This window comes from Polypterus senegalus, chromosome 8 (assembly GCF_016835505.1).
Source record: "Polypterus senegalus isolate Bchr_013 chromosome 8, ASM1683550v1, whole genome shotgun sequence".
In the NCBI taxonomy this organism is placed as follows: Eukaryota; Metazoa; Chordata; class Cladistia; order Polypteriformes; family Polypteridae; genus Polypterus; species Polypterus senegalus.
The window spans coordinates 47134552-47206640 of NC_053161.1; positions in this window are offsets into that span (position 1 = coordinate 47134552).

A 72089-nucleotide genomic window follows, 5' to 3' on the forward strand; every position below is an offset into this window, starting at 1 on the left:
GAGTCTCGGCGTGTAAAAATCCATGTCCAAGTAGTAAAAGTAGTAAAAAGTGTCCAGGGAACGATGTCCACATAAAAGAAAGTGGTAGGAGTGATCAGTGAAATAGAGAAAAAAGATAGTAAGATAAAGTCATACACGGAGCTGCTGGAATGGCTGCCACTCGCGGTGGCACCTGATGATAGATTGTTTTCAATTTGACATTATGTACTATTGAATGCAGATTGATAGGCAAAATGGCAAATTTATCCATTTAAACTTAAATCTTTGGCACAGTAAGTAAAGTGTGCAGAAAGTGAAGGAGTCTGAATACTTTCCGAATCGACTGTATATATAGTATATATACAGTATATATATAGCATGTGTATATAATATGTATATTGCATGCTATGTACACTATTTATTTATTTATTTTGTTTTGTCAAGTGTTCCGAGAAGATTTGCACGTAAAAATTTCATTGTACTATATTCATGACAATAAACTTGAGTTAACCTGACATATATTGATAAAATAGTGTCAAAAAGGAGTCAAATAATGCGCTCCATATGCATAGATAAAGAAAGAAATAATGTTGGAAAAATGGATTAAAAGTATACAGAATAGAATACATGAACAAATTTGATGGCAGTTTTTTTTCTTTAAATGTAAATGAAAAATTCTTTTTGCCAAATCCATGCTGAAAATGTCCCATATCTAGAAATATGCTAATAATGGTGTTGAGGATGTTTATGTGCAAGGCCCTTGGCTTCCGAAGCACTGCATGTTTTGCTAGCTGTTCTTAAGGCAAAACACAACGGTCCAATCTCTATGCTAACATAATGCGACCTCTGCTAATGAAGCATTCAAATCTTTTGACAGCCTGAACCAGACAGATAGTGAGCGTATCTTTGGGTTACTGAAATACAGAAGGACAACTACTCAAGTGAAACAGACTGAATGCCGTCTCATTAAAATGTGTACTATTGTGCCAGTTATGCTGTACAAGACTGCAGGACCTTTTATTGTTACCCATACTGACTGCACCTTGGTCGATGCTTTATGAGGCACTTTGTGCTCATTATATGTGGCTTTATTATGTACGTCGAACCAAAATTCAGTTAACAACGTTAACAGACTGGACAGACCACTTGCTAAGAATAGAAATAAATTATTTTTCTATCCACAGCTATTTTAGATTTTTGCTTTGTCAGGCTCTTTTCTTTAGTCTTATGTTAAGTCATTGCTTGTTATTTAAGTCAGGCAAAAGACTCACTTGACTAAATGGCAAAGGAAAGAATGAAAACGTCAGCACATAAACAGAATCAGGACAATTCCATTCAAAACATTCCTTTTTAAATAATAAAATTCCTTTTTAAATAATAAAAGTAGCTTTATAATTGAACATCATTTTTGTGGCTTATTATTAGATGGTTTATGATTTTAAATATAATTTAGTCAAAGATGATTAAAATAAAAAAGTACTGCTGATAAGAAGGTGGGGGCAAAAGGTGTGTTTATAAAAAATTTGTGGGATTTTGGTATGAAAAATACATGCAGACAAGAAATACAGATAACAAGCTGGAAATGATAAATTGATGCTCTATACTCAACTAATCATTGAAGAAGCGCTTGTATGTAATTATTATTCTCCATACTCCTGAAAAAAGTAGATAAAAATTAGTGACTGAAGAAGATCTGGTGGTCTTATTGTAATTAAATGTTTAACAACTGAAAACCTAAAAAGAACAATACTCTGGATGTTGAGAGAACACACTGAAGTAAAGTGGAACGCCGCAAATTAAAACATTAGAAGAAACTAACACAAATACAAGAATGAAAATAAATTTGTAATTTTAAAATAAAAGAAAAAACATACATGTTTAACTGATAATTACAAAAGAAATGACAAGAAGTTGGAGTATGACAGAGCAAATGTGAAGGGTATGTTATAACTCTGAGTATCTATAATGATTACTTTAATGTTTATTACCGCAACATTTATTTATATAATAGAGTGACATGTAATAAAGTACTTCAAAGAGCTTTACAATAATAATGGCTAAACAAAGTTACAAAAAAAAAGTAACAAAGTAACACAGGTTATATAAAGCAGTAGAAAATCAAAGTGTCCCTCTTAATTACAAAAGCTATAGTCAAATGACCAAGGAGGAGAGGAGAACGAAGTTTTCAGTTGGAGGGATGCTGGCAGTTTCTTTGTATACAGTACAATGAAGCTACCTGAGATGATAAAACTACTTGACTGTACAGTTTAATTTATTTATTTAATGAATTTGTAATGATTTATATATAGATATTTTATATGTATATATATATATATATATATATATATATATATATATATATATATATATATATATATATATATCTTTACTCTTTTTAGAGATGTGAGGTTATTTGAAGGTTGCTGAATTTAGTAAAAAATACATTAACAACCGTGAAAAAATGGCAATGCATGGGAGTTAATCTCATCTGTTTATATTTTCTCAAAGGTGAATTCAAGTATTTACTACCAACCTGGGTTGAGATGGGTGCTGATACTAACTATGTACTCTTCTGTTCTCTCCACAGTACCAAGAAACTCCCAGTGAGGGCATTTAACTCTGCCCATTCCGGTCCCCTACCTGTAATCTGTAAAATGAAATTTATAACGTTCTACTTTAACAGCAAAATAAAGTATGAGTTTAAAGTAGAAATTTATAGATTAAAATTAACATTTTGACTTTTTCTTACGCTTCTGTATGACACTCAGACGGTGGCCTATGACTCGCCTTTTCACGGTGACTTGAATATCTGACCACTTCTTTTTTAATTCGGGCAGTGTGTGAGTTTCTGAACTTGAACTTTTGAGTGTCTCTGCCACTCTGTATCACTTGATCAACTTCCTTTTGTCGTTTATACCACTGCTTAAGCCAACAAATAATATGTTTTTCCTTGCCTCCACTTTTCTTTCACTGAAATTCTTTTTTCTCCATGCTTTTGCCATTGTCTTTTCACAAAACTCTGAACATAAGGAGCTATTTATATTGATTTGCATATCCAAAGGGGCTTAATTCTGGGCGGAGTAGAGTGGGGCAGCAGGCATGTGCATGTGCGTTACATTTTACAATGGAGCGGAAGTATGTGGAAGATGGCTTACACATGGTTTTGTGCATCTGAATTTTTTTGTGCATATGCACATTTCAACTTTTGTACGCCATGTTTTAGTGTGAATTCTACGCATGGTGTTATAAATGAGGCCCCTTCTCCTTACCTCTCTCATTATAGAGGAACTACACTGGCTCCACATCAGTCCTCCTTGGCCTTGTTCTGTTTGATAAACAGTCAGGTACCCTTAATGGGATTTGGGTTGCCTGACCACTAGGATCCCTGGGAAATATACAAATTCTTTATCTGTTGGCATGTTTTCCTGTTTTTTGCTCTCTGGTGTTGTGTTTGGTTTTTCCACAAAATGCTGGTCTGTCACCTGTACACAGCCTGTGCCTATAAGGACTTATCCATTGATCATAAGGCTACCAAAGATTATTTCAGAAGCAACCATTGTAAGGTAGGGGAAAAGTCACTAAGCAGGAAAACAGCCATATAGGTCATTGCGATGTCTATGGAATACCACAGAATAGTTTTGTCAAAGACTAGGAAAATGTTGACTGGTAAATGACAGCAACATCTTGCCCTTGCTCCATATATGTAAGGACAGTAAATGCAAGGAGAATAATAATTTTATCATTTCACTAAAGGCATGGTTTAGCTTTATGACAAGCTGCATGTCATTTGCCAACAGAGCAGGAATGATCTGCCTGCTCAGTCTGTACTTGTACATCAATTTTGCTTTCACTTAAGTGACAGAGGTCTAAGTAAGTCTGCAATATACCTTCCCCACTTCACTACCTCATGTTTAATTATATTTGTTGCACAAACAGATGCCTTTGCAAAGCTTTTTAAGTACCAGCTGTAGTTCTAGCAATCTTACTGATTAGCTTTGGTAAATGGCAGTAGCATTTCAAATTACAAAAACAGAGAGCTTAGTGTCCTTATTGTTTAGGCATTATGATCAAATTGCCTATTACAGCTGCTTCACATAACCCTTGACTAGTCTTTAAACTTTGATCACTAACACTGGATAATGTTTATATATATATTATTGTTTTTTGCTTACTTTACTTGGTTGGTAGTCACACTTTTACTGTATTAAGTGCAGCTAAATGTTCATCAGGTAATAAAGTGTAACTGTACAATATGTCTTTTTTTCAGAAAATGAGTAAATTAATTTATTTGCTGCCTTCTAAATCCAAGATACATGCAGCATGCTGTGAAGTAATTAACACTTGAAAGTGCTCAGATTAAGAGTAAACATTTTACAATAAAAAAAAAAACTAATTTTAAATTAAGTGCTTTTGTTTCAGTGGTGAAACTAATTGAAGCATATGATAGTAACTGTTATGGAGGACATTTCTCCAAAACATTTTGGCATAGCATATGGTCAATCTCACATTCAAAGTTGAACTTATTCAATAAAAACTCTGAAGAAGATGTGACCACAGTCTTCCCCTTGCATTTTCACAAAATCCCTCCAACCATGCCCTTCTAAAGAAGTTCAAAGATAAGAGTTAAAAGTTTAGGCAAGTACTTCCAGACTGCAAGAGGACTGTAAAAAGGGCTTTTCATTCTGCTCTTTGTATCCTCAAAGGTATGGCGGTGCAACAAGTAATTACATTATCTCATTTTCTATATTTTTTGGGATTTCTTTATCACTTATATGCCATAAAATGTCACTGGAATGTAAGCAGACCAAAATGAATGATGCCAAAAAACCTATGGGGATTAAAACTAACCAGAGAAAGAAGTTAAACGGAAGCTCTATGATGTACATGCAGCAGCTTGTCCTCTGCCTGAAAATAAATGCAGGCAAAACTAGTGGCAAATTGACTTAAAGAAACAAAAAATCAAAGCAAATATATTAACAAGGAGATTCTCAAGCAAAATAGCAAGAAGTAGCAAGAAAAAAAAATGATAATAATTAGAACACCTGGTGATCTTTCCATTGTGTGTGACTACCTTTACAAAGTGGGAAAAATAGCCTCCAAACCACAGCCAGCACATCACAAGACCATGTTCTGTGACATCATTATGTAGCAGCTGTCTTTAGTCCCTAGAACAATGTAAGAACACCCGTTAAAGAATACAAAAGCTGAAAAGTAAAAAATAAATGAAAAGAAAAACACCAGCACAAAGCTGGCTCAATTAGCTGACATAACAAAGGCAAAGCTGAGTTGTAAAATTAAGCCCATTTATTAGTAGAACTAAACATTGTGCAGATTTAAAATGTTTTTATCATCCCATTTTATTTTACAAATGTCAAGTTTTTATTCATTTTATCTGACTCAGTTGCACCTTAGATAGATAGATAGATAGATAGATAGATAGATAGATAGATAGATAGATAGATAGATAGATAGATAGATAGATAGATAGAGTGCATCCGGAAAGTATTCACAGCGCATCACTTTTTTCACGTTGTCATTATGGGGTGTTGTGTATAGAATTCTGTGGAAAAAAATTAATTTAATCCATTTTGGAATAAGGCTGTAACATAAAATAACGACAGGGTCATGGGGGTCTGCTGGAGCCAATCCCAGCCAAAACACAGCGCAAAGCAGGAAACAAACCCTGGGCAGGGCGCCAGCCCAACGCAGGGCACACACGCCAAGCACACACTAGGGACAATTTAGAATTGCCAATGCACCTAACCTGCATGTTTTTGGACTGTGGGAGGAAACCGGAATACCCTAATGAAACCCATGCAGACAAGGGGAGAACACCACACTTGGTCGAAATTTAGCTTTTTACAGATGTTTAATAAATAAATACATAAATATTACAATAAACAGCAACACCCTCCTCAAATAATACTGTAAAATCACTGTTGTGATGTGAAATTTTGCATATAGCTTGATAAATGTTTTGTATGTCTTTATTTGTAATTTAGGCAAAGCAATGTAATTTAGTGTTACTTTGGTGAGAGGCATTCGTTTTTGCCCCAAACCCCCCCGTTTACGACTAATTTTACGACAAGATTTGGGGGATGTGTCTTAAACCAGTTTGATGAGTGTTTCTCTGCTAAAGTCTTTCAACACCCACAAGGAAGCCAGGTTAGCTTAACATACGGTCTGGACGGGTGGTAGGTGTTAAGATGTTCTGTTTCTCCCATTGGTCTGAGGTATGGCTGTTTGGAATTGGCTTGTCTCAGAGGCCTTTAAGTACCATGATGTCCTATTGGCTGTATGGGTTGGACAGAAAACCCATAACTTTGCTTGCTCAACCACATTCTCTCTCTTACTAACCAACATGTTCTGAAAGAAGCATCTCTTGCTAACCTGTGATGATGTAGAAGTATCTTTCTTTTGCCAGCAACTGATGAAGACTATCACACCATGAACAGATGAAGACAACACAATGAAGAGCACAGCTTAGCAGACATATTGAACAGACATGTGGCTGAAAGCTCAGCACCAATGATGCCTTAACTAGAGAATTGTAAGTAACTACAAGTCTATGTGCCACCTGAATTACACATCACCATTTAATCAGGTTGTATTCTTTCCAATATTCAAATATACTTTGCATTATGTTATTATTAATGAATATTATCAGTAATACATTATTTTATGTGTAACTTAACTCCTGCTTGTCTTTTTACTACATCTAATTGCCTGAGGTTATAGATATAGAAAGGAAGGTGGGGATAAGTTATATACAATAATACCTTATAAACAGTGGTAAGTCTGTGAGATTAGTCATTCTAAGGCTACATATTAATAATACAATAGGGGAAAGTAGAGCAATATATATTACTCTACCAAGATAAAACAATCACTAAAAAGTATGAAAAAAATGTCTGATTTAGCAGTCATAGGCATTATGCAGACAGATTGCTGTTGGTATGAAGGAGCCCCAGTATCGTTTCTTGACACACTTCAGCTGAATAATTTGTTGGCTGAAAGTCCTCATTGTTAGTGTGTCAGAGAGAGGATGTACAGCATTATTCATAATGGTACTTAGTTTTGTTTTAATTGTCTCCTTTGCCACTACCTCCAGGGGGTCCAGAGTGCGGTTTTTGAAGTGTTGCTACTGGCCCCACAAAAGACAGCATATAGGAATCATACTGGCCATCAGAGAGTTGTAGAAGATGTGAAGAAAGTCACTAAAAATTACATAACAGTCTATGATGGTGAAGGTGTGTGAAATGCTTTAATGACTCTGGTTTTAACAAAGTGCTTGCATGAACATCCAGTTTAGTAGTATCTATGGGTCAATGGTACTGAATGTATATATGGATGTGATTGTATACCATTTGTTCACTTATATACTGCTTTATCTATCCAAAATTATTTCTATCCAGGTATAAAATTTTAGTGTAAAAATGTGCTTTTCTATCAATGTTTAATAAATGAAGCCCACTGTACACATATTTGTTTACAGCAAATTTAACTTGTTTCCATCATCACAATGAGCAGCTTTGAGTGTTTCAACCTGCAAACCTGACAACACTGCCAGTAAAGGTAGACTAGAGGTGCTTTGGTTTGCTTTTTATATTTCCTTGGTGGAAAAATGACAATTGTTCAATTGTAAGAATAGATGTTATTGTTGTTATGATTTGGGGTTTTTTTTAAGTTTTTTTCACATTGCCCTTGGCAATGTGAATCCCTAACTCTAACCTTAAATGTAATTGTTGGTCCTATTTAGGATTCCTTAAATAATATAACGTTTTCTGGTAGCATAATTACATTTTTCACAATTTTTTTTTGTGTTTTGTATAGAAATTAAAAATAATTTGCAACTTTTCTAGGTATGATTCTCTTTATCTATGTACACTTCTATTTGGGTGCCATTATTACATCATTGGCAAGTAAAGGCAATTGCAAGCGTGCAACATATGATGTCAACTTCGAGACAGTCTAAAGGACAGCATAGCATATTTTTTGGTTATCCAAGATTCAAACAAAAGAATTTGACATGTTTATGGATTTCTGGTGTTCCTGGTTAGAAATCTTTTGCTTTGAAAGATAACCATAATTTTGGTTTTGATTTTCTGGTAACAATTCATGGACCATTTCTTCAATAACATTTGATCTTCTAGTCATTTTTCTCTACTAATTTTCTACTCTTCACAGGATAGCTCAACTTAGAAAGCTTTTATAGATGAAAAAAATGTTTTTTGTGAACCAACTGTTAAATATGACCACAGCTGTTCTTGTTTCCCTGAAACATGTGAAATGAAGTTAATTACTTATCCTATCATCTTTCTCATCTTTAACTTCCCGCTGCAGATTCACATTGTTAGAAATAAAGTAACACAATACTATGTTGGACGTACACACTGCTTTTTGTAATTTATTGTTTGTTTTTTTTGGTTATAAGAACTGTGAAAGACAAATGTTAAATTCATGATAAAGTTAGAATTCAAAAGATCTTACTTTTTATGTCTTTTGGGAAATTAGGTAAGAAGTATAATTCTAATCAATCAATTAATTTTGATTAATGGTCTCAGTCACAATCATAAGAGAGGGACAGTACCCTGACATCTCAATTCCTTACAGTCAGTGATAGTATTTTAGAAGGAGACCCATGTAAAAAGTAAGGATCAAATGTTTCTTTCTAACTACGATAAGAATGCCAGAAACGTGAGAACCTTAAGATATAAAACAGTTTCATTTGTGGCCTCTGATGTAGTGTCAGACTCTGGATGGCAATATATTATGGTAGAGAGGAATCTGTGATTAAGGTTCTTGTATTCATTCCCAATAACCTTATAATTATGAACTGATCCTGATCCTCCTCCATTCTGTTTCTCTACACAGTATGATATTTGGTGCCACTAATGTACCTCCGAGCTCTTTTCCTGTTGGAATCTAAGAATGGCATGATTCTGTCATCTTATTGGATAGCCTAGCACAATCTTATATAATACTGTAGAATGACCAGAAGGATGCAGACAGCCAGTTGGCCATGGCCTCCAGGCTTTTGACAGTATCTGATTTGTATTTTGATTTTGTATTATAACTGATCTTGAAGCCCCAAGTGGTTTATTTTCTTCAGGGATTCTGCCGACTGGAGTGTTTGCTTTCCTCACTCCAGTAATATAAATGGACAGATATCATTACGATACATTTATTTGAGATTGCTTTATTTTATTGTGTGTTTAAACTAATCAGTATGTGTGTGCGCATTATATATATTTTTTTAAAGTGTTATTTGTATTTCGCCTGTAAACTTTTTGCAACTCTCTTAGCCTGCATTCAATTAAGAGTTATATACAAATAAAAATGCTGACTTAAACCAAAACACATCTTTTACCTTTAGAATATGCTGTTATTTCTTAACTTTAAGAATTTTTGTAGGTGATTGCAAGGAAAGAAGGGCAACAATTTAGGGGCTGAAAAGATTATTATTAATATGTTTTTAATAATAATAACAACATATTTTTCCACTACAGGTTTTATATATACATATTTTGCTTCCAGAAAGAATAATTTTGTTCCAAGCTGTCAGAGCGTCTTAATGAAAGCACAGGCACAATAGATGTCTATTATTTTTAATTTCAAAGACTGGATATCTGTCAGGGTTAGTTCTGGCCCCTAGAGGCATGTGTGTTGCTTTTACCAAATATTTGTTGTCACGAACATTAGCAAGGCCAAGTCAGAAAGGGGAGAATAGTGTTAACTTTCATTAAAAGTATAAGATTTGAGTAGAGTAGCTGCTTTGAGTTCTCTCTGCTTGCTCTGTATTAGTCTCGGTTAATTATTTACTTGTTTCTATGTTTATTTTAATAAAGCTTTAAACGTAAAGTTTATTTGATTGCAAAGTGATGACTTAAACTAAAATATGGCCAATTCCTGTTAGGATTTGTCTAGTATATCATTCAAACATATCCATATATATTTCATATTAATAACTAAAGGCGACAGAGCAGCTCAGTAGTTAGTGCAGCTACCTGACAGATCCAGCACCTTGTATTTGACTCCCTGTTACTGTCTTTGTGGTTTACACATTGTTATCATGTCTGCTTTGGTGTTCCTGCCACATCCCAAAAACGTTCCTGTTAGGCTAATTTGCAAATGTAAATTGGCTCAATGTGAGTGAAAGTATTGGTATGTGCACAAGTGCTCCCTATGATGTACAGGTGCATGCACCAAAGTTAGTTCCTGACTTGTTTCAGATGCTGCCAGAATACTGTATGTTTCGGCTCTCTACAACACTGTACTGGGTTAAGAAGTGTTGACAAAGACATGATATGGTTGTTTTAGATGTAATTAAATTGTACTAAATATGCTTGTCATGCTGTACAGGGCATTTTGCAGCCATAGAGGGCCCTGGCTAGCCAGCACCTTTTTCAGGAAAACATAAGAAAGAAAATAAACTCGTGGATAGATGTATGCGCTTGAAAAGTGAAGAGTATCTGCATTCACTACATAGTTATTTTTTATGTTTATGCTATAATTATATATATAACAACATGTTGGCCAATCAGCTATGCATTTAGTGTAAGAAAATAATTCTGCTTCTAAAAAGCAAGGTGGAGATGCTAATACTGTGTCTGGAATCTTTGTAAAGAATTGAAAAGAGAGTGCAGGCATTCTACCTTTAATCTTTGCAAGATTGCTGTTTAGGTTTTCCTTTTGTTATTGTTTTTACTGGAAACAGAAAAAAAAAAACCTGTTTTGTGAAATGAGCTTGTCTGTTCCGTTAGAATCATGGACCTAAGATATCTTCTGTTACAAGAGGTGCACAGATCCCAAATTAATCTTTTATTCTGTCTAAAGGACCTTTCTACAATGATCTGAAGTAGTCTCTTAAAAAAATATTTAATTTCTAAATAAATAAAAAATATCTAACTAAATAAATTAAGGCATGATTTAATAATGTTTGGAATTTTTTTAAACCTACTGTAATCTGTTCTTCTTGGGAATGGGGATATCTCGTTTTACACAGTGTCTTTTCCTCTGTATTATCTTAGCATGTCAGTATTGATTTGTATCATTTTTTTGAAAACTGAGCACACAATATGAACTGTGATCTTAATGATACATTGCATGTTAAAATATAGGATGGCATTTAAATCCTGACTGTTTAAATCCTTTGGCCTAATACTACACTGCCTTTTTATTGCTGATTAAAAAAAGCTTTGCTCATATTCCTGTGTGGTAATAAATGCAATTTACAGCAAAACCAATTATTTCTAAGTGTATTTTTTGTTTTGTTTTTTCTTACCTAACACTAATGTTTTGCTTCCTTTTTAATCTATACTTCATTTCATTTTTATCACCATTTTGTTGGTCTAAAACAAGTGCTTTATATTCTACAAAGTCTATGGAAGTATTTTTGTGTAGTTTCATGCTTAGTTTCCATATATTTTAAAGAAGACTAATATTTTAAATGTATATATTACTAATTAATAATGAAGTGAATTACCAATTGTATTAAGATTTAGAATTTTTCTGTTATAGTACTGTGTTTTTTCATAAAAATGGAATAATGTGAACAGACAATGAAGGCTGGAGTTCATCTGCAGTGTTAGCCTGGAGAGTCAAGCTTTAAAGTTTGTTAGGATGCTCCATTTAAAAAACACACTAACTCTCATAATGATTGTATCTTTATTGACATTTATGTACATTTCATTCATTTTTGAAGTTAGAGTGCCAGTGAAGGTGCCAAAGGAAAGTGTTTCATCCCTTGGCATATGCAGTTTCTAAAATCCCCCCAGAATGCACAATGGAGAAGTAAACATTATGCTATTGCAAGTACACATGAACACTTTAAATTGCTCATACCTGACAATGAATTGTGGAAGTTGGGGTAAGGAGACATCAATGGGAAGCATCCTGCTTTGACTAAAGTGGGCCCCAGAAGTAAATACTATGTGGAAACTGATGTAAGAGAAATATTATCAATGGTGGGCAGAAAGCCAGGAGAGGTAACCATCAGGGCTGTCAGATAGGACAAATGAGGTTCTGATTGTCTTTTGTGTAGAGCAGAAGGTGTAGGGCCACAATGGGGTTCATTGATTGAAGAGATACCTGGACCACTTTAAGGACATTCAAGACCCAGTAAAAAGCCTTTTTTGCACAATTAGCCCTTTGATCTTAGTGTTAGGAGGAAAATAAGGACAAGTGTGTGTTTATGCATTCTGATGGAGGACATTTACATTCAAATCTAAAATCCTGCTGCATTGCATCCAAGAGTTAGATAAGCAGCAAACAAACCATTTCCGTAGTAAGACCTTCACAATCGAAAGCTACTCTGTTGCTTTGCCATATAACGCGGCTGGTATACCTAATAATGATGATACATGCAGTGTGTGACACAATGCTATTGATGCACTTTATGAGTTCTGACAATCAGCATATTTTTCCCGGTTAGCAGAAACAGTAATAAAGCTTTTAAAAGCACCGTCAGTAGAACAAATGTGTAAAATCAATATGTAATAAAATCATTATTGATTAGAAGCAATCCAAAAATGTTCATTAGTATTAATTCTCTATGACAGACCTAAATAATGGCATACATTATACCATCATGACTTGCAAATGGAACACAATATGAATAAAAAGAAAAAAAAGTACCATGTGCCTATCATCTATTTGAGTGAGTCAGCAATATAATGTGGAAATCTGGTGAAACATGGTGGGTGTTTGTGTGGTTAGGGTTGTGTGTGTTGTTTTGTTCTGTCTTACAAACTAATGGGATTTTCTTCCTTTGACTTATTTTTTAATTAATTTTATTTATTTATTTTGCTCTCCTAGCTTAGCTGAGCCATAAAAGCTCAACTCTATTTGCCTGTCTATTTTGTTAGAAATGCTACAAAATCATTGGTCACAAAATGGGGGTATACTTTAAAGAAGGTCATAGTGACTACCATTGCACCACTGGCAGCATGGCTGAAGGCCACTGAATTACAACACCAGCAAAGACACTCAGCAGATGTTTCTACTGCTTGTGGAAATTCGCAATGCTGGAGGTGCACGGCTGATGGCAGTGGCCACTGTGTTGCCCATGATTACATTTACTTATTTGGGTAACACATTATCCAAAGTCTCTTACAATATTTGAAGTGTAAATGGTTACATTTCTTTTGTTTTTTTTTTCAGTCGGAGCACAGATAGGTGAAGTGATTTTCTCATAGTCACACAGTCTGAGTAGCATGACAATCTCAGGGTTTGCAGTCCAAAGTCTTAACCATTGTGGCATACCATTGGTAACTGGTGAATGGAGGATCTTCTTAGACAACAGAAAATTCTGACTCCCACTCCAGTGCCTCGAACAGACCCTCGCCAATGCTGAATTTTTGTTGCTCTATTATTTGTCCTTTCTAAGTTTTGCGTTGTTGCTATTTAGTCTATCTGTTCCATTACCAAGAGAGGAAAGAAGTAGATAGAAACACAGTGAAAGACAAAATTGGGTGAACTGCCCCACAAAATTAAGAAAAAAATATGATCACTTAATATTGAAAGATGTTAAGATAGTGTTTCATTACCTTTTCAGTAAAACTGGATCAAACCCGATTAGGATGGCTTGTTATTGCTTAATCAAATTGTTGCCATTAAAAAAGAAAATGGAGAAAAAGTGCAACTCATTTTGTAGCTTTTACTTGTTCAGCATCTTTGAAGGCATTTGTGTCCTGAGGGCTGGGAGAGAATTCATGGGATCACACTTTCTCAACTTTTTGTCTTTCAGTCCTCAACCTTCCCAACAAGTCAACACTTTTATACTTTATAATTAATCTCCTCATTATCGAAGATAATCTGAGACAAGATGATTAGTTAACAATCATTCATGTTTGCTTGCCCTCCAGCCTAACTGCTCTTTCAGTTAGTAGTCAATATTAATATCAGCCAAAATATGATATGGAAAGTGATTCCAGTTTCATTCTCTTTTCTTTAAAAAAATTCTGGCCATTTACCAAGAAATCACAATTCTCCACTTTTCAAAACTGAAGCACCAGTAATTGACTGAATTTACTGCTTATTACATTATTATTTTTTTGTTTTCCTTATTCTTTTGTGATATTTACCATGTATCTCTGTCAAAATAGAGGAAATCTTCACCTTCATATTATATATTTAATTCAAGCAACTACTATACCTTGAACATCTACCTGTTTATTCTATTTACATGTGTTTTTTGCCACTTTATTCTCCTCTTTGAGCTGCATGATTTTGAAAAATTACACTTCTGCTAGATGTCACAAAGGGTGGCGCTGCTGCTTCACAGTTAGGAGTCCCTGGTTTGGTATATTTAGGGATGAACAATAGCAAGGAGCAAGTCCCAGCGAAACAATCAATCCCATTTGTGAAGACAGGAGTGAAGCCACTGCCACATCCTAACACCTCATGTGAGCTGCTGGCATCAGCGCAGGACTGGCAGCTGAAGATCGACCTAGGGAGCCTACTAAAAGTTACAATCAATATTGCAGGAACCACTCTTAGGCCAGATTTGGTCCTGTGGTCTAAGTCAACAAAACAAGTGGTCCAGCTAGAATGAACTGTTCCCTGGGAAGACTGGATGGAAAAGGTCTTTGAGAGAAAGAAAGCCAAGTATGAAGGCTGGTGGGCAAGTGTTGGAGTTGTGCATGGAGGGCCAGATGTGAGCCCATTAAAGAGATATAGAGGTTTTGCAGGTCAGTCTCTATACCAAGTCCTCAAGATCCTTGGAATTATAGGACTGCACAACAGTAAGACCATCACGAACATCACAGAAGCTGCAGAGAAAGCTTCACAATGGTTTTGGATTATGAGGAGGGGGATCTATGAAGTAGGCAGGCTACCTGGACACAAGTTGAAGTTTGATCCACTCCGGTTGGGTCGGTCAGGTAAATGTGTATGATGTTCAAAAGACCTGAAACACCTAACGACCCCTGGTAACATCACTGATGATGTGCCCAGGATGCACTGGAAGGTGTGTGGAAATTCTATTGCATTTTTCATTTCAACAAACATTAGCACTGTTTTCGAGAATCCTTGAGCAAATGCTGTTTAACACAGGTAACAGACAAACTGACATTGTAAATAAATAAAAAAGAATTTAAAATTCAAGTTTAAGAAAACTTAAGCTTTATGAAAAACTTAAAATAAATACATGAAAAAAGAAAAAGTACTAATTTAAGTTCATTAAACAGACTAACCCTCATTATTCTAGTAAAAGGAGAGCAGGAATTAATCACTAAATAAACAAATAAATTCTATTAACAGCAGTAAAAAGGGCGTACTGTGTTACATGGGACCTGAGTTTGAGATCCCTACAGTGATACCATCAGCTACTTTCCTCTGTATGACAGTCCATATAATTTGCACTCCTTCTATCTCTCTTTTTTATTTACTATCATTTAATTCAATTTAAATGTTTCTATATTAGGTTAAAGTGTTGATTTTATATAGCATCTGTTGGAATGAAACGCACAACACATTTTATTACTACATGCGAGAAATGCCTTGGTATGAGAATGTCAAGAATGGCACCTTTGAGCCATGTTGTGAGTAATGTCGTAGGTGTTTTGGTCTGCTGCTGTACTCTGCTTAATTCGTTTCAATTAGATGACACATCTACAGGGTACATTTAGATTTAAGTGATAGACAATAACTAATATTCTTAAGTCCATTTAATAAAGTTTAAGGTCATGAAGACAGCAGAACCTATCCCAGTAATAAAGGGTACATGGCAGACGTTTGGGTACCAACTTATTGTAAATTTACAATAACACAGGGTTAACATACTTAACACTAGAATTACCAGAGCCTATGAAAAAACTTGTAGATCTGTCCCACCTTATATCGCTTCTTAAATCCATTCACACCTCTCCGCCAGCGTCTTTTGTCATCTAAATGTGCTGATAAAGACAAGCTGCAAGCAGCCGGCTATTCCATCCAACCACCGACTTAGAACATGCACAAACTTCTCCCAGCTCATGCCTTGATTGATTTTCTGGGAGTGAAGTGGAGTTTTAGAGTGGAAATAATAGATCGTTATTTGGAACACATGCATTTCATGTGGGTTCCGTTTCTACAGTAATCAGTGTAAACATATTATTAAAACAGAAACTTTTTCATATTTCAGTAATAAATTATGTGTTACAAAATGTAGGCATAAACCATAAAATGTGTGAAGCCTGAAGTGCAAACATCAAATAAACACTTTCACAAAAGGTTCAAGAATGATACACCAGCTTCCGTAGCGTACTATTAAGATTTGGTGACTCAGAGCGCAGCAGCTTTGCAGTGCCTCAAAGACCTTAGTTCAATTCACCGCTGGGGAGAAAATGTTTTTTTTTTCTTTTTAACCTTAACCTTTAACCTCTCTGCCTGCCTGCCTGAACTCCCTGTCTATCTATCTATAGTAATAATAGTAATTTTATTATTATATAGTAGCTTTTCTGTTTGTCTATCATATAGTGCATTTCCTTCCTATCTATCTATATATCTATCTCCTTAGCTGTTTTTTTATATATCTATTATACAGTGCCTATGGGGTGACAAACAGGCAATTTCAATGATTTTCAGATTATATAAAGTCATTCCGGAATATATAAAGTCATTCCTGAATATATAAAGTCAGCGTTGGAATATATAAAATCATTCCTGAATATACAGTATAAAGTCAGGGTCGGAATATATAAAGTCATTCCCAAATATATAAAGTCAAAACTTGAATATTTAAAGTCAGCGTCAGAATATATAAAGTCGTTACCAAATATATAAAGTCAGTGTTGGAATATGCAAGCTCATTCCTGAATATATAAATTTAAAGTCAGATTCAGATTCAGGCACATTTTTAGTACACTCAATGAGCTCCTAATACAATGTAATGAACTAGTTAACAAACACATCTTCAGAAAAATATTTAAAAAAGCCCACTGTTCAGTTAATTCATTCAAAATGATGTGGGTGCCCGGCATTTTGAACACTATATTTATTTATTCTTTTTGTATGGGCGCATTTTTAGATGAACCTCACAAGTCCGATCGACTCTGAGTAGCTTCTGTTGAAGTTTACCTAGTACGAGTGAAATGACAAACATGGAAATTTTATATATTCTGGAATATTTTTATATATTCCAACGCTGACTTTATATATTCAAAAATGAGTTTATATGTTTCGACGCTGACCTTATATAATCAGGCTTTGACGTTATATATAATCGGGAATGATTTTATATAGAGAGGCAGACAGGCAGAGAAGTAACTAAATATAAAAATATACTGGGAAGGCACATGTACTGAAAGAAAAAAAAATCAACATGTGCGTTGATCCTGCTGCACTGAATAAGCTCACACGCTCTAACACCTCCACCCCGGACCCCCCAACCCCCGATCTGACTCTAAGTAACAGCGCAAGTACAGACGCAAACCAAGTGTAATCAAGAGTCTCTGGTTCATTCCCCACTCACTTAGATTCAGATTGGGTAGGGGCTGTGGGGTTTAAATGTGCGTTGTGCAACAGGATCAATGCACTTGTTGATCTTTTTTTTCTTTCAGTACATGTACCTTCCCTGTTTATTTATATGTCTAGTGACTTCTCTGCCTGTCTGTCTCTCTATTAAGCAGTGCTCTGTCTCTCTGTGTGTTATGGATCTTAAAAATAACAGTTATAAGGACACTTGTTCATTTTAATTGTAGTCTCAATTGTTAAAAAATATTTTAAAAGGAGCATCCCACATGAAAATATAACGATCTCATTAACTGACAGTGCATACCAATTTAATTTTATGTCCATTTGAGGTTAAAAAGATAACCTTTTTAAGATAAAAAATAACACTTTCTCCCCAATGGGGAATCAAACTCCATCTCTGAGGCACGACAAGCCTACTGCCTTCTGAGTCAGCAAATCTTACCGGTACGCCACGGAAGCTGTTGTATTGTTTATGAACCTTTTGTGAAAGTGTTTATTTGATGTTTGGACTTCATGCTTCACACATGCTATAGTTTATGCCTACATTTTGTAACACTTATTACTGAAATATGCAAAAGTTTCTGTTTTAACAATGTGTTTACACAGAATACTGTAGAAACGGAACACACATGAAATGCGTGTGTTCCAAATAACAATCTATTATTTTCACTCTAAAACTTTACTTCACTCCAAGATAATCAATCAAGACATGAGCTGGGAGAAGTTAATGCACGTTGTAAGTCGGTGGGGAGATGGAATAGCCGGCTGCTTGCAGCTTGTCTTTATCAGCACATTTACAGGACAAAGGACGCTGGCGGAGAGGTGTGATGGAATTTAAGGCGGGCCGGATCTACGAGTTTTTCGTAGGCTCTGGTAATTCTAGTGTTAAACAGAAAAAAAAACGCAATAGTTTTCTCTAATATAGGAGAAGAAAGCCACAGTAACCAGATAAACACCCTAGAATGACCTACGTACTGCTATTAGAGAGGAATCTCTGATCTCAGTATTTAAATTAAGATTTAACAATCATCGAGTTTGTATAGTGTACTCTTGCAGCAATTATTTTAGTGGCTGTTACAAAATCTTCCCCACTTTCCTTCAGTTATCAGAGTCTTGTAATTGCACTTGATGTCACTGACACTTTCAGTAAGATTAAAGTTTGCAGTAGATATTTTTCAGTGGAACCTTGTTTTACTGAATTAGCATCTGACTTGGGTGTTACACTGGTTGTTTTCACAACTTACTTAACATTTTCCAATTAAGGTTAGAAACATTATCAGTACACAAACATACATAAATGCATAAAGGTTAGTTTACTAATTTATTTCAAGCAGGATTGGCTGCTGCAATTCTTTATTCACAAGCTCTGTAAAGTATCTCATATACAGCCTGCACAAAATTCAAAATTTGATATAAAGATCATAATTGAACTGATGATGCTGGATCTGTGAGGCAACAACATTTCACCAATAGAACTATATTGGTAATTGCTTTTCAAGCATCTTGCTGTTATATCTCCAAAGTTATAATTAGAATGTCTAGCTAATGGATGTTATAATTATTTCTTGTTTTTGTTATAACTAATGAGTGCGTTGCATAATTTTTGATTTTAATAAATAACTTGTGTTGCTATTTTTTAATTTCTTGTTGATGACTTATCTCACCATCATTTTGAGCATGTGTATAGTGATAAGAAGTTTGAAACATAACAAAAGTGGGTCAAGGCCTCCAAAATGACTATAAAGCAGGTCAGAACTTCCACTGGTCAGCCCAAAATAGGTTTAACCAAGCCAACAACTTGTTGGCTTCAGACTAAAACAAGTCTAAAAATGTTGCCTGGTTTTAAATTTTAAAATATACACTAAAACCCTAAACTCAAGCGATGCTACTAAGTTAAAAAACGCCTCCCATGTGTCTTTCAAAGTCACTTAGTCCATGAGCAGACAAGTTCAAGCATGTTAAGAGAAAGCCAATAAATCAGGATCTCAAAATACAAGAAGATGAGAACCTAGAGGTGTGCTGTTGTGCTTGAGGCAGAAACAGAATTTAAACAGTGAACACAGTCAGTGAAGCAAAACGTGGGAGCCTTTGGAAAGTTTGTTAAGAAAAGGGCCACATGAATAAACACTAACTGCTTCTGCTAAGCAGAGGAATAGTGCTTGACCGGAACAAGATAGATTGCTTACGACAAAGCTGCATTATGGCATCACTGTTACAAATCACGATAGATCATGTATTCCTCTCATTTATGTTCTTTTTATTGTGTGTTAATTGCCTCTTTTTAGCCTTTAAATCCAAATCCTGCCCCAAGTGGAGGAGTTCAAGTATCTTGGGGTCTTGTTCACGAGTGAGGGAAGAATGGATCGTGAGATTGACAGGCGGATCGGTGCGGCATCCGCATTGATGCGGGCTCTGCATCGGTTTGTCGTGGTGAAAAAGGAGCTGAGCAGTAAGGCTAAGCTCTCAATTTACCAGTCGATCTACGTTCCTACCCTCACCTATGGTCATGAGCTATCGGTAGTGACCGAAAGAACAAGCGGCTGAAATGAGTTTCCTCCGCAGGGTGTCTGGGCTTTCCCTTAAAGATAGGGTGAGAAGCTCAGTCATCCGGGAGGGGCTCAGAGTAGAGCCGCTGCTCCTCCGCATCGAGAGGAGTCAGATGAGGTGGCTCGGGCATCTGATCAGGATGCCTCCTGGACGCCTCCCTGGTGAGGTGTTCCGGGCACGTCCAACCGGGAGGAGGCGCCGGGGAAGACCCAGGACACGCTGGAGGGACTATGTCTCCCAGCTGGTCTGGGAACACCTTGGGATTCTCCCGGAAGAGCTGGAAGAAGTGGCCGGGGAGAGGGAAGTCTGGGCTTCTCTGCTTAAGCTGCTACCCCCGCGACCCGACCTCAGATAAGCGGAAGAGGATGGACAGATGGATGGAAGTTTATCCTGAACATGGTCACAGGTTAGCTGAAACCTATTCCATCAAGCATAGGGCGCAAGGCAGAAGCAATCCTGGGCAGAATGACAGTCTATTGCAGGGTGAACCTACACATACATACATACAAACACACTTAAGCCAATTTAGTTTGAACAATCTAATCTGCATGTCTTTAGACAATGGAGGTAAATCCAAGCAGACACAAGAAAAAACATGCAGACTCCATGCTTGATCCTGTAATTCCTATACATTATTTGGTTTGGCTCATTCAGATACATTTGCTTTTTATTATCCTGTGGAGTAATACTAGGAGACACAGTGTTTAGGGTGGCTGCTTCACAGCTTTAGTAAGTAGTATTTAATCTCCAAAACTGGAAATTGTGTGGGGTTTTCGTATTCTCATTATGCGTGAATTATCATGTGTCTTCTCATGTCCTCAGAGGCATGAAGGTTGCGTTAATTTATAACTGTAAACTGGATCACCATGAGGTTGTACGAACAGGCTGGACTTCAATCATTACGTTGTCACGCATGCACACCTGTGGATCACCCTTCATGCTCATCTGAAGCAGGTATTACCACCCTGGGCCAAGAGGTGCTCCTCACACTAACACTCTTCTCTTTTCATTCCTCTGCATCACCGAAAAGGCACCAAGTGAGAGCAACTGACTCCGCCCTTCCAGTCTCCCGCCTTTAACACATGCCACTGCAAGAAGGAGGTGGTCAGTATTGAATCGACTAAGCCAGAGAGCAGAGCTCCCCAAAACGTAACATCTAATTGAAACAGAACCAGCTTACTTAGCTTTGTTTTTGTTATTTCATTATTTTAATTGGTTCATTTTGACTTTATTGACTGGAGACGGCCAGCTTGGAGCCCCAAAATTTCCCTGTGGATACCTGCAGTGCTTTATTCAAGCACAACATCTTGTTTGGGGTTGATTCCTGTGTTTGGTCTAGTTTGCTCATAAAAGGTATGGATAGCTGTTACCAGACTGCAAAGTATAGTATGTGACCAAGTGGAATGAGACTTAGGACGGAGCCTACAAAAGCATATAAATAAGATAGGCTGTCCAAATGTAAGAAAGATCTAAAACAAACAATAATTTTTTCAAGTAAATTACTGTTAATATGAGTTCTTTAGTTTGGAATAAATCCTTTGAACTTGCTGCTTTGTTCTCAGTTGCCATTTTGATGTGTACAGTTTCTTCTTCAACGTATTATTGCACTGTTTACTTCTTTATTGATCTACTTCTCAGATAAATGCACATATAGCAGAAGGCTGAACAGCGATGAGTTGAGTTTGTTCAATTCTTGCCAAGTGCTGGCTCGTAAGATATGAAGATAGAGCAGCACACCCCTCCCCTGTTCCTCTATACAGCGCTAATGGCATCTGTAGATTGCTCAGTTTAGGTTGTTTTGCAAAATGAAAACAAAACATTGTTGTTGATGGAAAAACAAAAAGAAAAAAGACAGTTGGGAAAGACAGAGGTGACTGCACTTTTCTGTGAATTAAAAACACTTGACTAAGATTAATATGTGTGCTTCTTATGTAAAAATCTAAAAAAAAAGTATATGTCAATTTGTTATAGTCACAGTCAGGGAGCCAAGGCATGCATTGCATGACTAAAATAGTAATGTTACCTGTAATAAAACATGTGACGAAAATACTCAATTTATATTTTATCTTAATTTAAAATTTTTAACTTTTAAGTATAATGTACATTCTTAAGCCTGATTAATCAAATTCAGTTTTACAGGGAGGTCAAGCCTATCCTAGCAGCACTGGATGCAAAGCAGGTCACAGCACTGAATGTGGCACCACTACATCATGCAGCCCACTCACATACACTTCCATAATTGCACAAATCCAGCCTGGAATTGGCAGTTACCTAACCAGAATGCCTTTGCAAATAAGAAAGGAAAAGCAGAGTACCCAGTCAAAACCCACTGGTACATGGAATATCCTGGGTTGATGAATTGGCATTGCAACCCATTGTGTCTTCATGCCACCTAATTTTAAGTTTATAACAAATTAAAATATTAAGAATTAACCATTTAAATAATAATAGAGACTCCTCAAAACTTCACAAATTAACCTTTTCCAAAGAATCTGTGTCTTATTCAGTACACACAGTCCCACCTCAGTTTTTATTACAGTATGTCTCAGATGCTAGGCTTTCTGACTATACCATCAATCAATGAATGAATTTGTCGGTAAAAGGCCTAAAAGCGTATCTTTCATAAAACTATTCAGTTTAATTTGTGTCCACGGTGGGGAGGTCTTTTTTATCATTTACAGTTACCTATTAATATAACATACATATTTTTGAGATGTGGATGAAAAACTGGAGTACAGTAAAAAAGGAATATAAACACAGAGAGTACCTGCAAACTATACACAGACCGCAACCAAGTGTGGCATTCAAACTTAGGACACTGGGGCAGCACTGCTTATCTGTGTCACCATACTGCCCTGTTTCTAAACAAGATATACTTAAATTAAACTTGCCAGATTCCACGTATTTTTGAACAGTTACAAAGAAAAAGATACAATACAATATGTGAAAGTGTGAACTTATATGAACAATGCAATGTAAAAGTCTTGTATCCACTTCTACTCTTTCCTGTTTGTTTCAGTTCTGTTATACCAATAGTCACTTTATGCATTTGGACTGAGACACTTTCATAACATGATTGAAGTGTCCTGGGCATCGATCATCTGTTGTAATTTTCTCTCAAGCTAGTTTCCTCTCTTGGCTCATCATGTTTCCATATTAATAAATGAGGTGTGGCATCGCACTGCTGACAAGGCAAAAATGAATGTCTTTGTATCTGTTGGAGTAAGCATAATTTATATAATAACAGACAAGAACAATATGAACTTTTATTATTCAATGCCTAAAGATGCATGAAGCTATCGGTGTTGTCTTTTACATGTGCTTTTTCTCTTTACAAAACAGGCATTCACTGTTTATAATGAACACATCAGCAAAAGTCAGTACGAACATTATGTTGACATACTTGATGTGTATGCTGTTAGGTCTCCATGCCTTTAAACTGTGGTATTTTGGTTTTTGAGCCTCTCACCTTAAATGACTTTAGAACAACTTGCCACAGTCTGCTTACTGTGCATTTTGTTTAGTGTCATCCAAAGCTGTATGTCTTGAGCACATATGTTTAAGTTATTTCTTCCACAAATATTTATGAATAATTGAAAAATGCTGTCAAAACAGATTGCAGTGGCCAACTTACCAGATGCATCCAATGAGAAATGTAGTGGCACTCTGTTCTTAAGGCTTTGTGGAAAGCCACCTTAGAGAATTGCAATCTAAAACCCCAACAAATTTTTCTCATTCACAAAATGAGTCATGCAATAGTCTGTACAGTACTAGCAAACTACAAATAAAATATGTATTTAACACATAGTAAAATGCTGTACTTTTAAAATAATCAGACATGCTTATATACTTACTTTACGATTGTTAACAAAAGGCCACACCGTTTCAGAAGAATGAAATATTTTTACAGATCTCTGATGATTGCCTGGCATGTAATAAATGTAAAGTTATTTATCCGTTTGAATACTATTAAAAGTACTTGTAATCGTAGGTTTGTAAATGAGTAAAGTGCTATGAGTTTTTGAATGGAAAGAGACCTGTCTGAAATTCTGATTCTCTTATAAGCTATCACAAGCTGGTGAATAAACTAACTTAAAAATGTAACTACATTCATGTATATTGATAAATAATTACAATGCACACTAATGTGAGGAGTTGCTTGGCTAGAAAGGGTTTTGGGACAAGGGTACAGCCACAAAAGCACAGGCTGGGAATGCTTGGTAAACTGCCTCCTGCCATACAGAGATTCTGTAAATGCCAGTATGGAAACTCAGGAGATGCTGGGAGACAACATGATCTGTATTTGTGGTGCACACTCCAGAGTGGCAGAGTCTGACAAAAATGCCTGAACTTCTTGTAAACAGAGAGAGTCCAAAAAGGAAACACCAAAGGTAGCCAGGTGGCACATGGTCCCAGAAAGGTAGGTATGACACAGTGCCATACGATAAGGCAGAACAGCCCCCTTAAGGCCACCTTGCAGCAAATGGAAGGCTATCCCAATTTCAGAAGCTATTCCAGTCCTAGCTGAAAATGACCCCAAGTGGGAGTAAAAGTTCTCTTCATGCCATAGGCCAGTTGAGTACAGGGGACAAACACTCAATTAGCAGAGTATGAAAAGATTAGGGGAGAGAACAGAGGTATGAAAGGAAATTGTTTGTGTTGGTACTGTTGTGGGCAAGTGGCCAAACCAGCCCGCTGGATAGACAGGTGTTGAAGACCTGTTTAGCTAGGCCCAGAGGTAAAGCAAGTTTTGTAGTTTTACCTCATATTTACTCCATATTTTGAAATCTTCACTTTTGTTTTTGTTTTGTGTGTTTACTTTGTAAAATAAAACCATCTTTTTTAACTTTTAGCTTCACTGTATTTTTTGGGGCTTGGACGGTTGCCACATTGTAACTCTAAAAGTATAATAGGACAGATCAAATCTGTATCACACAGACTGATGAATACCATGTACCAATTATCATAAAACTCTCACATTGTAAACTAAAAAGACTGACATGTACATCTATATGGATACATCAATATTATTCTTCATTTTAAGTAGAATTAGAAAGTTAGGATAGCCAAGAAAAGAACGTGAGCCAAGAAATGCATTTAATGCAATACTTCCCTTTATACTGAAACCTCATTTATTCATTCTTTGAATCATATTTTGAACCCATTTAATGCAATTCAGAATGTTTAGTCAGTTAAAGATGACTTCATTTATAACAATATGTCAGCACCAAAGGCAGGAATAAGAGTAGATAGATAGATAGATAGATAGATAGATAGATAGATAGATAGATAGATAGATAGATAGATAGATAGATAGATAGATAGATAGATAGATAGATAGATAGATACTTTATTAATCCCAAGGGGAAATTCACATAATAAACAGTAAACAGAGTGAATCCTTGGAACAGTTCATTTGCTTTTACTTTTCATCCTGCTGCTAATACACAAGCAAGGCAAGCACATTGGCAAAATGAAACATCTAAGCAAGAGATGCCTAGAGTAGTTCCTGGCATCTGTACATTTCAATTTTTTTTCTGATGATTTCAATAGTTTCTAGGACCCTGGGCTTTTTACAGCATGGGCTTACACAGCTAGTTAGTAATAAAATCAATAAGGCTTCAGCACAAATTTTTTCTTTTCTTAATGTAAAAATGCTGAAAGAAGTTAGACATTCAATTATATGCATCTCTACTGTGACTTAAAAGTAGGATTAGGATTTGTAAACTGATAGTGTCAGTTGCTATTAGACATGAAATTATTGAAATGTTCAGTATTCAGTATAAAGCTATTCACTGTATTTGGGTTCTTAATGATTATGTGGTGTGATACAGCTTACAATTCTATGTATTGATATTCAGTTCAAACGCAGTATTTTCTCATTTAAAGACAATCATTTTTATTTTCTGTGTAGCTCTTTTGGGTTTTTGTAAGACCTCATGTTGTTGACTTATGATATATTGTGAAAACAATATGAGTATATTATGTGCACAAATTATTATTTTGTGGGAACAAGAGCCGTATGTTGTATATACTGTAATATACTGTTGTGTGGCCATAAAATTTGTTTCTTGTCTCCTCAAAGACAACAAGTAAGCCTTACATGTGCGTAGTTAATTGTGGCGACTTTATGAACGCAAATGATTTGGTGAATGTAATTGATAATGTTATACTTTTAACTTGGTTCTTTTTACAAAGACATTATTTGTATTATATCACATGCTGTACTATTTTATTCAAATGCAGGACTATAAAATACAGAGCTACCATTCACATTGAACATAATGAGATATGCTACGAATTGATCACTGTTTGAACATAACAAGACATGCTACGTATTGATCACTGTTTTCTTATTTAATTTAATTCTACAACCAGAAAAAGTAATAAAAAGGATTAATACAACTTACTATCTAATTGATAAAAAGAAACAGCAATAAAAAAAGATGAAGTACCCAGTCTCTATGAATGGCCAGAAACACAAAAGGGTTTGGGCCAATGTACACTAACCAATTTGTACCATATCCCTCTGCACACACTTGGTGTACAAACAGCTGAGGCTTCAAGATTAGATTATTGTCACGGCGATGTCCTGAATTGTGGTACTAGCGAGTCTTGATACGATTTACACTGGGCCTTCCCTGCTGGGATACCTGGCAGCAGTAGATGAAGTGCCACTACTCCATAAAATATTTTTAAAAATAAAAAGTGAGTGAAAATCAACACAGATTGGGTTTATTATACTTCACTGAAAAAAGATAGATTTTAGAAGGACAATTATTAAATTTATGTGTAACAAGATTTTTTTTAAAAAAAGCTGTGGTTTCTTTTGATCAGTTTGGTACCCATTTTTTTCTATCAATTACCCTCTTGAGTGCTTATGTAAGCTATGAAAGTAACCATAATAAAATTCAAGGCATATTATTCACTCTCCAATATAGCCAGATGTATACCAGCTGTCTCATAATACTTATTCATATTTTTAATGCACTCAAATAGACAGCTTAATTTCTGCAGAACAACACTTTCCTCGCACATAACACATTTTCATTAATATTACACTACAATAATTTAACTTCAATACAACATAATAAAATGGCAAATACCAATCTGAGAGTCAACGCATATTAAGGGACGCTCTGGACATTCTGTTAAATTATATTCTCTCCCCAGAATCACGTAACGAAGTAATAATAATGACAGCTCAGGGATAATATAACTGACACACTCAGTGGAAGACAGAATAACAGATGTGCAGTAATTCTTTTAAAATTTATGAAAACAAAACATATCGCTCAAAGTTCACTCTTGTACACAAAACTAGAATATTCACTAAATAAGTCACCTGTATTTTCATGTAGTTGTTGCGGCTCTAGAGTAGATTCTGGTTGGCAGGGTATTGTTCTGTAGATTTTCCACAAGCTCAGATTCCATGTGGTAGCAACAAAAAACTTATCTCTGGTTGTAGGAAAACTGTCACCTCTTTTACTAGTCCTCTAATAACAAGGACCAGCAAGACATTGGTGTCCAGACACAGGGATACTCCTATGAATCCTTGAGGGCCAAAAGATCTCACTTGAAACCAGAGTCTATCTTCTCCAGTTAATCAGCAACTATTATAGCCAGTCTTACAGTAGCATATCACTAAATGGGCTTGTAAGATCCTCCACAATATCTTGGGCGTATAATAATAAACCAATAAACCTGAACAGGTCTTTTTTATGCCTTTATAATAGTTTGGTCAGTGCAATGAATAAGGTGGAATTGCTGAAAAATGCAGTGAAATAAAGAGTATTCTATTTGACCTAAAAATATAGTGGGGTATAAGTAAACATAGCCCTGAAGGAAATTTACTTAAGTAAAGTACAAATAGCTGAAAATATAGTATATTGTTATTTTATACCTCTGCTACTCGGACATAAATTGACTAAAGGCCTTTTTTGAGCATAGAGGTTTTAGCCCAATATGAAGATAAAAAAATAATGGAGTTTTTAAATGGAGGCTTCTTATTTCTTAGTTGTAAAGGCTGTCAAAATTTAGAATTAAAATAACTGTTCCAATATTCAACAAGCCTGACCCCATTGGCTCCTTGGCAATTTCGACTCATCCAGGGATGAGGCTCCCTAGTGCTTTCCCCCATCCCCTTCATAATGCAAGCAGCCTTCTTGTGGGCAGCTGTCGCAGAGCTACTTTTGCGGGAGAGCAGAAAGGAGTCTTGTCTGCTGTTTCGGAGCTGTGTGAAGCATTTACGGTGGACGGAGTGCCATTCCTGCCACCAACCCTCACGTTTTCCCTGCAAGATGAAGTGCTGTTTGCAGGGCCATATGCAGTTTAACGTCATGACCAGGACGTTACCTAGGACGTTGGACATCTCTAGCTCCATGGTTCTTGAGGCTGACCTAAAAATTCAGTAATGACTCTCTGGTGGCTTAGTCTAACCCTCCATTCAGCCATTCAGTTACATTTGGCTTAATATTTAGTTACCAAAATGCATCACGGTAAATAAGACATAACCACACCATGTCAAATTGTGATATTTTGGGTTAAAACACACAGAAACAAGGACAGATGTTGAAGTTAGCATTAGAAGAACTGAACATTGGTGAGTCTCAAAACTGAATCTCTGAAAAAGTTATGTAATTAGAATCCCCTCACACCAAGAAAAGAACACAGTGACAAATGTGCCTAGCAAAAATACATGCAGTAGCCAATGAACTCATGAATGTTTAAATATGCAAAGAAAGGGAAACTTCTCTAGGCATATGTATCTATACTAATAAAAGGCAAAGCCCTCACTGACTCACTCACTCACTCACTGACTCATCACTAATTCTCCAACTTCCCGTGTAGGTGAAAGGCTGAAATTTGGCAGGCTCATTCCTTACAGTTTCCTTACAAAAGTGGGGCAGGTTTCATTTCTACGCGTAATGGTCATAACTGGAAGCTATTTTTCTCCATATACTGTAATGGAGTTGAGCTCGAAAGCCATGGGGGGCGGAGTTTCGTGTGACATCATCACACCTCCCACGTAATCATGTGAACTGACTGTCAACGCAGTACATAGAAAACAAGGAAGAGCTCCAAAAAGCGCTGAAGAAAACATGCATTATATAATTGAGAAGGCAGCGAAACAATAAGAAGCGAGCGAGTGACATATACAACATATTCATGAGTGCTGCTACTTCGGAAACAAAGCATGGTGTAAACCTAAAGTTTAAATTAAGTTCATAGACAGGCTGCTGCTGGCGTTTGTCATGCCCACGGGTAATGTGGGATACAAGTTTAATGAGAGGACGCAGGATATAAACGAGAGTTGATCACTTTGTAACTAAGTTAAAATTGCAGGTGAAGGGCTGTGCTTATGCAAATTCCGGGAGACTGTGTTTGTGGGGGATTGACAGTTAAGGCGGGTGGGAGAGTCACATCATCATCTCCCCTCCCATTCACCTCATTTCGCTCTGAGCTGAGCTCCGCAGCTAATGCAGTCTTAAGGAAGCGACTTTGTGATGCTGCCACCAAATACTCACAGAAAAATCCACAAGTTAATACACACTGTGAATCCTCCAGGCACTACTTACAAAAGGTTACATTGACAATCGTGTTACGTTATTTTTAAAATGTTTCCTTTTCTTAGCACAAGCACAGCTGAGAAGCTTCGATGCATGTGCTCCATAACTCATTAAAAAATAATGCATTTAATCACACTTTGCATTCCAAGCAAAGGGGAACTTCTGTCAATGCATGATTTCCTGGTACACCGATTACATTGATCAGCGCTTCCGATTCATTTTACCCTCGCACCCCCTTGGTTTGAGAAGAAGTATGAAAAAATATGAGGTTAACACAGAAAAACAGATCACCAATTGAAGCTTTATGAATAATCGATACTTTATTTGCCATCAATAATTGTTTTGGTAAAGCCATATTCAGTGTAATCCTCCTTCCATTTTATAATTTTTCCGACACTAGCCATGATTAAATGAACGGTAAAAAAGTAATAGCGAAGCGAGGGTGACTTATTCAGGAAGGCAGGCGACAGCTCAATAGCTCGAATTTGGATATAAGTAGGTTCTATTTAGTCGCCAGAAATATCTTTGGTAGGAATGGAAGTTGAATTTAGTCTTTAAATTTCTATGGTGAAGAAATATTTATGCAATGATGACTAAATTTAACTATATAAAGTCAAAACTTGTATATATAAAGTCATTCCCGAATATATAACGTCAAAACTGGATTATATAAAGTCACTGTCGGAATAAATAAAGTCAAAACTTGATTCTGAATATATAAAGTCAAAACTTGAATATATAAAGTCATTCCCAAATATATAAAGTCAAAACCTGAGTATATAAAGACGGCGCTGGAATATATAAAGTCAAAACTTGAATATATAAAGTCAGTGTCGGAATATACAAAGTCAGCGCTGGAATATCCATCTATTTCCCAACCCGTTGAATCCGACCACAGGGTCACGGGGGTCTGCTGGAGCCAATCCCAGCCAACACTGGGCGCAAGGCAGGAACCAATCCTGGGCAGGGCACATGCATCATTTTCAAAACATTAACCGAACAGTGTTTTTTTAATTTATTTTTCTGAATACATTTTTGTTAACTTAGTTCAGTTCAGAGTCGTTTCAATCAATATATTTTGACTTTGAATTTATATATTCAGGAATAAGTTTATATGCTCCGATGTTGACTTTATATAATCAGGAATGACTTTATATATTCTGACGCTGACTTTATATATTCAAGTTTTGACTTTATATATTCCAGCGATGACTTTATATATTCAAGTTTTGACTTTATATATTCCAGCGCTGACTTTATATATTCAACTTTTGACAATATATATTTAGAAAAAAGTTTTGACTTTATATATACCGACGCTGACTTTATGTATTCAAGTTTTGACTTTATATATTCTGACGCCGACTTTATATATTCAGAAAATCAATGTATTTGCCTGTTTGGCACAACATAGTATATGTGTGTGTGTATATATGTACACATGTATGTATATATATATAATATATTGTCACAGCTGGATGGAGGTGGTACCCAGCCGGGACGCCTGAGAAGACAGGAGGAGGGCTGGTGCTTCCTCCAGACCTCAAGGGGGCGACTGCCCTGGAGGCCTCGGGTAAAGAGCTGGGAAGCTTGACCCTGTAGGGACCCGGGGTTACCGCCAGGGGGACCCCAATACCTAGAAGACCCTAGACCTCAGCACTTGCGCCACACCAGGAAGTGCTGGGGGGAAGAGAAAGTAGGGACACCCGGAGTGCTTCTGGAGAGACAGCCGGCACTTCCGCCACACTGGGGTGTGTTGGTGGGAGATTGCCGGGAACACACCTGGAGCACATCCGGGTGCTTATTTAAAGAGGCCGCCTCCCTCCAGTCGATGACAAGAGTTGGGTGGAAGAGTGGCAACGTCTAGAGGAGGCAGGAGGCGGTCAGAAGAAAAGAGAGAGAAAAAAGAAGAAGAAGAGAAAGAAGAAGAAAGAGAAGGCATTAGATTGGCCAGGACTGAGGGGTATTGGGGGGTTGGTGAGCTAGACTGTATAAGAAATGTAAAATAAACATGTGGTTGTGGGTGACATTAACGTGTCTGCCTGTCTGTGTCCGGGGCGAGGTTCACAATATATATATATATATATATATATATATATATATATATATATAGATATGACAACAACACTCATATCAATGACAAAACGATTACATTAACAATCATGTTACGTTATTTTTAAAATTTTTCCTTTTCTTTTTCATAACTTCTTTAACACACTACTTCTCCGCTGCGAAGGGCGGGTATTCTGCTAGTATATATATATATATATGCTGCATATGTCATTTCAATTAAGATATGAATACATTTGATTTTATCTGTGAAATATCCATCCATCCATTTTCCAACCCGCTATTACTGGAAAAAGAAATTTTTATAAAAACAATAAAATGGAATTGTGGAAAAACGTATAATACAATAAGAAACACTATATACCACATAAATGTAAAGAAAATACAAAACCATGTAAATAAACATTCACAATATATATGGTTGTAAGCTACTATAAATAAAAAGTGAGGTCCTAAAGAGACATGTTTACTTCCCATCTTAGTGTTATTGTGTATGCCATGCAGCATTTACTCAATTATTTTCTGAAGCTGAATTTCTTCGAATTAACAACCTACTGTACCATGCTGCTTTCACAGACAGACATTTATTTTCTTGTAAATATTTTTATTTGTTCACAACTGTTATAGAAGGGACTCTTTTAATATCTCCTTAAGCAGAATTATTTACATTTTCCTAATTGCATTGATATTAGTAATTACACTTTATTGAAATTACCAGAAAGTGTGCCTTTAAACTACATACTAGACATGGATTGATATCCAATAAACCCTCTGCACCTTACAAAAACACAACAGAGATGCAAGAGTGTTGTTTAGATTTAAAGTAAAAATATATAAAGTAGACAAACACATAATACAACTGAAAATATACTGTTTAAGGAAAAAAAAAGCTAATCATATAGTTTATTCATTACGTAAACAACAAAACTACCTAAGCAGTTAGTTAGTAATAGAACTATATTTCCTGTTCCTTTTTTGTGCTATTTTTAATTAGGATGTTGCAACTAGAACATACTTTAGTAGGTGAAGCAGCAAGGAAAAATGATCAGTTTCAATGCTTTTTAAATTAGTCCTAGATCAATGTTATTCATAATGCAGTAAATAAGCTTTTAGAAGAAAAGCCATATAATAATTCTTCAGATCTTCTCTACAGTGTCTGCAGTATTTTGTTTTTCTTACAGGCAAAAATTCCTATTCTGACCATCAGTGAGCACTCACTAGACAGGCACAAAAGCCATTTAACCCATGACAAAGGCAAAATAACCTCGACCCTTGTACTGCATTTGACTGAGATCAATCAGATAACAGTTCTCTGGTGTCAAAACAAGCAGCTGGCATTACAGCCATTAGCTTGCTTTGGAGGTTTAAAAACAGTCTGTTGTTCACTTTGCCCACTTATCAAAAGAAAAAGGCATCATCTCAGATTGGTGTTATCGCAAATGGGACATTGCTTAAGCTCCCAGTTGCCTAGGCCACAAATTATTCATGAAGTGATATATTTGAACACAACACTGCAACACTGCTGATCAGATGCTCTATTGATTTTTTAAATCAAAGTAAAGGTTCTGGCACCCAATAGAACCACAGGCATCAACAATTATTTTCAGACCCTTTACCTTATACGCACTCAGGACAGGACTAAACTGTTAGAGGTAATGTAGGATAACAGGATAAAATGAAGACTAAGTCATAACTGCTCAAGCAATAATCCATGTTTAATTTATAATAATATGCGGGCCATCATAACATGGTTACAGTTATCTGCCTCATGAATCTGTTTATTATGATACATTTTCTACATTTTAACTGACTCAATAAATTTGCATTTTACTGGATATCTATTCTTTGAAATGCATAGATCATGTGCATAAACCTGTCTGCAAGAAAAGACTTTACGTGCATTTATTGTTTCATTTACAAAATAAGCATACCAGAATAAATATAATTATTCACTCAGTTTCTGGATAAACTGTAATCAATGTGCATGTATATGGTTTTTTTATGGGTTTTTTTTTTGAGAAGTTAACCTAAAGTCAGAGGTATGGTTGCACCATGCTTTTCATTTTCTTGCCTACTCCAGATTCTTGGATTTAAATGCAGACCCAGCGACAATCTGTGTGGACTTTGGACACTCTCCCAGAGTCTGCTTGGGTTTTCGTCAGTTATTCTGCTTTCTGATTATATCCAAAAAATAGGCAAGTTGGAGTAATTGGGTAATTGGCCAAGTGTTAGTGTCCTGTGATAGACTGGTGACCTCTGGGGGGTGGGGGTCTTTATTTTTTTACTTTTATTTGAACAAGTAAGCTTTGAAATTAAATGAATGACTAACATGAAAGGAAGCTGAAGGTATTGCAGTATATGCAGAAAAGACCATTCCATTAAACTACAGTTTAGTATGAATAGGTGCATGGAAAAAATAATAAATGGCAAAAGAAAGCAAAAAGGGGGCAATTTTTAGCTAAGAGAAATAAATTATTTATGGGGCACAGCCTAAGTAGGAGTAATATAGTTATTTGTCAATGGATATCTACTTCTTTCTTGATATTTACTTAAGCTATTTTTAATTAGCAAGTTCATTTAAGAAATCTATTTTTGCATTTTCATAAAAAGATAATATACACTATTATGTGAACAATTAAAGAAAAGATCTGCTTTAACCATTAAAATGTCTTTGGGTCAAATTTGACTCAGTTTTGTGTTTATAAACACAAACTCTAAATTTCATTTGCTCTGCGACTTGCACTACATTTTACAGAAAGAATTTACCTCCAACCCGCCATAACCACATCTAAAACCTTTTCCAACACTTAACATCACACATTCTTCTCATCTTTTGACTTTCTCTCTTTCTTTCTCATAAGCATTCAGCTTATTTGTTTGTCTTCCAAGACTCTCCTCATAGTACAGAACTGCTTATAGAGTCATCAAATAATATTTTCCAAAATGCATCACATCTATACACATGGCACATACCTGAAAAAAAGAGATTATTGTAAATGCATGCATCCCATCATAATTCTCCTAAAATTCACATTTCCAAGAAAATTACCTCCTATACACTTTTCAGGGAAAGCCACTGCTGAAACGGCCAGCGATCTTGCTATTGACATCATCAGCAAAATCAACTCAACTCAAATAGTTCCTGGCCACTACTAGCTGTTTATTTTGCATGTGTTGATAATTTCATCAATTAGCCCACTCAAGCAGTTCCAACTAACTCTGTAGTCTCAAAGGTATAAGGTCAGCCTCACAGAAGGTGAACTGTAGATGTTTTGGCAACTGTATATTTTGCTAAGATCCACTTATGTTAATCACTTCTTTTATTGTGTTTATCCAAATCTGTATTTTTTTGGGCGCAGATTATCTATATTGTGAAGTTTATAACTTGTATTGCACCTGTAAACTTGTAACAATACTTTGCACGTGTCTTCACAGTGCTATACAAAGCATATTGAATCAGTAATTGTAAATTATCTTGCACTTATCCCAGTGAATGACCACCAGACAGACATCTTCAGGATGCTAAATGTAACACTTTAATTACTGAAAATGGTTTTTGATTTGGATTAGTACAAACCAGGAGGATGTACTCAGTCTAGGGGAACTTGTCTTAATCATATCAATACTTCCCATATACTGTATAGATAGCTTGTGATAACAGTGCATCGATATGTTAAAGTACAGTTTTATCGATTGAGAAGAAACGGAAGATGTGTTTTTATGCAGGATATTACGTGCCCACTGACATGTAGCAGGTGAACTTTTCATTTTACATAAGCCACTCTGAATAGACAAAGACAGTCCTAAGCTTATATAGACATAGATTAAGAAATGACAGTCAGAGAGCAGTTAATCATCCTATAGACTATGGGAAGTTAATGAGAAATTACAAAGTTAAACAGCACAACTTATTATATGATCAAATGCCATCTTTTAGGTGAAGATGAAAGTAATCCTTTTTTTTTTTTGTTCTTTATTTCGCCTTATACAATTTCTTGTATTAGGAATTTGTTAGTTTTTGCATACCTCTTGGGGTCGGAGCGCAGGGTCAGCCATTGTACAGCGCCCCTGGAGCAATTGAAGGTTAAAGGCCTTGCTCAAGGGCCCAGCAGAGTAGGATCTCTTTTGGCAGTGACAGGGATTCGAACTGGCAACCTTTGGGAACCTTTCTGTTCTATAAGAGAAGTATATACTGTACTGTTAATAGATAGATAGATAGATAGATAGATAGATAGATAGATAGATAGATAGATAGATAGATAGATAGATTAAAGTATATTAAAAAATAATTCCCTTTTCAATATCTACTGCACATTTTCTTCAAAGAGAGAAAGTGGTTAGGAGCACCTGCTGATACAGCGCATTGCCGCACCCACCACAAGACAAACCAACTCAGGATCCAGATTAGGACTGACCTGAGTGCATACAGCGGGTGACACCACACTAGTTCAGATGGAGTGGAACAGTGTGAGGCTTTTTATGGTGGCTGGAGTGCCAATTCTGTCACCTACCCCCAAGTTTTTCCCTGCAGGTTGGAGGGCCTACATGCAGATTAACATCATCATACCCAGCACAGAGCAATTGCAGGTTAAGGGCCTTGCTCAAGGGCCCAACAGTGCAGAGTTCCTTTTTGGCATTTACTGGATTCAAACCGGCAACCTTCCAATCGCCAGTGCAGATCCCTAGCCTCAGAGCCACCACTCCGCCCAAAGTATGTTTGTTATTTTTGTGTTGCATGTAGGTGTCAATTGTCACATTAAGAAGTACCTGAGGTCCTGGTTATTTATCACTTAAGTATTTTGCCTTCAATTACTCACCTAAAATTGTATATCAAAAGTGGATTTTAATCTGGTTCAGAATAGAATATTTATTTTCAGAGATCTCACACCTGTGAAAAGGCTATCCCAGATCCTCTGTAAAATTAATGAGGATATCCATTTTTTACTGTTAGTGACCCTTTTTTGAATTACTACAAAAGCAATGCAAAAATAAATTGAGCAAACTAACAGCCAAGTTAATGTAAACAGTGTCTATATACACTTCTTTCTTACTAGACTTTAAGTGACAAACATTTGAACGGTCATTTACTAAATAATTTGCTAAATAATTAAAAAACTGAAATCACACATCATCCAGATTACCAAGACAGCACATTGCAAAATTTAGTCCTCTTATAACAATGCAAGATGATGAGAAATTAATTCACACTTCTGCTTTTAATTGGCTAGATTACTGTAATGCACTCCTGACTGGTCTATCTAAAAAATACATCAGTCAGTTGCAGTATGTCCAGAATGTGACAGCAGAAATCCTAGCCAGTAAAAGAAAATCTGAGCACATCTCACCAGTTTTAACACTATTACATTGGCTACCCGAGTCTTTTAGAATTTATTTTATAATACCATTAAGGTATATAAAGTTTTAAAAACTTTTTCTCCTTTCAATACATTCCAAGTCATCCCTAAAAGAGGTATGCTTATTATTCCAAGTGCCAAGCATAAATGAAGTGGTGAGGTGGCCTTTTGCTGTCAGGCACCAAAACTCTGGAATACTTTACCAACAGAGATACGCCAAGCTAAAACTTTGGATCATTTAAAAAACTCCCAGAAACCCACTTTTTTAATTTGGCTTTTTTATAGCTACATTTTAGTTTTACCCTTAATACCCTAGAGAGGTATACTGTAGAATGATCATACACTTCAATGAGCCTGCAATTGTTATTAGTCTTTACTCTTTCTCTGCTTTCTTTTCTAGCCCTTCTGTGGTAGCATTCTGTACCACCACCACCACCTGATCAAAGTCCTGTGCAGCCACCTGTGATGTATGAATGTTTAAATGAAAGAGGATACCCCAACCTGCCACGAGACCCACTGCATTGATTCCTCTAAGATGAAGCCTTAAAAAAATGTAAAAACCAATAAAAAAACTACTTAAGATTATTTGTTAGGCAGAATGCCCAGTCAGAGCTGGGTGGTCTTTTGGAATTGGAACCCCAATAGATTTAGTTTTTTTCTCCTGCTTTACTGGAGGTTTTTTTTAATCTATTTTGTCAACCCTGGCCATCTGACCTTATCATAGGCCTAACATCTAGAGACTAAAGAAAAAAAAATCTATATTTAAGGTTTCTATCGCTTATAATGGGTGGTGCAGTGGTAGTGCTGCAGCCTCGCAGTTAGGAGACCTGGGTTCGCTTCCCGGGTCCTCCCTGTGTGGAGTTTGCATGTTCTCCCCGTGTCTGCGTGGGTTTCCTCCCACAGTCCGAAGACATGCAGGTTAGGTTGATTGGTGATTTTAAATTGGCCCTAGTGTGTGCTTGGTGTTTGTGTGTGTCCTGCGTTGGGTTGGTTCCTGCCTTGTGCCCTGTGTTGGTTCCAGCAGACCCCCGTGACCCTGTGTTCAGATTCAGCAGGTTGGGAAATGAATGGATGGATCTCTTATAATTATATATCTATATTACAGTATGTGTGCATTATTTATTTCTGTATACTATATTTATCTATTATTATTCCTATCTAATTTTATTGTTTTTTTTGCTTGTAACTACTTGTACATCTTGTACTTCTTTAAAATTTTCTAGAGCACTTTGATCTACATATTTGTAGGAAATTGTGCTATAGAAATAAATGTTATTTATTAAAATTAATGGTTTTTTATGCTTGTCTGCTCTATCGGTCATATATACTGTTTTTCAGAATTTTATCTCACAGTTAACCAGTATAAAAATTACATGGAAAATGCTGACTTGATTAAAGAAATAATATAACCATCATATTAAGCTGCATTAATTATTTATTAGGAAGATGGATTCAAGCATGGTGCTTATACTGAATCAACAGATTTTTTTTATTTCTACAGACTAAAGGTTTTGCTTTTATTGATTGCTTAATTAAACTTGGTTTTACATTTGTTGAATTTGTATTGAAAACTTGCAACAACTACAGCAGGTTTCATAATGTTGCATTTACTTTTAATAGTACTTTCAGAAATTGTATCTAAATCAATAAATACTGATTCGGAGGCTGATGCTTACGTTTTGGCCAGGACACAAATCAATATTAGTCATTTTGTTTAAAAGCTAAGAGACAAGTTATTCTTTCCAAAGGCCTTGTAAAGCAGTAGGGTAATTTTAACATTGAAACTAATTAAATTTTAACGAATGCAGTTATTCAGCAGTCTACTTACATATAACAAGCACAGGTACATTCACTCACGCTGAATCAGCCCTATGCTACTTTACAAAATACAGTCAAAAGGTAATTTTATTGTATATTTCATGATGAATGTTCATGCCTAAATTATATATTTTAACACATGCCCCGCTTGAATGTGTACTAGGATTCCTGTCAGGAATTACTCATCTTCTCCTCATCAGATGACTCACAGTAATGTCTTGACGACTCATTCTCTTTCTTACTTATATACTGTATGGCTCCATTTTATAAATTAAGGCTTCTCCTATATCCAGATGTGAATGTTTATTATGATTAACAACCACCTATGTGCAAGGAATACATTTATCCAGACAATATTCAAAAATACAATTCATGCATACAGTTTAGAGGATACCCGTGTTACAAAAAACATTTCTCTTGTCATTGAAAACATAAATCATTTGTCCTTTATCCACTTATGCACATAGTATTCAACTGAAACTGTTGTTACCAGAGTTCTGAGGGATTTGTCCTCCACCTTCATTCACCTCAATTTACTGGCAATTCAATGCAGTTTCTGTAACGGAAAGAGTTTAATAGGTAAGCCTGTAAAGTTTCAGTAAATTCATTGAAATATTTGGCCACAGATGACATCACATAAATAAGCAGATATTTGTTGCAGTTAAACTAAAAATTTATTCTCCAAGCAACAATAAACAGTGGTGAAAGCTTCACTGAGATAGTTTTATATCTCTTCTCTTAAACTCTGGCTTTTCCTTCACCCTTTAAACTTAAACAGACTTATTGGACACTCACACATGCAAGAGAGCATTCTTTGACATTCATTCCCTCTCATTGGCCCACCCTTTTTGTAGTGACAAATACGTATTTCACAATATCAAGAGATATTTTGCTCTTGATTAATGTTTTTTTCCTTCATATACTGTATATATTGTACAGGGTTGATCTCACATCAGTCGTCCTCACTATGAATAATTTTAAACTGGGTAAAGCACCTACAGGGTGGTCCAGATCTAATTATGCAACTCTTAATGCACTGCAGGAAAACAATACCATTTCGGGTGATTGGTGCTACTAGTACAGTCAAAAATTTCATTGATTTGGGAGATCGTGCTCCTATGCACTGCAGGTGGTCCAAATTCCTCCAACATCCTGTGTTGCACGTTGTTATAGCGTAATGAAAATTGCATAATTAGATCTGGGCCACCCTATAGAGATTGATGATTTAAAGGAATAACAGAAAAGAAAAAGAATAACACCAAACAAAATATTTGCTGTCTGCCTCAAGTCTGGAGCACTGGCTCAGTCACTTGGCCATCGGAAAGTACTATACACAACACTTTAATTTCTCTCTTTCTTTGTCCAAAATTACTACCAGAGTAAGGTGTGGGCTTATAAAATCATACTGCCATCAGGCCACAGTGCTCTCTGGTAGTCCATGAGGCCAGTGCACCTGTTAATATTCCAATATGAAAGTTTTTTCAAAAATCTCCATGTGGCCTGTCTTAAAACTTGGCCCTGCTACTGCTAATGCCCCAAGACCATGTCCTGGCACTGAATTGGCTGGAGGGGAAATACATGGCTGGCTGTAAGTCTTAAGTCCCTGGGGTCATATACTATATTGCATTTACCCCATTTTCTGTATTGTATTCACCTTCTTTTTTTTGACACCCACCAACCTACCTGGAAAGGGGTCTCTCTTTGAACTGCCTTTCCCAAACTTTCTTCCATCTTTTTCTCTACCAAGGTTCTTTTTGGGAGTTTTTCCTTGTCTTAGAGAGTCAAGACTGAGGGGCTGCCAAAGCCCATTGCAGCACTTCTTGTGTGATTTTGGGCTGTACAAAAATACATTGTATTGTATTGTACTGTATATACAAAGTTAAAATTATAAATTTAAGTATTGATTCTCATTATTTCTTAATTATGTTAGACTTATTCTTGCTCTTCTCAATACAATTGAAGTTTAAATCAAGGACAGTGCATCATCTAGATTGTAATTATGTATCAAAATATGTGGAAGTTTCAAGAAACTCAGACTTTATATTGGAGATGAAAGAGGCTTTAGATATGGTAGCCCCCACACCCCAAAACGCATAGAAAGTCAATGTAGTTTAATGTGTGTACTTGTGCTTAATGCAAAAATAAATGTGTAGATGGAGAGCAGATAAGGTTTTCAGAACTTCATGGACAATGTTGAAAAATACAAAAGTTCTAATTTTTCTGGTCTGCTCTGACTACCATTAGAGATTAAAAGGTGACAACAGAAATAATCCTTGTGTAGAATAATTGCTAATCTATCAAGGGGGAATTCTGAACTCTAATGCAGACTTCTGACAAATATCAGCAGTGCTGATTGTGTGAACTCTTTTAATAATAATTCATCAGATCCCAGATTCATTGCAACCTCACAATCTAAATATTGCAGTGTCAAACCCTGTCCCAACTTAACAGAACATGAAACGACAATTTTAATTTCTAAAATGAACTCTGTTAACTTATCCCTTATTCCCTGTCCAACAAATCCAGTTAAAAGCTCAAATTCTAGCAGCACTATTGCACTAAAATGTCAGTTATCAGATCATTTCTGAGAAAAATCAGAACTACACCCAAGTAAATGCAGATTTCAAATTTGTTTGTTCTTTTTAAAATGCTTGAAAATGTAATTGCTACGCACCTTCAGTCTCACTTTACCCAGTACAGTTTGCACAGGTCACAGTATAGAAACTGCATTAACTTGTGTTATAAATGATATATATATTTTGATTAAGGAAATGCTATGTGGATGTATATTCTGATTAAGGAAATGCTAATGTAATTATATTGCTAGATTTAAATGCAGCTTTTGACACCATTAACCCATGAAACCATGTAACTATTCAGTTACATAAGGTGGAAAATTGCATTGGACTCTAAGGGATCATCTATGTGTAGTTTAATTTATATCAATTAAGTCCATTTCATTATGTACAAAATGTGTTGACAGTTCCCCATCGTTATATTCAGAATTTAAAAATGTTTCCAACAGGGTTCAATATTCAAGCCTTCACTGTTCTCTTGCTGCATGTTTTTGCTGGGAAGTACAGTAGTATTAGAAAACACAACATTCATTTTCGCTCACTTGAGATGATACCCAGCTACATATTTCTTTTAGACCGAACATTTCTCCAATGGTGTGTTTAATTAATAATGTCTCCAACGTAAAGGAGTACATACTTGTTTCTAAATAAAGATTAAAACAGAATTATTAGTTATTGGGGAAATGGGCATGGACTGCAACAATAAAGTTACTTTTAAGCTTAGTAAATGTAAGTTTAAAATGTAATCAGCATCCAACATATGTGTTACCTTTGACTCCAGGATGTCTTTTAAAACACAATACAATCTACAACCTGTTTTTTAGCTTAAACATACTTTCCAATTAAGATGCTTTTTAAGTATGGAAGATTGAGAAATTTATTACCGTATATATTCACATATGATGTTGGGTCTTGAAACCCGAAAAATCAATTATAAAATCAGACCCTACTTATACGGCCGCTCAAAAATGCAACATTTAAATTATTATTATTTTTTTACATCTTCCAGCCTCATATTTTCTTCTGATCAAACGCTCCATTGTACGGGGGTATGAGATACAAAAAACACGAAACAGTGCAAACGTCGCATCAGAATAGTTCGGGTATTACTGTGTGGTCACGTAGGCACAATACATAGAAAAAACGTCAGTGTGCTCCATGGTTACTCTCTCAGGTTGGCTTAGCATATCGTAATCTCTTGGACCAATAGCGTGAGTTTTCCACTTTCGACTTATACGACCGACATTATAAAATACAAGAAATTATATGGTAAAATCAAGTCCCGACTTATATCCATCCATCCATCCATTTTCTAACCCGCTGAATCCGAATACAGGGTCACGGGGGTCTGCTGGAGCCAAACCCAGCCAACACAGGGCACATGGCAGGAACCAATCCTGGGCAGGCCCGACTTATATACGGTATTAATTTCAAGTACTGTATGTTTGACTAATGTAGTATTCACAGGCTATTCAAACCATTCTATATATCAGCATCCAGTTAATTCAAAATGCTGCTGCAAGTATCATACACAGTTCTTAAATCTTTAAACAGGCTTCCAGTTAAGCTTATGGACACTTTTAAACTTGTCCGTCTTACACATAAAGCTTTAAATTGCCCACGCAATTCTTATCTATCTGAATTTATCATTGCATGCAAAGTGTAGCACGTGTGACGATCTCAAGATCCTGGTCTGCTAAATTATCCAAGGATTAATATCAAAACAGCGGGAGGTTGAGGAAGGCCAGAAATCTGTGAAATGATCTACTTGCTTGTATAAGAGAATTTTATTTGCTGTCAGCTTTTAAATCCAGAGTCTAGCATACTCTTATCAGTACTGCTGATTTAATGTGTATATCTCTTTTTGTTAGTCATTTGTACTAAAAATATAAGAATCTAAATATTTAAAAACTGTTATAGACCATTCTATATTTGGTTTTACATCTCAGTATCCTGATCAGGCACTTTGTGCCACTGCTGTATCCCCAAGCTGTTTTTCTGCCTATGGGAGGAGTTTGAATCCAAGTCTGAATCCAAGTATAAAAAGATTCTATTGTGTTTTAGACCAGGGGTTTCAAACTCAATTTTAGTGAGGGCCGAAAAAAATAACACCATATAAAAACATAAGAAATTTGACAAATGAGGAGAGACCATTCAGGCCATCGAGCCCATTTATTTAGCCAACAGCTAAGCTGTCCCAAATGATTTAAATGTTGTCAAGGTTTCTGCTTCAGCTCCATGTCTTGGTAGCCTGTTCCAGAGTCCCACAACTCTTTGCGTAAAGAGCTGCTTCTTGGCTTCAGTTTTAAATGTGATTCCAAAAGCAGGCCATAATCAGTGGGGGATTTAAAGGTCACGAGGCCTTAAGCATAAACCTTCTTTGGGCCCTAGTGTTCTACTAAAAAAATGGAACTGATTTTAACGGCTTCGAAAAGGTTACTACAACGTTACAATGTTACTTTAGATTTCAAACGCAATGTGTGATTCACATTGTGTGGTTCTCAAACTCAGTCTTGGGGACCCCTTGTGGTTGCAGGTTTTTGTTTTTTTTTAAATTGGACTCCTAGCTTAATGAAGCAAGCTCTAACTCCCAGTTTTAATGTTTTTTTGGGTCAATGAAGAATAAATAAAACTAAGTCTGTTAATCTTTTATTAGAATGTACTAAGGATTTACTGTATGCTACATTGGAATCATTTAGTGATCTTTTTTTCTTGCAGCTTTACAGTTTTCATTCTTCATTATTTACTAGAGCATGTTAATTGGGTTGACACTGAAGTAGTGGCAGCCTTTTAGCATTCAGTGTCATGAAACTGGTGGAAACAAAAACTTGCAGCCACATAAAGTGAGTTTGAAACCTACTGCTTCTGTATAGTAAAGAAATGTACTCTAACAAGACAAGAAAAAGAAAATTCTATGAAATGAAAACAAATGAGGTTGGGCAATAATATTAAACAATAAGTAACAAATGAAAAGGGTAAGGTTAGATGGCCAGGAGGACAGACAAAACAAACAAAAAAAAAACAACTCTAGTTTGGGTTGGAGAAAAAAAAAAAAAATCTGCAGGGGTTCCAAGGCCAAAAAGATCACCCAGCCCCCACTGGGCCTTCTACCTAACATAAATGTTCATAATTCAGTCCTCTTTGTTTTGAGGGTTCACATGATAGTAATTGATGGAGTTGGTCTGTGGACAGCTGAGACACCCGTCTTCAATCCACTCACACAGGGCACTACATAGTGCCTTGATCAGGTGGTAGTGGTGCAGATTGCCACCACAGAAGAACCAGAAAGAACAGCAGATAATAAACATAAGTACAGACTGTGGATCTCTGAAGAATGTGATAATTCTATGCCCATATAGACTATCAGAAAAAAACAATTAAAATGTAGCCACGAAAAAGCCATATTAAAATAATGGGTTTTTAGCAGTTTTTTTTAAAATGTATCACAGTATTAGCCTTGTGAATTTCTGCCAGTAAAGTATTCCAGATTTTGAATGCTTAACAGAAAAAGACTGCCTTACCACAACTTTTAAGCTTAGCTCTTGGAATTATAAGCAGGCCTCCATTCGAAGATTTAAGGTTTAGACTTGGAGTGGAGGGGGACAGGCATTCCAAACTATAGGACGGAGTCAAAAATAATTAAGGCTTTGTAAACCATTAGTAGTAATTTAAAGTCAATTCTGAATGAAACGGGTAACCAGTGTAACGAGGTTAAGACTGATGGGATTCTGGCAGCTGCATTCTGCGCTAATTGCAACCAATTGATGAGTTTCTTAGATAGTCCTGTTAGAAGTGCATTACAGTAATCTAGGCAACTAAAAACAAAGGTGTGAACTAATTTTGCAGTGTCTTGTAAATGAACAACTTTTGCTATATTCCTTAAGTGCAAAATGCAGACCTAGTGATCTGGTTAGTATATGATTTAGAGTTCAGGTCAGAGTCAATGATAACCTGTACATTTTTTACCTCTGTCTTGATTTTTAGGCCTAAGGAATCAAGTTTATTTCTAATACCCTCGCTAAATCCACCACTAAAATCACCAAGATTTCTGTTTTCTGCTTATTTAGTTATATTAAGTTACCACTCATCCAATTGGAAATACTGCTAAGATATTGGATCAGAGAGTCAAGAGTATAAGGGGCATCAGGCACTATTGATAAATAAAGCTGTATGTTGTCTGCATAGCTGTGGTAGCTCAACTTGTGCTTTGAGATAAAATGCACAGTTTGTATTTGTAAAATGAATGAATGCAGTAAATGCCTAAAATTCTATTACTATTACAGTATTACCCTTAGATTGAATAATACCAATTAAAGACCAGTATTTGGCTAAACCACTTACACTGGATTAGTAGGCATTACTTTTAATTAAATATAAAACATTGGTAAACAATTTATAAAAGTGGTATTTTATATACAGTATATAAATCTGTTTATTAAAATATTATAAAGTGATTAGTGTTTTTTTTTACTTTTGAAATATACTATGGGATAAAAAACTAAATGAGGTTGATCAGAACTGTAAGACAATACATGAATTCTACTTTTTTTGTATTATATATATATTATTTTTATAGGCGTTCCATGTTCAGCATCATTGTGAGTCTATAGAAATGGAAACATTATTCACAAAATATTCTTGTACGTTGAAACAATTAATTGATATCGGCAGCTTAAACAATGCAAAAATTAAAAATACATGCATTTATTTAAAATATTTTTTAACTAATTAATTGTACTACAGTTTTTAATTTTTAGGTATAGCTTAAATTCATTGTATTGCAGAGGTGTTTTTTACATTATACTAGTCATTCCTAATTCTTGAGGTGTAATTATAAATATGAATTTTACTTATATAATGTTTCTTTCGTACTGTATGATACACACAGAATTACGCACAGTACCAATCCTTTTTATCTCTTTTGCCCAAAACTGTAAACTTCTTTATGAAAACATATATTTGCAGACCACTCAATCACTAGAATTTCTGAATTTAAACAAATGTCGGTGAGTTATAGTGGAAGGTAAGCAGTTTTTGGTTCATTTACTGTAAGTGTGCTGTACAACCATTCCCCAGTTTTATTTGATACCAGTAATAGGCAGTCTTGTGTGTTTTTATGTCATCACTACTACAAGTAATGCCAATGTCACAATAGATGACTTTTCTACAAAATTCCAGTCCCAGCCTTCATATACATAATCGTAGCCAGTTGGAGGTAGTAGTTGGTGCACTACTGTGCCAATTGCCTAAAGTGACACACCTAATGACTGAGCTACTGGCAACAATAAAATCAAACATACTTATTTGTTCTTTAGTCAGAAGATCAGGCTGTGCACTGGAGAGCTAACAACCAATTAATGCTCATTCTGAAGTTCAGTATGTAAAATATAGCAGCAAAATTAAGGAACACACATGCTTTCAACCTTGCAAACAGGTGAGAATATTGTCTTTCTGATGGAATGGAATAAAAGAAAAAAAGTTAAAGACTGCAGCTGTTAACCCATAAAAACAGAGCAGGCTCCATTAGGCAGTGTGCTATTGGCTCTTACACAGTTTGAGCACAACAGTGCTAGAAGATACGTGCTTAGTCTGTATGTGTGAAATGGACTATGATTTTCAGTTGTGTAAATTGAGATGGTGTAGCGACGAGATTAGAGATTGTGGTTACCAGTTACCAGTGGATTCACAATATAACGCAGGAAATAGCTCCTTGGATTATTATTGGGTCCAACAGGCAGCAGAGATGGCTTCGGGAGAGCAAGCAGAGGCAAGGATGCTAGGCAGGCCTACTGGTTACACTAAAGAAGCAGCCATATAAACCCTGATTCCGAGCGCTTACCTCACAAACTCCAGAACCATCGTTCACAAATTAGATGATCTGGAATTATTGATGGCTGCAGACTTCTATGCTCATGAATGTTGTGTGATGATGTGATGATCATTATGGAAATCTAGCTATACAGCCTCTTATCCCAGACACTGCAGGGCAGCTGGAGGCCGTACCATCTACCGCTTTGGCAGGAATGGAGGCTCCAGCAAGAAAAAAGGTGGGGGTATCTGTGTGTATATAACCAATGAACGTATACAAACAGTAAGATTCTAAACACACACTGCTCTCCTGGTTTGGAAGCAATAACAATTTTATGCAGACCTGTCTATCTGCCAAGGGAGCTGACAGTAGTGATCATTACTGCTGTTTATATCCCTCCTAATACTAACATTAGATCAGCTCTTCCCTGCCTACATGATATGATCCACAAACATCAACAGGCTTATCCCGAAGAAGTACACATTGTAGCTGGAGATTTTAATCAAGCATGCCTAAAGACTGTGCTTCCCAAATCTGTGCAAATATGTATAGCGTTCCACCAGCGGGAAGAGCGCGCTGGACCATTTTTATTTCAACCTAAAGTATGCTTACATAGTCCTACCTCTGCCATATCTGGGCTTGACTGACCATTGCTCACTGCTCCTCATCCCAGCATACACTCCCCTTTCGAGGAAACCAATTCAACCATAAAAACTGGCAAAATCTGGCCTGAGGGAGCCCCCTCTCAGTTAGAGGATTCTCTTGCATACACAGAATGGTCCATATTTGAACATATTTGACTTAGAGGAGATCACAGAAGCTGTACTAGGCTATAGTAACTTCTGTACTGATATGAGTATGGTTGCAGTGAATAACATATAACGGGTCTACCCCAGCCAAAAACCATGGATGACAAGTGCGGTTCAGTCTCTGCTGAGAACCTGAGAAATAGCTTTTTGGTCATTGAATAGGGCCCAGTAAAGAGCAGCAAGAGCAAATCTGCAGAGAGGCATCAAAACTGCCAATATGGCCTATAAGAGCAAGGTAAAGGCCTATCTAACACACAATAACTCACGGCAGGCGTTGTAGGGATTATAGCAAATCACCACCTACAACAGCAGTACACATGTGCCAATCTGTGCCGATGCTTAATTGGCAGAGAAACTAAATCTTTTCTTTGCTCGCCTTGTGGTCTCACACAGGCACTCTGCCCCCACTGACTCTCAGCCGTGACATACTTTCTTTTCAGGAACTTCAAGTGAGATGGATGCTCAAGGAAGTGAACCAGAGGAAAGCTGCCGGACCAGACAACATACTTAAGTCTAGGTACTTAAAGCTTGTACTGAACAGGTGGCAGGAGTCCTTACTAAGTTATTTAATATATCGCTGATGCAGGCCATCATTCTCCCCTGTCTTAAGTCAGCTATTATCATTCCTGTCCCTAAAAAGACAGTCATCAATAACCGTAATGACTACAGACCAAATGCATTGATGTCATGAAATGTTTTGAAAGACTTATTGCTCAGCACATTAAAGCCAGCCTCCACCCCACCTTCAACCCACACCAGTTGGCTTATAGATCAAATAGATGGACAGAAGACGCCACCAATATAGCCCTCCATTCCATCTGGAACACTAAGGAACCTATGTAAGGATTTGTTTGTCAATTATAACTCGACATTTAATACAGTAATTCCTGGCATAACAATCGATAAACTGCATAACCTGAACTTTTCCCCCTCCTTCTGCATTTGTATAAAGGATTTCCTCACTGGCCACACAGAAATGGTTAGAAATGGCCCCCACAGCTCCTACACCCTCACAATTAGCACTGACTCCCCTCAGCCCATTTCCATATGCCCTATACACTTATGACTGTATATCTAATTACTCCAAGAACACAATCATCAAGTTTGCTGATGACTCTACCGTGGTAGATATCATAACTGATGACAATGAATTAACATACAGGGATGAGGTGCAGAACATCACTCAACACCCACAAAACTAAAGAGATTGTCATTGACTTCAGGAGGGATAGAGCAGAGCCAGCCCCACTCTACATCAACAGGGACCTGGTAGAGAGGGCCACCTTCTTTTAGTTCGCGGGAACTTGCATCTCTGAGGACTTGTCTTGGACACTCTGGCAGTGGTCAAAAAGTCCCAGCAGTGACTGCATTTCTTGAGTCTTATCCAGAAAGTGGAAAATGAAGGGGAAGCTGTTGTTGACTTTCTACTGCTCAACCATCGAGTGTGTTATAGCACACTGTATTTTAACATGGTATGACGGCTGTACAGCAGCAAACAGGAAAGCTCTGCAGAGGGTAATATCCAGGGCAGAGTAAGTCATTGGCTGCTCTCTGACCTCCTTGGAAGATATCTCCAGTGCCTCTACAGAGCCAGGAAAATCATTAAAGACCCTTCCCATCCTGGCCACTCACTGTTCACACTACAGTACTGCCCTTCGGCAGGCGGTACAAAACCATTGGATAGATAGATAGATAGATAGATAGATAGATAGATAGATAGATAGATAGATAGATAGATAGATAGATAGATAGATAGATACTTTATTAATCCCCAAGGGGAAATTCACATACTCCAGCAGCAGCATACTGATTAAAACAATATTAATTAAAGAGCAATGAAAGTGCAGTGCAAGTTAAAAAATGCAAGGTAGAGAGTGTGAGGCAGGTATAACAGTCTATAATCTTGTGTAGTGTTGAGCCACCCCGGTTGGAACTGAAGAGTCGCATAGTGTGGGGGAGGAACGATCTCCACAGTCTGTCAGTGGAGCAGGACAGTGACAGCAGTCTGTCGCTGAAGCTGCTCATCTGTCTTTTGATGATACTGTTCAGTGGATTCATTGGATTCTTCATGATTGACAGGAGCCTGCTCAGCGCCCGTTGCTCTGCCACAGATGTCAAACTATCCAGTTCCGTGCCTACAATAGAGCCTGCCTTCTTCACCAGTTTGTCTAGGCGTGAGGCGTCCCACTTCTTTATGCTGCCTCCCCAGCGCAACACCGTGTAGAAGAAGGCGCTCGCCACAACCGTCTGATAGAACATCTGCAGCATCTTATTGCAGATGTTGAAGGACGTCAGCCTTCTAAGGAAGTATAGTTGGCTCAGCCCTCTCTTGCACAGAGCATCAGTATTGGCAGTCCAGTCCAGTTTATCATTTAGCTGCACTCCCAGGTATTTATAGGTCTGCACTCTCTGCACACAGTCACCTCTGATAATCACAGGGTCCAGGAGGGGCCTGGGCCTCCTAAAATCCACCACCAGCTCCTTGGTTTTGCTGGTGTTCAGGTGTAGGTGGTTTGCGTCGCACCATTTAACAAAGTCCTTAATTAGATTCCTATACTCCTCCTCCTGCCCACACTTGATGCAGCCCTCGATAGCAGTGCCATCAGTGAACTTTTGCACGTGGCAGGACTCCGAGTTGTATTGGTAGTCCGATGTATATAGGCTTAACAGAACCAGGATGTGATACCTTTGGTACTGGGGTGATGCAAGATATTTTCCAATGCCTTGAGACTCTCCCCTGTTCCAGGCTCAAGTTGAAGATGCGCTGTAGAGGACTCCCCAACTCCAATGCACAGGCCTTCAGCCTAGTCGTGGAGGTACTCCATCTGGACCCACTGCTTTGATGGGACGAAGTCTCCTCAGCTCTCTGCTTACCTGGGCTGCTGTGATTGTGGGTGGGGGGAAACTCTCTCCTTTGGTATCAGCAGAAGGATGGGTGGAGGATGCAGTACTCTGAGATAAGAGTGGGTTAGGGTGGTCAAACCTGTTAAAGAAGTTGTTCATCAGGTTTGCTCTCTCCACGTCAAAAATATCTGCAGATAGTTTTTATCCTAGGGCCATCAGAATTTCAAATTCAAAAAAATGATAGAACTGTTGTAATTTTTTTTTATTTCGATTATGTGTGATGTGAAATGATTATTTCAATGGATAATAATTTCCTCCCTTTTATATTTATGTATGGTATTTATTTGTTAAAGGATGTATGCTTTTAATATTATTTGTTTATTGTTGTTCATTGTACTTGCACAGTTTACAGGCGTAATGTTTCCAGATTCATTGTACTGGTACAATGACAATAAAGGCTTTCTAAATCTAAACACTTGCAATGCCCACTAACAGGCTACTGACATAACTTTTAACATTATATGTATAACAAGTTTTAATTGTATCAGACTTTCTCAGAGCTGTAAAATGATATGTTTGTATCGACTGAAGCAGTAAGCTTTTGATTTATAGTTAGAGACATTAACCACTCGACCATGCTGTGTTTATAACTACAGTATTCTTAGGTTTTCAGACTTGTCTTCATCAACTACTTAGTACGGACTTTGTACTTCTCTCACAAAAGAAGGACTGCATAAAGCCCTATTTATCAATACACCTCAATGTTACAAAAAAGCATTATAAAAATGTTTATAAAAATGTATTCATTTATCTTCTTAGCGAAGGCTAAGGCTGAATTAATGTTATATCAAAAATTTCACTGATGGCAGGAGTGGCATCTCTCCATGTTTATATGTGTTAGTACTTGATACTCCAACATTAAGTAGCAAAATAGGAAATATTGTTGAACAGACCCTGGTAAAATAGGTGTGATGGTCTTGCTTTGCATATGCTTGCAGAGAAAGAGAACTCATAGAATTTTGGGAAAAACAATGACTTTACATATAGACCCTGGCCTACATGTACAGGTATTTTAATTGTGCTCTGGGTTTCTGCCAATTTTCTGGCTAAAGGTAATATCAGCAAAGATGAAAGGGATGACCTATGTTCTGATGTACCTTCCTGGATTCACTCAGTCATGGAGCAACTTGGAGACCATATGACAGAGTTACTTTTTCACTGGCATTAGCTATTAGAGCAAGGTATGTGACTAGCACAGGCTGCTTGGAAAAAAGCAGAGCAACAGGCTGCTTTGGGTGGCTTAGGTTGCAGAATTCTGGCAACGTGAGCACCTTCATCTTGAAGCTACTGAAAAAACATAATTTTGCCCATTTTACTTTTTTTTTTAACAATTTGTTTAATTAATTAAGGCATATTGTTTGTTAGTATTACCTATTCAATACCTGTCGTTCATAACTCTAATCACTCCTTTATTATTTAATGCTGCTTTTTATCTGATAGAGCAATGCAAAATTTATTTGTATCTGAGCTTCTAATTTTATGTTTCAAACAAAGCTGAAACTAAAACTGAAAGGGTCTGACTGCATTGAAAACATTTATGTACACTATACAGTGTTGTACTGGACTGTTACTTATTCAATACAGTTTAAGTTTACTTGAGCTAAATATAATAGCATCATTATTTAAAATGATCTGCCATTAATATACCATTTCTTAACAAAAAAAAGCTTGTACATAAGAATATGTGCAGAAACAGAAACGTTATAACATGTCGTTGCTCCTCACTATAACACAAATGTGCACGGTTCTTTTAACCTCCTTAGCATTACATATTTTCTCAAAACGACATGTAAAAAGAGTTGCCATTTTTTGAGTTGAAAAGTGATTTTTTATTAAATCTCATCTTTCTACTGTAAAATGCACAAAACACTAAAAGTGCAAAGTGTAGAAAGTATAATAGTGATACAAATAAAAAATGATGAATATTAATATAAACAGCACACTGCACATGTGTGAGAGATGCAAGCATTACTTTCAGATTCCCAGAATCACTTTCAGTTTCACTTTCACTTTGTCATCACTGCTGATGAGAGGCGTTTCCTTCGAGATGTCATTATGAGACTAAAAGAAGACATGTCTACACCGTTGCCCAGGTAATGCTCGGCCTGACACTTATGCAAGATACGCCTATACCGTTGCTTGAGTAATGCTTGACACTTTTACAACCCAAGTGACACTCGGGTCTAATGCTAAGGAAGTTAAGATTGCTTCACATTTAATATTTACATGGTTTGCTGAAAATAATCAGGAGGCAGGTGAGAATATACAAGACCAGAAGATAAAATGTTGTCAAGAAATTAAGCCAAAATTTTAAACCAGAGATCCATCCTACCTTTCACTTAAGCCAAAAGAGAAACTAAAACTTGTTGTCAACAGTCAAAGCACAAGATCGGTACACTAAAAGACAAAGAACTCAGTCTCAGATTTTATGTGCAATCTCAGGCAAGCAGGAAGTGCAACCGTCATAGTGTTGCAGTAGTGAGTCACAGTTCATGACCTCTAATACCACATCCCTTAACAACATGCCTCTGCAACATGGCAGTAAAAGCTCAATATGGCAGCATCTGTGAAAACCAAAACTAACTCAAAACAGAAAACAAATTTAATAAAAAATTTGAAGTCTTTGGGTATCAAAATGCTAGGAATAATGTAAACCTTTTACATATGGCCTCAAGGAGACCCAGGAAAAATTAAATAAAAACATTAACCATAACAAACATACAGCAGTGGTTCTCAACCTGTGGGGCGGGCCCCCCTAGGGAGGCGTGAAGTAACAAAAAGGGGGGCGCGAAGATGTGAAAGAAACAAAACGAGAATCAAAAATATGAAAAAAAACATCTGTTGAAACAAAAACAAATTAACTTAAACTATATTCTTATACTAGAACAATAAATATAGAGTTAGATAAATGTTGATAAAAGTTAAGTAGGTGTAATAAAATATGCATCTACATTTCAAAAAAATGTTAGGGTTAGTTCGATTAAAACTGTTATGAAAACTTGGGTCGCAAATACTTAAAGGTTGAGAAACGCTAACATACAGTATGGTGCCCATCTATACTGGAAATGATGAGATGGAAGAAAAGCATGACAGGTCAGATTGGTTTGAGCTAGTACCCTTCTGTTCAAAAATTTAGTTAGCATATCTTTGCATGTTTATATGACATGGCAATGCAAAAAAATTCAAAGTATCAACTTCAACAAGATTAAGAAAATCTGCTGCTAAAAATCCATTGATTAGCTTCAGCATGTGCTTTCCAGGTAGCAGTGATAAACAAAGACTTTCCATTTCCTTATTAGTGAGATATCTGCACTTGCTACAATATTCTAGCACAAATCGGACAGCACCAACATGGTAACTGTACTACTCATTGGTTCAATTCTATTTAATAGGAAAAAAAATCAATGTGGCATTAAGTAACTTTTGGAATGTTGTCTTTAGAGGGTTATTAATATCAGTAGACAAACTAAAACCAATTAAGGATTTAATATCACAATGAGTGTAGAAACCTGAAAGAGATGAACAGGTTCAGCAGAAGTGGCTATGATTGGCTTAAACCCAACCTCAATATAAGTTTTAGTTTTCTTGTTTAAATATGAAAACTCATAACCACTGTGGCATCAAAAATACAGCCACTCCATAAAATTGAACTTTGGTGTGTGTTATTTCATTACACCAAAAACCGAATGTGTTTCTCTACATTATAAATAAAATAAATAAAGGAATATATTGTGTATATAACCCAATTCATTAATACATCTCATAAAAAACTTTATAAAAATGTTTTTTTTATCTTCTACCTAGTAAAGCTGAGTTAATCTTACATCAAAAATTTCACCGATAGTTGAAGCAATAAATTAAGTGTATTAGGAGTGGCTTTGATGTGCACAGCTGCTTCACAGTTCCAGAGATTATATTAGAATTTTTCAGCCCCTGTAACCTTTTTGCGTGGTGTTTTCACTTCTTCTAAATGTTAAATTGTTCCGGATACACTGTTATTTTTTAACTTCCCAGTGTTTATATTGTTACTGAAATGAATATGTGCTGCTGTGTTAAGTATGAAAATGTATAAACAGATGTTTTAACAACATGGTGTTACTTTTGCCCTCTTCAGGAAATAGTTACTTGTAGGCAAACCAACAATAATAATATGAAAGCTCCACACAGAAAATTTCACAATCTCCTTGTGCTGTCAGGATTCAATTGAAACCCAAAGATAAGACAGCAATAATAATCACAGTAATGTCTCAAGTCACAAAAAAAGAAGCAAAGCTAATTATTTCAGTGTTACAAAAATAATCTAAACTTTGTACATTCCTCATAGTTTATGATATATTTGCATTTAATGAATATTTCACAGATTGAAATTTGCTAATGATACATATTGTTTTTCTTCACTCAGAGAATCATAGACACATGGAATAAAAGACCAAGTAGTTAGGTAAGCAGTAGAACTTTCAGGTCCTACAAAACTCAGTTTGATGATATTTTGGAGAAACTAGGTGGATAGGATTGGCAAGCTTTGTTGGGCTAAATGGTCTGTGCTCATTAAAATTGCTCTAATGTTTTCAAATGATACTCCCTAATATTTGGAATGAAAATAAATTGGTCCTAGCATTGAGTCTTCAGGGACATCAACTGATGCCATCTGACAATAATGATAAATTGATCTTATCAGATTTTTGGCAAATGGTGAATGCAATTTTATAAGTGTGAATGAACAGTGTAAAACTAGTACCTCAGAGATGTGAGTAATTCTCAAGACCATGTAGCAGGATGCATTTGAATAGGACTGGTCAGTAAAGATGTAAATATGACATATGTTTTTTTCACTAATTTAGTTGGGACTGGGTCTAAGCGATATGTATCAGGTGTAATTTCAGAAATCAGTGGTGAAATTCACTGTACTTTCAATCTTATTTAGGTATCTGTTTTATCCAGCAATTTTAGTTTTTATTTTTCGATCATATTTTTCACTTTGTATTTCTTTTCCTATCCTACTAATGTTGTTAGAAATTCTACATAGAAGTTCAGATTTTGATTTGTCAAATGAGCCACTGATTGAAATAATATGAAAGGGTTGTTTCCAATTTAATCTATTAATGTGAAACAGAATTCTGAGAGCCATATTATGACCCAAAGACTGAAAAATGCATGTGAAGCAGGTTGGACATTGGGGTTGATGGTCCATGATGAGGATGAGGATGATACACAGATATTCTTGGAGAACTCCATATCACGGGAGATATCTTGTAATATTTTTCTTTTAGTAAAGGCTATGAGTGCTTGGAAGTCTTCATAATTACAATAAATAAACATGGAATTCTATACCATTCATTATTTGCATACAGCAATACAAATTACATTAAAACACAGTAAAACATGAATTTCAAGGATCGATATAATATAACAATATACATTCTTTGATCTTATAATATATAGGGCCAATTATGAATGGAGGAGAGGAAAACAAATTTTACGAATCTTCTTTTTTCACGCTGTTTCATTTTGCCTATTATTTGTGCCGGTTTATCCATTTTTTATTGTTATTATTGCATTTAGTGATGTTGCTGTGAAACATTTTTCTTTCTGAGTGAATCTATTTTGTGCTTATTTTTCATGTTCTTTGCTGTTCCTATGTCAGTTATGGTAACATATTCATTAATTTTTTCTAGATATTGTACATTTTTGCAACCCTTAAACATTTTTATTCTGATTACAGTGTGGTGAATTCAAAATTACTTTTGTTTTCTGTAAATATTTGTGTTTAAGAATTATTAGTTTTGTTTATAGGTTAAATTCTGCAGTGCAATTGGTTTTTAATGAGCACCACCATATTACATAATAATTGTTATGCTGTGATGCACTGTTACTGTGGCCCACATTGCAATAATTTGCTTCATGTTACGTCTTAGACAAACCAATATTTAAACCAGTACCTTTGTCCAAGCTTGAGGATTCTCTCAAAAAGTTTTCTGTAAGTGCCTATGTTTGAATCTCTTAGATCTGTTATTTTTACTTTGACGTTTTTAGCTCGTTTCAGCTGTAATGGTACCATAATGGTACAAGTTGCATCAGAAATGGGATGACATCATTGCTGAGTCACAAATAGTATGAGCTGGCATTCTGTCCTTCAGGTGATCAGCTTAAGCTCCAGGTGAGGGTTGTCCATAAAAGGACAAGCCTGCCACAGTCGCACGAACACCATTAATAATAAACCCTATGCGTGGTACATGTAACTTAGCCAGTCCTAAAGCATTCTCCATTTACTTGCACATGTCTTCATTTTGCAGTGTGTAGGTATTACTGTGGCATCTCACTGATTTGCATACCCGACCTAATTTAAACTTGACGCTGTGCCTTTCATGTTAAGGGTAGTGATCACATTCATCCAGCAAACTAAAATGAATAAACAACTAAATATATTGTTTGTTGCATGTTGTTTAGCAAGTCTGCCTTAGTTGTATTTCCCATTTTCATAGTGGCACCCAAAAAGTGTATCTTTTTATATGTTACTTACCTTATGTAGTTTGGAGTGAGAATGAGAGAAAATATTTTGATATAATGGAATCCAATGGTGACCAACTCTGTACAACTGCCAACGTCAAAAACATGCATATGGATTAAAGAAAAAAAAATTACTATTTGTGTTGCATAATTATAACATGTCCATAATCCAATCCAAAGCTCAAAACATGCAAGAAGCCTGCAGTTTCTGCTAAAATGTTATTAAAAGTTTCTTCTGGAAAAAAAAATGTATATCATAAACAGAAAAGGCATTACTGCATTTTTGAATTAAAGCTCTGCTTCTCCAACTCGACCACCTTTGGTCAAGTGTTCTATCTTCAGTTTCAAAGGTCTTTCCCAAAATGTTTTATTTCACTTCTTTTTGTGACCAGAACAGGAAAGTTCTTTCTCTTTCATTAAAATTTTCCTGATGTTGGCTAGCTCTGTGTAACTTCTGATGGATCTTTTGAAGCTTGTCACATTCAACTCAATTCTGGTCTCCACAGGAACAGACAGCCTAACAGCCTGTGAAGAATCTAGAATTGTCAACATCCATTGAATGGGGTTTGCCAGTGCTCCCAGCTCCCAAATATACAGTATTTTATTAGCATTTAAATTAATGTCTTAGTAAAACTTCATAGATTTTTAGACTTTAATTTAAAAGTTGTGGACATGATGATAATGATTAGTTTTAGATTTTTAGTATAATGCTAGCAAAATGTTTGTAATTTTGAAAAGTACATTTCTAGCCATTCAATATGAAAATGTTATGGCACATTTTTATTTATTAGGTTTAAAAATAAACACTTCAACAACTGGTACGATTTCGTGGTAACCTATACCATTGTTTGGAATAATGTTTTATATAAAGCAACCAACCTAATAAGTGAATAAGCAAAGTAGTAATTAATATATTTTAAAGTTTATCCAAGGTTTACAATTATAATTTTAAATATGATTTTGCCTTATTATTACATTAAGAAGATATCAGTTGATAGCTGATGACTTGCACTTATTTTATAATTTAAATCTGTATAATTATGCAAAAAAAAATTTATATATTCTGAGTGCATTTAATAATTCAGATGACCAAGCTGTTGGAGAAGCTTCAAATATTTGTTGTACTTTATTATTCTGCTTGGTTTATTGTGATGGATTGTCCATGCTTTCCTGTATGTGCTTTCTGCCATATGGTAGTGTTAAGAGGATTGAGAGTCTAGTGGCTCTCTGGGGACATTGAACTGACCTGTACCCTTTCCAGGGAGCCAGCTTTTATTCTTAGTGTGCATGTCCATGGTATGACAACATTTATTTCAGGAGTAACAACGCACCACAGAAACTAGGAACAATATCTGCAATTTTTTTTTTTGCATCTTTTATTAAGCTCTAACAAGACAAGTGTGTTATAATTGCTTTGGAGAAACTTAATTATTTTGGAACAAACACTTCAGCAAAAATTCACAATTTATTATATGGCAAAAAAAAAAAAACCAATGGCGCGACTGAAAATACAAATTGTATATGAGAACAAAGCCAAATTAGAGTTGCAGCATCAAACTATCAGTAATTATGATATTTCACTACTAACAGGAGACACTGCCGCAAGGCAGTTTACAGGACAAACAGAATTTTTAAAACTACCAAATACACAAAAGTAACAGTAACATGAAAAGACAGCAACTATAACAAATGCACTAGTGATAGACACAGCAGGATGACTTTGGAAGTCATGATATAATAATTTAAACTCAAAGGCCAATTCTGAATACTTGTGCGGTCTTTGCCCCCAGAATCTGAGAGGACTGTTAAATCCTGGATGACAACACTAGTATGGACAATATATGTTTAACATAAGCCAGTACCATGAGGTTAATATAAAGTTACACTAGGTGACTGCCTTTCCTGCTTAATTATTAAACCATCATCTGCTAAACACCAACTTACTGGGACAGCTTAGCCATTTAGCTAAATGAATGACCTTGATGGACTGAATGGTCTCTCCTTGCTTGTCAAATTTCTTATGTTCTTATGATTATTCTAATTAAGTGAAGTCTACAGATACAGTATATAGGTATTTTTTTGGTTTTACTCAATTTAAAGTAACAGGCAAGGCCAAGGAAGATATTCCCAAAATACTAATTTTATTAAGTGAAAGCACTCCTTTGTATTTTTTAAATGCATTTATTTTTAATAGCAAATCAAACACTACTGTATAAAAACAGGATTTACATGTTTGTTTTTAGCAGTTTGTTTGAAACATTTGAATACAATAGCCTGGTGTTTATAGGAATGTCTTTTCAATTACACAACAATTTTAGTTATTCAGATGACAAAATTGCATAAATATTGGGATAGGATCCCCAGTTCTTCTGACCCTTTTCTTTCTTATCACATATATTTTCCAGTAAATTATTCAATTACACTTAGAATTTAACCTACATGTTCAATTCCTTAAGGAATAATGCACAAATTAATGCTTAACCTGTGTTACATTTACATTACATGGCTTAAGTGACTCAAATCCAATTTTGTTCACTTAATGTGACACAAACCTCATGTTTTCAGGGTTCTGTGAACACAGAAGTTTGATCTTTTTTAATCAGCCTTGACTCACTTTCATGTGTCATCAGAGATCAGATACATACCCAATTCGTGACAATACGACATGAATGAAAACGGTCAGATTGGAATTCAAATTTTTTTGCCTATATAGGGTATGAATGGATTGAGCTGTAGTCATCAGCAAGCACTGGCATGAGCTGTAAAACAACAATGGAGGAGAGCTACAGCTGTGGCAAAAGTCACAGTCAGACCATTGCTGGCTCCTTTCTCATACCCACACATCTCTTGGTGTAGCAATGCCTGCAAAAGCTAGCCATGCGAACTTTTTTCACCTTCTCGATCTAATCACGTACAGCTGATGAACTGTTTACCATGCTCAAGAGCAAACTGCAATGCATACACTAGCTAACAGCACATCCATTTTGATGGTTTTAATACCATGAGTCGTCTCTCAAATATGACATTTTTGTTGTTGGTGATGGAGATGACTTGTGCACAAATGTATCAATGTGTGAATGTGTGCCATTTTGGAGGAGAGATGCCTTAACATTACAATTAGATACAGCAGGTCACGCGTACTTAGGGAAGCTCTGATCAGGATTTTTAAGGCCGATACCGATCACCGATTTCATGTTACTTGATGGGATGATTACGATACCAAAGTTTTTTCTTTATCCCTTTACAAACTTTTTACACTAATCTCCTGCATAGCCAGAGAAACAGAGGTTTTATGCCCTATTTTAAAGTGTATTTTTATAATTAAAATACAGATCACATGTATTAACTATTCATCTTTTTCTTAGCAAAATGAAATTTCACAGGCTTATTTTTCAGTGACCATAAAATGGTAAGTAAAATTTCCTTAAAATACATACTTTAACTAATAAAACATGTGCATAAATATTTATCCATAATATATATAGCATAAAAGAAAATAAAATGCTTCTCATAATTACAAGCCGTCATATTTTTTCTGTAATGTCCCTATCTCAAGCAAGACTTAATTAAAACAGTAAATATATGTATTTTGGGGTACAGCCCGGACACAGACAGGTAGACATGATGTTTTAACCACACATGTTTATTTTACACTATTTACAATACAGTAAAGTGCACAACCCAGTGCCACAACACCAATCACCCCTTAAGTCCTGGCCTTTCACAATGCCTTTATTTCTCTCTGGTCCACCTCCACTCCTCTCCTCCGAGCTCTGTCCTCTTCCATCCGACTCCATCCATCGAATGGAGGAAGGCGACCCCTTTTATATCCACCCGGATTTGCTCCAGGTGTTCTCCAGTAATTTTCCACCAGCACTCCCCTGTGTGGCAGAAGCACCGTCTGTGTACCTGGAAGCACTCCGGGTGTCCCCGATCCTCTTCCCCCCAGCACTTCCAGGTGTGGCGGAAGTGCTGTGGTCCAAGGTTCTCCAGGCATTGGGGCGCCCCCTCGTGGTCTGAAGGAGGCGGAAGCCCTCCTCTGGTCCTCCTGGGTGTCTCGGCTGGGTGGCAGCCCCAGCCACTCACCACAGTATATATAGCCTATATATACAGTATATATATATATATGCTCTTTGTTTACACTGCAGGAAGTTTGCTGCAAACAAAAAAAAAGAGCACGCTTGCTCAATTACCATAATACCTTGCATAAAGGGGCACATCAACTAAATTACAATAAACCTTAGAAAAGCAGGGACTGAAAATAGCAGGTTTTGTGCTTGGCCTTTTTATCGATCATCGATTGAGTCTTTTTTTAATGAGAATCTGCCGATTTTGATCAGCAGCCGATCAGTTAGAGCATCCCTACTTGTACTAATGAATGTGAACTATCAAGATAAGCAAATCTGATCTGAGCAGAAAATCGGAAATAAGGGTTATAATGTGATTGTAGCCCTTACATCAATATGTCTTTTTGAACTTTAATGGATGTAATTATTTACTTTATTACAAATATATAGGCAGTTGTAGAAATAATTTATTCTCTGAGCTTAATTATGACTTTACATCTGTTTACCTTTTAGATTTAACAATTCATTTCATAGATAAACATTTTCTGTACTTACTTTACAGAAAGCCTACCAATCATAATACATGACATCATAATTCTATCCAACATCATAAAGGAATAATTTACTGCTATCATAGTTTTTAAAAATTATGCTGCATTTGTTCAGACTATCTGGGTCGAATAATGTAAATTCACAATATAAATGAATATTTTCTGCAGATAGGTTATTCTTAAAAATGGATAAATGTAGCTTACAATCATTGTTTATTAACCTTTTAGCACACTGCACCCTGTTTTTAAATAAATCTTAATCAGATTTTTTTAACTTTTGATCATTTTTTTATTATTTCACCTGGTATATTATTCTTTTTCATATGGACTTGTCTTTAAGCAGGTTTTACTTTTTTTTTTTTTGAGAGTGCCTTAAAGCCATTAAAAAATAAGACTACAAAACAAAATCAGTTCAATATTAAATATAATCAATCAAAAACCCTACCATTACCCATAGAGAGCTCAGGTAATCAGTCTTATTATTAGATATAGATTAGATTTGATTAGATAAACTTTATTAATCCCATGGGGAAATTCAAATATATGCAGCAGCAGAAACATAAAAAACAAGAATACAAACTCACAGGACATATAATACATCAAATCAATCAATAACTAAATAATTAAATAAATAAATAAAAATAAACTTAACATGTTCATTGGGTGGAAGCATTGAATTGCCTGATAGCAGTGGGCAGAAAAGTCCCCCCAGAGGTGCTTCTTACCACACTGTGGTAAGACACTGTAGTGGAATGAGCCTGTGGCTACAACTGCAACAAGAGTGCACCTCCTGGAGGGGAGAGAGGGGCCTTTTCATGATGGTATCCATTTTTGCGATCATCCTGTTTTACCCAATAGCTTCCAGTGTGTCCAGGGTTCACCCTGTGATGGAGCAGGCTGTCTTGTTAAGTTTGTTCAGGCAATGTACTTCTTTTGAGCTGAAATTGCTCTCCCTGGAGACTTCAGCATAAAACACCACATTGGCTGCTCTGCTCTGGCCCTCCTTTTCTGAAGTGCCACTATGCAACTGACCAGTCCAGTTTGTTGTTAATGTGACCCACCAGGTACTTGTAACCCTGCACCATGTCCACGTCTCCTCCTGCATGGTGACTGGTCTCAGAAGTGTCTTGGCACATCAAAAATCCACCACCAGTTCTTTTGTCTTGCTGATGTTGAGTTGCAGGTTGTTGTTCCTAAACCACAAGTCCTCCATGAATGTACTCTGAGTCATTTCCATTATTAATACAGTAATCCCTCTCTATATCGCGCTTTGACTTTCGTGGCTTCACTCTATCTCGGATTTTATATGTAAGCATATGTAAATATATAACACGGATTTTTCGCTGCTTCACGGGTTCTGCAGACAATGGGTCTTTTTACTTGTGGTACATGCTTCCTCAGTTGGATTGCCCAGTTGATTTCATATAAGGGACGCTATTGGTGGATGGCTGTGAAACTACCCAATCAGAGCACGCAGTTAAGTTCCTGTGTGCTGATTGGCTCAGCGTCGGAGCGCCGAATTCCTCTGCATTAACCAGGAAGTCTCGTCTTGCTCATTCAGCCTCAATGTGTTTTGCTCTGTAAAGAGTTAACTTTTGTGCTCTAATATGTTTATCTTTGTGCATAGTCAAGCCCTTCATTATGGCTCCAAAACAATCTGCTCCTGCTACTGCTTCAGGAACCGTGTCCAAGCGCCAATGGAAGATGCTAACGATTGCCGAAAAGGTAAAAGTTTTGGATATGTTGAAGGAAGGGAACAACTACACAGCTGTAGGACGCCATTACGGCATCAATGAGACCACGATTCTTTTTATTTAAAAAGGAAGAAAAGAATATATGATCTACGGCCACAGTGTCCTTTAACCAGGGTGCAAAATAAGTTGTAAGTGGATGTAATAAGGCGGTAGTCCGGATGGAATCTACTTTTGGGATCTGGATTGAAGACTGCAAGAAGAAGAACAATGGCAGTGCTACAGAGTCGCCTGAAAAGGCTCCTTTAGAAGAGCTGTAACGCTCTCCTTTGTTGTGCAGTAAAATTAAACTCATCGTCATCGGACAAAACATCGTGTCATTGTTGTGAGTAACCATAATTAATTTTCTTCTTACACTACTTAGTACATGCACGTACGTTTAGTGTCACTATACACACATTTACTGTATACAATTTTTCTTGCATTGTACGTATTTATTGCTGGTGGCCTATCTGTCGTAATGGCTGTAACTTATGTGATATTGAAGAGGCTCGATATCTTTCAAATAATATTTAGGTTTTACTATATATAAACAGTGTGATTACATACATAATTTCAATGAATCTTACCTAATATCTAAGAGAATACAAAGGGTTTATGCTGTATAACTGTGCGGGAAATGTTTATAATAGTGTGGGAGAGTTTACAAGGGCTTAAAATATATAAAAATAACTACCTCACGGATTTTCACCTTTCGCGAGGGGTTCTGGAATGCAACCCCTGCGATCAAGGAGGGGTTACTATACAGCCTAAGATGGATGAGTCATCTGAGAATTTCTGTAGCTGTAGTATAGAGGGTGAACAGGAAGGGAGACAGGACAGTTCCCTGAAGTGCTCCACCACCATTTCTGACACACAGTCCCTCAGCTGTCTGTTGGTCAGATAGTCCATGATCCAGGAGATTGCGAGAACATCAAGATTCAAAGTCTTGAGCTTTTTCCCCAGTCAATGAGGTAGAACGGTATTAAAAGCACTGGAAAAGTCAAAGAACATGATCCTGACTGTGGTGCCAGCTTTGTCCGAGTGGGAGCAGGCACTGTGGAGCATGTTTATGAGAGCAACTTCCACACCTATGTGCCTGACAGGTGAACTGCAGAGGATCCGGATGTTCTGAAACCAGGTGTCATAGCTGTTTTTCCATCCTCTCAAAGGTCTTTGTGATGTTTGAAGTAAGAGCAACTAGGCTGAAAATACCCTTTCTTCAGCACTGGGACCACAGAGGATGTTTTCCTCAGCTGGGGAACCTTTTACATGTTCAGGGACAGGGAGATCAGTTGCTGAAGGACCCCACAATGCTGGCTGGCACATGTTTTCAGCACCCTGGAGCTTATTCCATCCAGCCCTGACACCTTGTTTGTGCTGAGTTTTTCCAGGTCTCTCCTCATGTGATCAGCAGAGATGCATAGTCCAAGCAGTGCAGGGAGGCTGGAGACCACAAGTGTAATGTCATTGTACAGAAACATCATGTAAGGCGCAGATTCCAGAACTTACTCAGCTTGCACACAGAGCCTAGCAGTGTCAAGAGAGGGCTGTACTGACAAGAATGAGTCAAACCTGTTGAGGAACTGATTCAGTTCATTAGCTCTACTCTTGTTCCCTTGTTTAACAGCCTGTTTGTATCCAGCGATAGTCCTCATCCCATTCCACTTCCTATTCCACTTTGTTTATGTTGTTTTGTTGTAACTTGTGCTCAAGTTTGTCTCTGTAGTGGGAACTGCCCTTGCAGAGCTGCTCCTTCAGTTATGACTACACCTGTTTGATTTCAGCCTTATCTCAAGACATAAAGGCTCTCTTTTTCATTTTCAGTAGGGCTTTCAGTTCTTTTGTGATCCATGGCTTGTTGTTGGTAAAACTGTCTTTGTGGGGACTGCGTTATCCACACAAAACTTGATGTTGTCTGTGATGCAGTAGCTCAATTCCTCAATGTCCAGGCTCCATGACTAACAAAGCATATCACAGTCATTATTCAATGGCATCTTTCAGACCCTCCTCAGCCTCAGTTTTCCAAACCTGCACAGTTCGGGTAGATGCTGGCAACCTCTCAACAGTAGGTTTATAAGCAGGTATAAGCTGTACCAAATTATGGTGTTATTAGCCTAAAGGTAGCAAAGCAACCTCTTTAACATTGGCATATAACAAATCCAGGGTCCTGTTTTCTCTTGTTCTGCAGTCCACAAACTGGTAAAAAAATGGTGAGTAGGAAAGTGAAAAATGATCATTAGTGAGTATATAGGTACTATGTCTGATATGATCGTTGTACTTGCTATTGGTGGTTGTAAACTGCCAGCACACTCATGTTGAAAACTCTCTTGGCATATAATAAAGTTGTAAGCTGACATTTGAAGAGTTCAACAATCGAGTCACATATATATGTCTCCATTTTAGTATTTAAGCATGGCATTGCAATGGAAAAATTTGTTTTATTTCTTTTGAGTAGACATTCTGGATTCATGCGAATCTTAAATAAATTCTTTTAGAGGTTCCCCTTAAGGTTTAAATTTAGCAGTTAGAAAAGCAGTAAGAAACCCAGTTATCCTTTTGTTTTATGACATAACTCTTTGATTATGGCATCTTTATCTTCAGCAGACATCAGAACCCAGGCACTTAGAGAAAAGGATCCCTTTAGAGAAGTGAGTGTATTTTTTCCTATCTGTATTAACTTTCGGTTTAGTGATCTGCAACTACTTTCAAATACTGCCTCTGAAGAGTTAACATTTGTAATCATATATGGCCACATGTAACTGCTACTAAGTACAGTCACTTCACCTTTAGCCTACTTCATATGATCCGTCCATATTCAAGTGCCTTTCCTTAAAATCATATTCTCAAGCCACTTTACCTCTTTAAATTGATTCAGCATGAATGACTATATGTAGTTCTATCACATTCCAAATGATCTCAGGTGCAAATTGTATCAATAATTATACCAATTATTCTTCATAGTAATATTTCTCTGAGTTTGTGACTTCAGAAATGCAAAATGCTACTGTGCACTTGCCATGTGTTTAGACAGGGTGCTTTACTTCAGCCCTCTTACCAAGCCCGAGATGCTTAGAGCATTTTTGTAACAGATGTTCAGCCACATCACACATGTGACTCCGTTTACTATGCTGAAAGAGCCTTTGATCTTTGTAACATTACATTTAGTGCTCTTAGGGTGCTGACGCTGTTATTTGACTGTTTAATAGATCTGTGGCTTTATAAATGCAAATTGGACAATAGCACAGGAATCAATAAACAAGGTAAACCTTGAGTGTCTTTAGTATTTCCTATTTTACTACATTGTCCCCTTCTATCTATCTATCTATCTATCTATCTATCTATCTATCTATCTATCTATCTATCTATCTATCTATCTATCTATCTATCTATCTATGTCTTTGAAGTGATATAACTACTACAAATAGAAGATCCATAATCTGTCTGTTGTTAAGTATAGTCAGTAGATTTGATCTTGTAAGTGTTATGGACTTAGTTGCCCCTTATATTTACATGTTATTTTTCATAATGTAAACAACTGATTTATTTAAACTCACTACTCCTTATATCAAATGAACTCGGCAGAGATCATTAGCTTGTAGACAATTGTTTTTACAGCATTTTTTTTACTTGCAAATGTATGTGAAGCAATATCATATTGGAATTTATTTTAAAAAAAAAGGTTTGCTATGTTTACATGGCAACTGTAAATAGGCACAATATGAATGTGGGCATCCATATAAGTGAGTGTGAGCTGTGTGGCACCCCATGGGGCTGGTTAATGCCTTATGCCCAAAGTTGTCAGGAAAAATGTGTATTTGACAAGACCTTCAACTCTTTAAGTAGTTAGAAAATGGATGTGTTTCCCAATTATTTGAATATATATGTAAATATTAAATGGGGAAAGAAAGGTACTTCCATAGTGACCTATTTAGAGAAGCAGGGTGGAATACACTTAAAATTCATGATGTACAATCAAAATATACAAAAGTACAAACGTGCTCACAATCCAAAGCACTCGTATATCAAAGCAAATTTCCCCATAACAAATAATGGAAACTCAGATGATTCATTCTACAACCCAAAATTATTCATGTAAAAATGATTAATACAAAACATAAAGTAAAAATACATAAAACAAATTAACCTGTACTTTACCTTTGAAAAGAATCATGGCTAGTGTCAGTGAATTTCTAAACTCTTTTTGGGATTCCACCCAATGGGACAACTGGCGGAAGAGAGTCCCGAAGCAACCGCAGACTCCAAGCGATGTAGCAGATCACCGTAAAAGCGAATCCGAAAAGATCGAGCACACGCTATAAGCACCTGCCATTGATGGGTAACACAGGAACATTATAAATGTGCAGGACACAGTATTACTTGGTCCCGACCCTGCCTGACTGCTGTGTCTGTGTATACAGGGTGGTCCAGATTTAATTATGCAGATCCAGATCATTTGGATGACTTTGATTTATGCGGGTACGATTCTAGTTCAGTGCAAAGACAGTTCTTCATGTCGTCAGTTCGCACACTTCTCGATGGTCCGGGATTTTTCGGGTGATTTTCTATGTAATAAACTTAAGTTATAGAGTAATGAAAATTGCATAATTAGATCTGGACCACCCTATAGTTAGTGGCAGATCCCGCTACATTAAATAACCGTGCTGTTCCTGTTTCAAGCTGAATAAAGCTGGTGTTGCTAAAGTAGTGAGACTCAGCTTCGTGTTTTGGGGTGCAACATAGGGACTCACATGTTACAACACACACACATGGGCACCATGCTATAGTAAACTGTATACGCTCATACGGATGTTGACTATATGAGTGAGGCATGCTGACTCAGAAGGAGAATGGGAGACGATTACCCACAATCCTGCAGTGAGAGAGAGAAGAACCAGCAGCTCAGTTGTGATCACGTGGTGCTTGGCAGACAAAGCGTATACGTACTACTCGTATTGCAAGACATCACTTGTTTATCAAGTCAAAATTATTACAAATATTAGCTCATCTTGCAAAACACTCTCAAACCAAGTTACTCACAATCTAAGGTTCCACTTGTATATTAAAGAAAAAATAGACTCAAAAAGCATCTGGCCTTTCTAGGAACTACTGTACTTCCATAAGTTAATAGCGACTCTATTTCTTCACCAGTGTACTCCCTATAATGGCAAATGATGCCACTGAATCCTTGCCCATAAAGCACCAATTCTCTTTGGTTGACCCTTAGTTGACTGTTTTAAAAATGTATCACAGTTCAAATCCTTCAAGTCTAGGACTGTCTGTTGCTGCCTAAAAAGCTGGTGGTTTGTGTCCAGCCACTTCACAGTTCCAATCTGTTAGAAGGCACCATGGTCTCACTTCTCATTGCCTGGGGCCAAGTACAACCCCTAGATCAGTCAGGTTCTTGCCAGCCCTCCATTGACTTACTGTCTCTGTTAATTTTGCATCTTATATTTCATCTAGCCTCGAACATCCTTGGAGAACAAAAACAAAAACAATTCTGCCTATTCCACAGCCTTTTGTCTCTTGTCTTTCTATTGCCTTTACCAATGGCCTTACAGGACACCCAGGCTTAACAGCTATAACGTATCTCTAACCTTCCTTTTCATTTAACACCACAGGAATGACCTTTTTTTTTTTTACTTTTTGAGGTGCCTGCTGACACAGCTCTTTACTAACTCTTGAGAAAACATCTCACCTTAAAGATGTCCATTGCCCTGTACTGGTGTAATATTTATACTGTCAATGTAAGCACCTGCTTTCCTCTTTTCTCTAGGGCCTGAAATGTGCCACTATCTCTTGCCTTTTCATTCCTTTCTCCTTTGTCTCAATATAATAGATGGATGATATAGATACATAAAGCCATGCCCAGGGGTTTCAGAAAGACCTGTTTTGCTAGTTTGTCTTGTCCCATTAATCATCATTACCTGTCTTGATTTTCAATAAATTCATCCTTTCTAATACAGTAGTTTTCAAACCTTAAAGTCATTTTTATACCCGACTTAGTGCAAACAATAGGGGGAGCACTGTTGCTTAAGCAGACACATATTTAGCAGACATTAAATTGACCTTATACAGATTTCATGTCTTTAATATATTTTGTTTTTACATTTACATTTATTTGCTTAGCAGATATTTTTATCCAAACTGACTTACAAAAGAAGTCAACATAATCAAGCAACAATAGTCTGGGGGACTTTTAGTGAACAAGCATTTCAGGACAAGTTTACAAAATCGCTCATCATAAGTGACGAGCTCAAAGCAAAAAACAAGATAGTTAGAATTCCTTAATAAAAAAAACTAACATCTACATAGAAATTCACAGAAAAAGAGAGTCTTCAAATGGTACTTAAAACATTGAGGAAGTTAGAATTCCAAATAGCAGTGGGCAGCTTGTTTCCCCAGCAAGGAGCTACACATGAAAAAAGTCAGGACCGAGATTTAATACCACTCAAGAGGTGGCATCAACAGAAATTACTCTTCAGCAAGCCTGAGTGGTTGAGAAGGAGCATAGGACCATCTCCATATACAATATATAGAGGCTGATCCATGGATTGTTCTGTAGGCAAGCGTCAAGGATTTGAATTTAATATGTGTCATTTCAGGGTACCAATGTAATGATCTTAAGTTACATGTGTGTACAGTTGTGCTTGAAAGTTTCCTGAAACTTTCTGAAAGCAAAGGTTCACATACTTTTGCCACTCACAAATATGTAATATTCAAACATTTTCCTCAATAAATAAATGACCAAGTATAATATTTTTGTCTTATTTGTTTAACTGGTTTCTCTTTATCTACTTTTAGGACTTGAGTGAAAATCTGATGATGTTTTAGGTCATATTTATGCAGAAATATAGAAAATTCTAAAGGGTTCACAAACTTTCAAGCACAACTTCACCTCAGCTAATTGAACACCTGGCATGCAGCTGAGATTGTGGCAAGGAGGATCTGCTGGTGTACCATATCGGAAGGCAGAGGAGAGATCTAGCAGGATAAGAACAGATGACATGTTAGTAGCTCTAGCTTAATGAAATGTGTTGACAGCGTTGAGTAGAGCCTTTTCGGTGGAATCCCCCTTCTTGAAGCTGATTGATTATGTTCTGTAGAAGAAAGGAATAGACCTGGTTAGAGACAGTATGTTCCAATGTTTTGCAAAGAAATGAAAGAATGAGAAACTTATCCGTAATTACTTACCTGAAAAGGGTGGAGAGTAGGCTTTTTGAGAAGAGGAATTTATTAGGGCCTGTTTGAGTAATGTAGCCTGTGCTGAGTGAGATGTTGTTGATTTGTGTGATTGCAGAAATTAATAATGGAGAGTTAGCCTGTAAGAGATGTGAGAGGATAGGGTCAAATGGAGAGCTGCTAGGAATGCTAAAGAGAAGGTTGGAGAGGAGAGAAAGAGGTGAATGTTGTGGCGTGTTTAGGAGGGAGCATACTGGCCAGACAGGGTGATAAGAATTAACCGCAGATGACAGCCATCTTTTCCTGAAAAAAGATTTCAAAATCATCAGAGGTCAAGGAGGTTGAAGATGGAGGTGCTGGAGGGTTGATGTGAGAGGAAAAGGCAGAGAACAAGCTACAAGTATCAAATGTGTTGTTAATCCTGTTTTGAAAGAAACTTACCTTAGCAGTGGTAGTAGTGAAAGAGAAGGAAGATAGAAGAGATCAATACTTACCCAAGTCAGCATGGGCTTTTGACTTTCATTATTTCCTTTTAGCTGTCCTAAGCTCGATCCATAGACTGCATAGACCTGCAGATAGCCATGGGCATGAGGGCCCTTCCCATGCAGTCCTAAAGTAGAGAGGACAGGCAGCATCACAGCTAAAAAACAGAGTTAAGCATAGGGTGTCAGTGGCAGCATTAGTGTCAAGAGTTGAGAAGTGGTCAGGAGAATTCAGAGCAGAAGAGGCTAGGAAAGAGATACAGTGAGCAGAGATGATGGAGGAAGGACTCAGAGGGAGGTTTGGCAGTGGAAATAAAGGCAAAGAGCAAGGAAAAATGAATAAAAAACTTGTCAGATGTATTTGCTAAATATGCTAATTTTTACCTTTTTGTTATTATGTTAATGGATATCAGTACTCAGATGTTGGCAGGCATGTCCAGTGATATTCACACTTTATTTTTAAAGAAAAAAGCACATAATCTATGCATATTATAAAGAATGCCTAAAAGCTTTTATTGCAGAAATAGTGCATTGTTGATTTTAACTTAATACACTAAAATAAAAAATTCTTAATGTTAGTAGCACAAAGGTTCAAATTAAAATATTGTACATAATAGAAAATTATGCATTGCTGTAGCATGATATATTGGATATAATTTTTTAACATTTAAAAATACATTT